The 71606-nt window shown below is 47.6% G+C and overlaps 1 protein-coding gene across 1 annotated transcript; it reads left to right on the plus strand.

The window, feature by feature from the left end:
* The first annotated feature begins 6664 nt into the window (after positions 1 to 6664).
* ADRA1D (adrenoceptor alpha 1D) lies at positions 6665 to 49739 on the plus strand. Its single transcript, XM_027660533.1, has 2 exons — positions 6665 to 7999; positions 48197 to 49739. The coding sequence occupies exons 1-2, from the start codon at positions 7033 to 7035 to the stop codon at positions 48763 to 48765; spliced, it is 1536 nt and encodes a 511-aa protein (XP_027516334.1). The 5' UTR covers positions 6665 to 7032; the 3' UTR covers positions 48766 to 49739.
* The last annotated feature ends 21867 nt before the right edge of the window (positions 49740 to 71606 follow it).

Raw genomic sequence — 71606 nt, forward strand, 5'->3', positions numbered from 1 at the left:
GGCTTTAGAAACCCAGGAATGCTTTTATCTATCACTGCCCATTCTCCTCCCTGGCTCTGCTTGCCAACAGAAATCCCTGCCCTGGAAGGCCAAGTTCACTGGCTGCAATGACAAAGCAGCATAGAATCACTTGGGAACAGCTAATAAGAAACTGGTGCTGCCACCCAAATAATGGAGCCATTGCATTAAGGTCATTTCTTCAGCAAAATGTGTCTTAAGTGGGCTTCTCTGACCCAGTTCACCTCCAAACTAGAGAGCTATCAGCAATGGTATTATGCTTTTATCAGCCAAGGCAACTCTGTTGTTCTGGCCTCTAAATCAGAATGCAGCCATGCAGTCACTTCAGGGCCTGTGGGAAGAGAACAAGCCTCACCTACAAGTGTCCTGCTAAAAGCGAACATCTGGCTAATGCCTTCACATGGCCATTGCTACACCTGTTGCTAAATTCATTACCCCTTTAGCCCTGCAGGTTGCATCAGGTTCAATATTTGGACCAGCAGCTGGAGACATTATTCAAATAAGTATCAAATTTGGATATATACACGAAGATATTTGCACACAAAGGTGCAACCTCTTTATTGGAAATAATATTTCCAGACTAGGAAACTTGGAACATCACTCCTGAGGACACTCCTTGCTGGTTTAACAGGGGGATTTGCAGAAGCCAAGCTGAACTACGTGATGAAGGAGACTGAGAGGAGACCTCGTTGCAGTCACAACTTCCTCATGAGGGGAAGAGGAGAGGCAGGCACTGATCCCTTCTCTGTGGGGATCAGTGGCAGGACCAGAGGGAATTGCCTGAGGCTGTGTCGGGAGATTTAGGTTGGGTATGAGAAAGAAGTTCTTCCCCCAGAGGGTGGTTGGGCACTGCCCAGGCTCCCCAGGGAATGGTCACGGCCCCAAGGCTGCCAGAGCTCCAGGAGGGTTTGGACAATGCTCTCAGGGACAGGGTGGGATTGTTGGGGTGCCTGGGCGGAGCCAGAAGTTGGACTGGATGATCCTTGTGGGTCCCTTCCAGCTCAGGATATTCTGTGATTCCATGAAGTTTAGTATCCTTTTCCAAAAAACTGCTCCTCATACTTTAATTTATGAGCAAAAGAGTCATCCATGAGAGGCAGAGCCTCACAAATCAGAGGGGCTTAGGTTCAGAGCTCCAACCACACCTGCCATTTGAGGCAGCTGATGGCCTGGATTTCAAACTGGTAGGAAAAAATACAGTAATGGCAAATAAACGCTGACATTTGGGTGAAGCAAAATTTTGCAGAGAAACAAAACTGCCAACAGAAATATTTTTCTGCGATAACAGAGCAATTCTTTGTTGCAATTTTGACCTTTTGTAGCATTTTTATTTATATACTTAGTTGTGCTGCGATTTATCTTTCATGCTGTTATTTATTGTATCCTATACATCAGGGACTGTTCTTTTTACATCATCATTAGCAATTGTTCTGCTAACTGCTAATTCTGTTAGTAATTTCTGAAGTAATTGGCCTTATGTTTTGCTCATTCCTCCCCGAAAAAAAAGAAAAAGTATTTGGAAATGCTGATCTAAAATGTTCTGCTTGCTATTGGAGTCTTTTATTATATGGCTTTTAAGAGAGCAAAAGGCAAAAAAAGAACATCCCTGAGGAATGCTTCATTTTGAACACATCAACATTCCCACTGAAACAACAAACATGTCCCACCAGCCATATAAACCACATTTATCTGCTTGTTCTATCTACCCATACCACCTGCTTCAGCCTCCCAGAAAGCAGCACAGCACTCAGAGCTGTTCCCCTTGCTCACAAAATGATCTGGCCTCTCTGCTTGGCTCCTGCCCACTGGATTAGGCTGTTTCTGAGACATGAGGTGGAGATTTGCTCCTCCTAAAATGCCCACAGCCCACCTGTGTCAACAGGCACTGATTGCTGATGGTCTGAAAGATGCTTTGCCACCTTGCTTTAAGGCCCCTTTTTTTGGGCTGAGTTTGGAGGGGCTCCATTTAGGTTCAGCTTCGTTCCTCCTCTTGCTGTGTCAGGTCTTGCATCCAGAAAGCCAAAATAATTTCTGCTCCTCAGTGTCTTCACCGCAAAGCACAGATGGGCTTTGTGAAACCACCTGCCCTGCACTAAGAATGTGGTCAGAAAGAAGGAGTTAACGAGCTTGATAGCCCTTTACCCAAGGGAAGGAACTGAGATCCCACCTGCAGTGCTGTGTCCAGGTCGGGGGACAACAGCACAAGGAAGATGTGGACTTAATAGAGGCCATGGAGATGCTGCCAGGGCTGGAACTCCTCTGCTCTGGAGCCAGGTTTGGAGAGCTGGGGGGGTTCACCTGGAGAAGAGAAGGCTCTGGGGAGAGCTGAGAGCCCCTTGCAGGGCCTAAAGGGGCTCCAGGAGAGCTGGAGAGGGACTGGGGATGGGGGGCTGGAATGACAGGATGAGGAGGGATGGCTTCACATTGCCAGAGGGCAGGGTGAGATGGGATATTGGGAAGAAATTCTTCCCTGTGAGGGTGATGAGGACCTGGCACAGGTCGCCCAGAGAGGCTGTGGCTGCCCCATCCCTGGAAGTGTCCAAGGCCAGGTAGGATGGGGCTTGGAGCAACCTGGGCTAGTGGAAGGTGTCCCTGCCCATGGCAGGGGGTTGGAATGAGATGGTCTTTAAAGAGTCTTCTAACCCAAACCATTCTGGGATTCTGTGATTCTTTTTCCATATATTTTGCTTTTTTTTCTATTCAGTTGCTCCAAAATTAAATTAAAATATGTAAGAAGAAGGTAATAAGTTGCTCTCTGCATCAGCTGGCAACAAGCAAAGAAAATTTAGACTAGATCAGAGGAGACCTTCCAACCAAGAGGACAGGGATTCCACTGCAGGAGGGGAAAGCCACCATGAAGGGTGATTTTGGAATGACAAATCCATTTGCAGGAAAGGGGCTTGGACCAGATCCCCACTGTCCTTGTCACATCTGTTTTGGGGACAGCTGACCTCACTTAGATCAACAAAAAATAATTCACCACAGCAAAGTCAAAAATAACATCGTGGAATCATTTAGGTTGAAAAAGAGAATCACCACAATCCAACAAAGGTGGACAATTTTCACATACTCACAATTAAAATAAAAAATCCACCTAATTCTAATGCTTTGCAGCAATGTCCAGTCCAGGTTCTGCCCACTACCTCTCCCAGTTAGTGACCTGATCTCCAGTTTCTCAGGAGTCCCTTGTTTGGAAACAAAGGGTACAGCAGAACAGGTTTGAGTCATCCTTTGCAATAACTTTTAGTCTGTTTTTCAGTGTGCTGGAAGACCTGGGGTCAGATGGACACAGGAGCCAGCAGAGCTGGACTTGACCTCAGGACAAGCAGTGAAGACTGAACCTGGCTTCCCAGAGGATTTTTGGATGTTCTGAGCAAGGCAAGGCAACCTCACCTTTACAAACACTTAGATATTACCATTTTGCCACTGTTCTGCATTGACTGTGAGTGAGCAGGATCCATTTTTCCCACCTCTGGACCTGGGAAATGCTGCAGGCAGATGCACCATGGCCAACCTTCCTTTGCAGAGCAAGGGAAGAATCACAGAATCATGGAATGGTTTGGGTTGGAAGGGACCTTAAAGATCATTTAGTTCCAATCCCTTGCCATGAGTAGAGACACCTTCCACCCAGAGCATGTCTCTCCTTGTTATAAACCCTGGAGTGCATGGAGTTGATCTGCCTAAGTCTTAGGATAACCTCTGCCCCGAAAGGATAAAAAAGTGTAAAAAATAGAGGGAGGAAAGAAATGTAAAATGTCAAGAGGGAAGGAGCTGTACCTCTTTCCAGCTCAAGCCCAGCAGATTGTCAAGGCACTCACAGAACTCTGTGTGCTTTTACTTCAAACCCTTCAGTTCCTCCAAAGAGACCTACCCCAACACTTTTATTTGGGTTTAAGTGCATCAGTGTATACCTGTTCTTCATTAGTTTAAATTAACCATAATGGCCCTGATTTAAACACAAACAGGGAGACAGATGAAAAGCAAGGAGGTAAAAGGATCGTAATGAGCTGATGATGTTCTTTAGCTGAGCTGAGGTGACAGCACTGGACATGATCTCTCCCTGCCCTGGCTGGGGGGAGAAAGGCTTCTGTGCAGCCTCAAGGGTTTTAAGCATGGTTGGGGCAGGTCCATCTATCCTGAGCAGCTCATGAGGTGGCAGCTCCCGGCCTTACCCCCACCCTTCAGTTCACCCATCCCATCCCTACATCCCGCTCAAACCCTGCTGTCAAACCTTTCAGCAACGTGGACAAGTTGTCTTTGGAGACAGCAGGAGAGGAGGAGAGCTCACCCAGGGAGGGCAAGATGCAGGGCAGGTGCAACCCTCACCCTGATGGCATTTCCTAGCATGTCACTTGGGAGAAACCTCCCTTTTCTTCCTAGGTGGTTAAAATCCTGCTGTGCGTGAGAAGCTTCAGCCCAGCCTTAGCTCTGGAGAGAGGCACATGTTTTCTTTATCTCTGGATGTCACTGGACAGATTAGATGAGATATATTTATCTAGACAACAATCTCTGTTGCTGCAAAGATATGGCTGCAGAATTCCATGGGTTGAGATCATCCCATGCTGAGTTTAGCACCCGAGTGAAAAATGATCTTTCATTTTGGTGGTTGACATGTTTTCATCAAAACATAAGGAGAATGAGTAATTTGGACTCAAGTGTTGGGTGTTTGGGCTTTTCTTTTTTTTTTAATTCACATTTAAAAAGCAGTAAAGAGTCTGTGGGGCGGGTTATTTTAAGCAAAACCATCCTTATGAACATTGTCCTGGTGCAGTATTTGTTCCTTGTTTTCTTGTATTTTCCAGTTTGCTTGTTCCCAGCAGGGTCAAAAACCCAGCTCAAGGAAGGAGGATGAAATTTTAAGGAAGAAGAGACTGCATGAAAGAAATAAGAAAGATCAAAAATGTGTCATTTCCTGCAATTATTGTCAAGGAAAATTAAGGAATAAATATGCTATAATATTTTTTGTCCACTCTCATGCCCAGTGTACCCACCGATCTCCCATGCTCTGACAGCATCAGTTAAATCACTCTACTGTCCACTTGGACTGCCCTTTAAAATAACTTTTTTTTTTGAGGAAGAAAAGTTGAAAAATCATGGATAAACACACTCCAAGGAAATATTTCCTGTGTACAGTAGAAAGAAGCTGAGGGAGAGCCCCTGCTCCCCACCAGGGTCAGTCCCCATTGCAATGTATGGAGGCAGGTCATGGGGAGGAAACCAGTGTAAACAGGATCTGCTTTTATCAGTGGGAAAAAAACCCAACCCCCTTAAAACTAGCCAGAAATATGTGTCTATATGTTACAGTCACAGGCTGCTGTGTCCAAGTCTTGCTGCAGGGTTAAGTCAGAGGCACAGAGCTGTCCCTGAATGCAAGACCCTGCCTGTCCCCTCTGCTTTGGGAAGTAGCTAGTGAGGGACAGCCCATGCCTGCCACCCCAGCAGGATGCCTGGACTGGGGTGTCAGGACCAGGGTAAAGCATGGCAGGGATGTTTGCTGGAAGCTCTGGATGTGGGGCAAAAAACAAAACCTGCCAGCCATGCAGAACATCCTCCTGGTGGGATGCTGGAGCGAAGGGGAACCTGCCAGCCTGGAGGGACATCCTCCTGGTGGGATGCTGGGGCAGGGGGGGCACATGACAGCCATGTTGGGCATTATCCTGGTGGGATGCTATGGCTGGGGGAACATGCCAGTGTGGCAGGACATCCCTCCTGGTGGGATGCTGGGGTTGGAGGGGGACATACCAGATAGAAATGACATCTCCCCCGGTGGGTGCTGGGGGGACATGCCAGCCATGCAGGGCATCCTTCTAGTGGGATGCTGTTTCTGGGGATCCTGTCAGCCATGCAGGGCATCCTCCTGGTGGGATGCTGGGCCTGGGGTCCTGTCAGCCCTGCTGGGATGCATCCTCCTTCTGGGATGCATCCTCTTGGTGGGATGGTGGGACTGGCGGACGGGGGAAGAGGAGGAGGAGGAGAGGCATGCCAGCCGTGCAGGACATCCTCCTGGCGAGATTCTAGGGCTAGGGGGGACACACCAGCCTGGCAGAGCATCCGCCTGCTGGGACGCTGGGGCTGAGGGGGGCATGCCAGACTGTCAGAGCATCTTCTTGGTGGGATACCTGTGCCGGGGACCACGGCACGGGCGGTCTCCAGCGGGTAAGTGCTGCTCCCCCTCAGCCCCAGGACCCCCGTGCGGGGGGACACACGGACCCGCCGGGCAAACCCTTTGCTCTGCTGCCGCCCGGCGGTGACGGGCGGGACGGCTGCACCCGGGTACCCCCCACCCACCCCAGGGGTCTGCACCCGCTGCTGCGCGACCCCTTCGCGGGTGGATTCCCTCCCGGCCGTGCGTGGCTGAAACCCCCCGTCCATCATCTCCCATCTCCCTCCGCCCGCCGGCTCCGCCGCCAGCTCGTCCTGCCCTGTGCTCGCCTCGTCCAGCAAAGCAGCGCTGCTGCCGCCCCGCCGCCTCCTCCTCCTCCTCCTCCTTCCCTTCCTCCTCCTCCTCCCCCGGCGGCACCTGACGCGCGGGGCTCCCGCCCGCCCCCGCCCCGGTCCCGTCCCGCCCCTCCCGCCGCTCCCGGTCCGAGCAGGGAGCGGAGCCGCCGGCGCTGCCGCCCGAGCCCAGCGCAGCCCCCGGAGCATGAGAGGGCGGCGGGGGGGCTCCGACCGCGCTGCCCCCCCGGGCTGAGCGGCGGGGAGAGCCCGCAGCGGAGCGGGGGGCAGCGCGGCCGCACGGCGTGAAGCTCTCTCTCATCCCGCTCTCTCATCCCGCTATCTCATTCCTCTCTCTCATCCCTCTCTCTTATCCCTTTCTCCATACCTCTCTCCATCCCTCCCTCCATCCCTCTCTCATCCTTCTCTCCATCCCTCCCTCCATCCCTCCATCCCGGCCGGGGGAGCGGGGTGCGGAGCGGGTCTAGGCGGGGGCTGCCGGCCGGGGATCATGCCGGGGGAGCTGCGCCTCGGCACCGCTTTCTCCTCGCCCTCCATGGAGCCCGGACTTTCTCTACAATGACTTTCCCCGAGCTGAGCAATGGCAGCTTGAGTGGGAACCGGACGGGACAGGGCAGCCAGAGCGGTGCCAACCGGTCCTGGGGGCTGCAGGGCGAGGAGAGCCCCGACGGCAACGGCACCACGCTGACTTTCGCCTTGGACGTGCAGGCGGTGGGCGTCGGGGTCTTCCTGGCCGTGTTCATCCTCTCGGCCATCGTGGGGAACATCCTGGTCATCCTGTCGGTGGCTTGCAACCGGCACCTGCAGACGGTCACCAACTACTTCATCGTCAACCTGGCCATCGCCGACCTGCTGCTCAGCACCACCGTGCTGCCCTTCTCGGCCACCCTGGAGGTGTTGGGCTTCTGGGTGTTCGGGCGCATCTTCTGCAACATCTGGGCAGCGGTGGACGTGCTGTGCTGCTCTGCCTCCATCATGAGCCTGTGCATCATCTCCGTGGACAGGTACATCGGCGTCAAGTACTCCCTCAAGTACCCCACGATCATGACCGAGAGGAAGGCGGGGGTCATCCTCGTGGTGGTCTGGCTCTCCTCCATGGTCATCTCCATCGGGCCCCTGCTGGGGTGGAAGGAGCCGCCGCCACAGGATGAGAGCATCTGCAGCATCACAGAGGAGCCAGGCTATGCCCTGTTCTCCTCCCTCTTCTCCTTCTACTTGCCCCTCATGGTCATCCTGGTGATGTACTTCAGGATCTACGTGGTGGCCAGGCGGACCACCCGGAGCTTGGAGGCAGGGGTCAAGAAGGAGAGGAATAAATCCATGGAGGTGGTTCTGCGCATCCACTGCCGCAGCGTCCTGGAGGAGCCTCTCTCCAGCACCCGGAGCAAGGGGCACAACTTCAGGAGCTCCCTCTCCGTGCGGCTCCTCAAGTTCTCCCGTGAGAAAAAGGCAGCCAAGACTCTCGCCATCGTCGTGGGTGTTTTCATCCTCTGCTGGTTCCCCTTCTTCTTCATCCTGCCTTTTGGTAAGTGACCCCGTCCCCCCTCTCAGCCCTGCTTCCTGTGACTGGACCCTTGGGGACCTGCTCCTTGGGACAAACTTTCAGGACACAACTCATGCACAGATGTGAGGGATAGATAACTGATAGGTGAATAAACCAGCAATGAATTAATTCAGTTAATTAACACTCAATTTTTATTAACCAAACTCATATAATCAGTCAAAGTAAATAGCAAATGAATAAAATAGCAGCATAATAATTGCTTTAATTAATTCATTCTGCATTCAGCATTTTAAATAATGAAGTTCAGGCTAAGGAGCAAGCAGCTCTGTTTCAAACAGGCTGTCATTGTGGCACAGTGGTCTCCAAAGAGTTTTGCTGTTCTCCCTTCCTCCCAGTTTGGGAAAGGCACCTGGATGTGGCTCTGTGAGTCCAGGGCTCCCACCTCTGTTGGAGATGAGTGAGGTTTGATCTCTCCAGGGAGTGTCAGAGTCTGAAGCATAAGTCTCACTGACTTCCCAGGATGTCGTTGTCGTGCAGGGACCTGGAGCAGGACCAGGTATTATCTAAGGGTGATGGGAGAAGGTCCTATGTGATTTCCCAGGACACTCCTTTAGGGTTGTCTGACAAGTTGTGCTCTAAAGTTTTGGCAAGTTGTCTGTGAAAAGGATGCAGAAGAGGCGTGCAGAAGAGACTGAGCAGGCACAGAATGTGCTGGGGACGTGTGATGTCCAAAGCAGCATTCCTTTCCAGCACCAGTGCAGGGATGCCAGTGCTCTTCCTCACCACCTCACTGAACGAGCACCCAGCTCAGGGGACCTGATGAGCCCCCTAGAATGCTGTACCTAAACCTGGAGGGGGGGAAATAGAGGTTAAAATAACTTGTGGATGTCAGCAGCAGCCTTTTGCACAGAGCTCAGCAAAGAAGAGAGGTCTGTCATTCCATCTGCCAGCGGGGACCCACGTGTCCCACAGCCCACCAGGGACTTGTGTCCCACCAACCCTGCAGCCAGGGAAGCAGTACAGCTGGTTCTGCACTTTTTCTCAGGGTTTTTCAAATCCTCTTGCTTGAGGCTCCCTCTCAAGTCAGTGGAAACAGCATCGTGACCACGGGACAGATTTTGACCTGCGGAGGTTTTGAGCTCCCTCCAGCACTGCAGCTGTGCCCCTGGGGACAGCTGGAGCCCAGGGCTATGAGACACCCTCCAGTGGGATAAATCACCAGGATTGGTGGTGTCTTGGGAGCTGAGGTATCCCTGGAGTGGTGGATCAGGGCTGTGCGTGTCTGCTCTCATTATACTTCTGTCTTGTACTTCTTTGCTCCAGTTTCTCTGTCTGGGGGAGGGTGGTATTTGGGAAGTTTATCTCAGCTCTCCACGGAGGTGAAATCGCTGCTGTGGAGAGTTTTCACCCTATATAAGTGTTGCAGTTCATGGTAAAACTCAAGCAGGGAGCAGTAAGGTTGCACTGAGCTGCTCTCTCTGCAAGACCTGAGATTAATTGCCCTGTCTGACCACGCCTGACATTCCCTTTCACTGAGCAGGTACATGGGAGGGGGTTGTAGCCTGCAAATAAATAGTTTGGGAATTGTGGGGTTTGGGTAGATGCCAGTACCCAAAGGCTGAGCTCTCTGGGCAGCCCCAGTCTGATACTCTCCTCCTCAGCCAGAACCAGCAAGAACCAGCTCCAAACCTCACTCACACCTTTACACCTTAAAATACAGAAGCATGGAATGGTTTGGGTTGGAAGGGACATTAAAGATCATGTAGTTCCAACCCCTTGCCAACCTTGCAGCTAATGAAGCTGGGAAATGGGATCCTGTTCCTCTGAGTTACTCCCAGTACTTGGAAATAGAGAACAAACATGAGACAAATACTTTTCAGTAGAAATAAAAAAATATTTTGCTTTACTGTGTCTGTTCTCCCTTGAAACCCTTGAGCCAGCTTCTCTGCTGGTTAGGTAAATCACTACCCTTGTGCAGAAGTCAAAGGAGACACAGTGATTTCCACCGGCTAAAAATCCAAACTTCATTCTTGAAGTACCTCCCATGAGCCCTCCGAGCACACAACTTGCCAAGTCCTTTATAAACACGGCTTTGATCTTTACTTCCTGCTGTATTATATGTGTAACATAAACATAGCAAAACTTCATTTATTTTATGACTACAAAATATTCTGCTTCTCATTTCCCCACCCTTCATTAATTGCAGTTTTCCTATTCAAATCTCAGAATCATTCAGGGGCTATCTGGGAGGAGAACAGAAACTTCTAATCTCGGATTTTACAGCTCAGGACATGAGTCTGAAACTCACAGAAATCAGCAAAGTCCACTGTAAATTCACAATCTGAAACATACTGGGGCCAATTCTCCTTGAAAAGAAGGTTGTAAATGTTTAAGTAGAATGGGTTTTATTTGTTTGTTAGACAAAAATAGGTGAAATAATTTGGGACCAACTGGAAATTATAGGCATTTTAAATGAAAATTAAATTCTCGTGAGAAACTAAATAACTTTAAAATGAAGTGAAATGTATTGTTTCAATTTGAGTAAATGGGAGTTTATTAAAAAATGAGCGCTCAGAGACATTTCAATGTGAGCTGTTGCATTAAAATGAAGTGAATAAGGGATCTATTTTCTTCTGAAAATATCCAAATGTTTTGACTGTTTTTTCCCTCTTTGACATGAATTTGCAAGAAATCGTCCTTGGCTCGCACTGTTCGCTGTCATCTGATTATACTTTTTAGGGATAAGAAAATTTGTCAAGTGAAAAAAGACTCTCAGCTCTACTTAGCATTCCCTGAGCACTCAGAAACTTCCACACTGGCTCCATCGTCGGTGTCTGTGAGTCTGCACAGATCTTTGCAGCTCTCTGCAGAATAGTTTCCACATTAGTTACACAGGAGCAGTATTTATCACGTCAGGGTTGAAAAGCTGAAATAACCAGTAATTTTGAATAACACAATCTATGTGTGTGTGTGTTAAATGCTGTCAGCTGTTTCTCTGTTTAAATCATCTCAAATTCCCCAATAACTCCATGGTCTCTTTATCAGCTGAATAATTCAGCTCACTCTTGGGTGTGTGATACATGGGATGCCATCACCAGGAGTTTAAACAAAATTAACAGTTTTGTGGCTAATAAGACTCTTCAAGCAGCAGGTTCCTCAACCCGAGATGAATCCCAATTCCCCATGTGAGGGTGGTGCCCTTGCTGGGTGTGCAGTGGAGCTCTAAAAACTGCTCTGTCTCGGGATCCTGGGTGGTGGTGGTGGGGTTTGAGGCAGGATTCCTCTTCCCTTAGCAAACACCTGTCTAGAGAACATAACTGGAGACTTTTCAGAGGTGTGGGCAAGGAGTTTAAGGCTGGTTTATAGGACAGGATTCATCTCCCTTTGATTGTGTCAGACCAGGAAGGTGATCCAAGGGCTGGAGCCCTTCTGCTTTGGAGACAGGCTGAGAGAGCTGGGGGTTCAGCCTGGAGAAGAGAAGGCTCCAGGGAGACCTTAGAGCATCTTCCAGGTCCTAAAGGGGACTTAAAAAAAGGAGGCAGAGTGACTTTTTATATGGGTAGATAGTGACAGGACAAGGGGTAATGTTTTTGAACTGACAGCAAGGTTAGATGTTAGGAAGAAATTCTTTACTCAGAGGGTGGTGAGTAACTGGCAGAGGCTGCCCAGAGATGTTGTGGATGCCCCATCCCTGGAAGTGTTCAGGGCCAGGTTGGATGGAACTTGGAGCATTGGAGCAGGCTGCCCAGGGCAGTGTTGGAATCCCCATCCCTGGAGGGATTTAAAAGCTGTGTGGATGTGGCACTTGAGACATGGTTTAGTGGTGGCCTTGGCAGTGCTGGAGGATGGTTGGATTTGATCATCCCAGAGGGCTTTTTCAAATTTAACAATTCCATGATTCTATAGAGTCTTCACTGGCTCTTCTGCTAATGGAAAACTCTGCTAAAAGTTAGGTGCTGAGTTTGCCCTTGTAGTAGGGGCATCTGTACAATGTGGTCAAGGAACCAGAACCTGCTATACAACACCTATAGATAGATAGTCACCTGCTTTCTGAAGCCTGATCCTGGGGGAATTAATTAAGAGGAGGAGAAGGGGTGGAGCCCTGATCCCCATCCACTCCTCAGCTGGGGACCATGCAAAGGCAGTGTGGATCCCCAAGTGGGGCCATCTCAGGAGTGCAGTTAGAGACCTTCTCCATCACCACCCCAGAGAAAACAAGCATCTCTTGGGATCAAGGATGCACTAACTGGTACCCAGGATGGTGATTTACACACCTCAGTGGCCCTTGTCTTTTAAGAAACATTGTCTAGTCTGGGTGATGGGCTCCCATGTTTGTTATTCTTTGGATTTGGTTGGAAATCAAGAGCAGTGTGAGGAAGCACAGCAGCACCTGAGTTAGTGCCACACAAGGGAGCCACAACCCAAGGCTCCCTTCCCTCCATTCTTCCACAAGCAGCAGGTTACCCAGACAGGGAATGATTTAAGAGATCCCTCAGGATGAGCAAAGCCCTCCATGTTCATAGTCTGACGTTTGCCTTGGATTGGTGATTTGCTGTGCTTGCGGGGGAAGCCGGTGCTCATTTCCAGGAATGAGCCAGAAAAACAGCGTCCTGGCTTTTTCACCTGCACCCTGAAGGAAAGGCAGATGCTACACCAACGAGGCCCAGAAAGGTCTCCTTTGAGCCAAAACATAGATGTATTTGTAGATGCTGTTTTTCATAGGGCAGGAGTCCTTTCACAAAGCATTTTGGAGAAGACAGGCTCACAGAGGCATAGCAGTGCTCAACTTTCAGGAGCTGTCACTCGCAAAATAAATGATGGGGATGACACTGTAGGTAGAAGAACATTTCAGATGAGACCAGGTCTGTTCTGGTAGACGTGGAGAATCTAATTTTACTCTGATATAAGAGGATTTAGCATGGTTTCCTGATGAAAAAAAAAGGGCTTATGTCATTTCTCTGTGCCTGAGAGCATGGAAGTTTTTACCACCTGATGAACTCTTTCATGGCAGAATCATAGAATGGTTTGGGTTGGAAGGGACCTTAAACACTTCTTAAACATGGTCCAATCTCCTGCCATAGGCAGGGATACCTTCCACTAGCCCAAGTTGCTCCAAGCCGTGTCCAACCTGGCCTTGGACACTTCCAGGGATCCAGGGGCAGCCACAGCTTCTCTGCCCAACCTGGGCCAGGGCCTCCCCATCCTCACAGGGAACAATTTCTTCCTAAGATCTAATTTAACCCTTCCCTCTGGGAGTTTAAAAACATTTCTCCTTGTGCCATCACTCCATGTCCTTGTCCCCAGTCCCTCCCCAGCTCTCCTGGAGCCCCTTCAGGCCCTGCCAGGGGCTCTCAGCTCTCCCTGGAGCCTTCTCTTCTCCAGGGAACCCCCCCAGCTCTCCCAGCCTGGCTCCAGAGCAGAGGGGCTCCAGCCCTGGCGGCATCTGCAGGGCCTCCTCTGGACTCTCTCCAGCAGCTCCACATCCTTGTGCTGTTGTTCCCAGGTCTGGAGGCAGCTCTGCAGGGGGAGGTTTACCTCAGTTGGGCAGAGGGAGAGATTCCTCTCTCTTGACCTGCTGGTCACCCTGTTTTTGGTGCAACCCATCATCAGCTTCAATCACATTTGAGAAAGTGCTAAAAGTCCTCAATATACCAAGTTCCTATAAAAACTTCAATCACATTTGAGAAAGTGCTAAAAGTCCTCAATATACCAAGTTCCCATAAAAATTGAGAGACGAGTAAAGGAGTTGAAACTTTTATACTCTCCATCACAGAAGGAAGGTTGCAGACCAAGCTCAGCCTCTGGTTAGACATCAGAAAATACTCACTAAAAATCTACCACAAGACACAATCCCAGAAAAAAAACAAAACAATTTCTTTAGTGTGGTTTTACACAGGGGGACCTGATAGGAAAGGTAATTTGAAAGTAGGAGGCTGAAAGATAGAACATTTAATTACTTTGATTGTCAGGGCAGTTCCTTGTGTCTCCAGAAATTTTCTGAGCTGTGGTGGAAGTGGCAAAATTGACATGGAAAAAGGAATGCCAATTGCTTTCAAATAACTGTTTATGGCCCAGAGCATCAGATCAACCTGGAACAAGAGCACTGGGATGAACTGTTCCATCTGCCACGTGTCCCCCATTGAACATGGTTCACTTGAACCATACATTGATTAAAAACACCAGCAAAGACATGGATGGAGTTTCAAAAGCTCTGGTTGGATTTATTGGACATCATCCAAACAAGAGGCACCACAGGATGTTTCCATGAAATGGGCTCATGTGAAATTAGCATAAATTCATTTAATTATAGGGAATGGATAGATGGGTGGGTGGATGGATGGATGGGTCTTCCATCCTATCTCCCTTTCTCAGGGAAAGACCACTTGGCCCCAAACCATTCCTGAGCCATTTCAAGGCTATTCTTAAACCCCTGAAGTGAAGGGAAATCCGTTGCTTTTCCCAGACAAATTTTACTGTTGCTTCAGCAGCCCTCAAATATGATTTCTGCTTCTGCTTTTCCCACTCAGAGTGTCTGCAATAACAGCAGGGCTGTGCTGAAGCCTTCCAGAGTGTCATTCCTAGGGCATGACAGCAGGGATCCTGCGGTGGGCCCAGCACAGGGACACATGGGAGTGTGCATCCCACTGGGATAGCACTGGTGGAACAGGGCACCTGGCTGGGAGTCACCTGCAGTGATTGTGTCTGTCTAGAGAAACACTGAGGCAAAAGCAACCTGGGAACTGGGCTTCTCTCCAGGGAAAATACACTGACGTCCTGCAGAAGGGCACAGGAGAGAATTACAAGCAGGTACATGGATAACAAGCCTGTGAGTAAGTTATGCAGCTAAAGCATCAGGCAGTGTTGATTCCCTCCATGTGACGCCAGTGCAGAAGCCACCAGAGTGCAGAACAGCAGGGAGACAGCCTGTGTTTGTTTGGAAATAGCCAGCCAAAAACAACTATTTGGAGCCCAGCTGAGTGTTTGGGGTTCCTTTCCTGCCCATTACCTGTGTGGAAGGCCAGAGATGGATGGAGGGGCTCAGTACAGTTATTGCTGCTATAAGAGACGCCTCATTCTGGACCTCAAATAATTATTTGGGCTCCCAGATTTGGACATCTGCTTTGCCTCTGCCTGGCCAAAGGAATGCAGTGATTGGAATTAGGACCCAAATCTCCCACGACCTGCGTGTGGGATTACTCTGCTTCCAGTCTATCCACTGCACCACCAAACAAAACTATTTAAAGCCAAATGTCTTTTAATATGGCACAGTCTTGACGCATCTGGAGGCAGTTGCTAAAGGGATGTACCAGAAACAGGAAAAAAATAGATCTTGAAAAACTTAAAACTACTGGGATTCAGTGGGCAAAATGTTATAAAATCTCTCAACGGGGGTTTTGGAACCAATGCAAAAATACACCACATAACCTTAAAATCATCTGTGTCAAGCTGGGTCTGATGGTTTTATTATATTTGACGAAACTTCATCCTGAATATTCTGAGAAGAAGTTTTTAATTAGTCTGATCTATCCTCGTTAATTTGTATTTGGGTAAATATTTGCTTGTTAGTCCTTATAATCTGGTTAACATGATGTAACAAAAAATGAGCAAAAGAGTGGGCTGTTCTTTTGTATGGTCATGCAAGGTGGTTGGCTGATCTCTTATTGCCAGCTTGCTTTTAATTGGTTTTACCACAAAAAAAACCTCCAGCACGAATTAGGTATGTCATGTTAGCAAGTAACAGTGTGAAGGCTTCATGATCCCTGTAGGGTTTTAATTACAAGTGCTCACTTTTGTGATTACATGGAGCATTTTTGCCCAAGGCACTTCAGAAAACGAGTATATTTCCTTGGGAGAGCAACCTAAATTATCTCCTGATTGATCAGCCAGGAGTTTGCTGTGATTACTGTGCTCTGTTGTAGGCAGGGCTGATAGTACCTTTTGACATTATGGGATCCTTCTGGAGTAAAGTCCCAGTTTTTGGTGCCAAACATTGACTATTAGGTAAAGTTTTCAATTCTGTGCCCTTGTAACAAGCTGAGTTTGTTCTGACAAGTGTGAGACAACATGAGATGGCCAGAGCTGAGAAAGATGACAGGAAAAACACAGCCTTTGGTTCCTGTCATGAGTGTTATGGGGACAGGCTGGAGTGTAAAAAGCTCTGTCAGAGCAAAAACATTTCGCTCTAGTGGGGTTAGGGATTCTTTATGTCAGGACAGGGCAGGAATTAGACAAAGCTGGTTCAATACGGCCAAATTCTGTAAAGAAAGAACGTTTCTGAGGAGTTCTCAAGGCTGGGAAGTTTAGCAAGACTGGAGTTTGCTGAGGAAAGGCTTTCAAGAGCAATGACCTGATGGTGTCTGATGGGCATTTCTGCTGCCCTGCAGTCCCCTGTGGTGCTCATTTCATAGAACCACCAAAGAATCATGGAATGGTTTGAGTTGGAAGGGACCTCAAAGACCACCTTGTTCCATCCCCTGCCATGGACAGGGACACCTTCCATTATCCTGGGTTGGTCCAAGCCCCATCCAATCTGGCCTTGGACACTCGAAGGGATGGGGCAGCCACAGATCCTCTGGGCAACCTGTGCCGGGGCCTCCCCACCCTCACAGGGAAGAATTTCCTCCTAATATCTAATTTAACTCCCCTCTTTCAGATGGTGCCTCACAGGTCATACCAACCTCCAGAGAAGTAGTAACAGGAAAGCAACTGAACTGCACCTCTCAGAAGAATGTAATTGTCATTGGCAACAGAAAGTATTTCAGGGTTTGGTTGGTTGGTGTTTGGGCAAAAGAAGGCTGTAAAGAGTTTCTATCATGAAATGTGTGTGGTGAAAAATCCAGTTTTCCAGTTAATAGGTGTTTAGACTTTTTTACCAACCCAAGTTGTTCCATCTCCTCATCCTCTTTACACACAAAATTTCCAAGTCCTCTGAAGGTGTCTAAACAGGAGATTTATTTCCATCATTCATTACGGGATAACTTGACCCTTGTTGTGTTGAGTTGGTTCTGTGATTCTACTGAATCAGCTTTGTTCTCTGACTAGGATGATGTTTAGAAAACAATTCTTCATGGAAAGGGTTGTCAAGCACTGAAACAAGTTTCCCATGGAGTCACCATCACTGGAGGGGTTTAAAAGCCATGTGGATGTGGCACTTGGGGACATGATTCAATGATTGCCTTGGCAGTGATGGGGAAACAGTTGGACTTGATGATCTTGGAGGTCTTTTCCAACCCTCATGATTCCTTGATTCTGTGATTCCATGATTGTGCTTCTGCCTGCCCTGCTTTCTCAGATCTGGTGCTGTATGAAACTGTCCCATGGAAACAGAAGGGTGTACTTCTCCCTGCACCATTATTTACGGGTGAGATTAGCCCAAGGAAGGATTTACTGGAGTGGCTGGAACAGGATATGGTTTTTTAGCTACTCCTAATGAATAGCCTTTCTCTGAGAGGGCTCGTAGCTGATGCACTTGGAGCCAAGCCCGAGAACCACCAGGTCTGGTGGCAGAAAACCAACTGCCAGCTCGATCAAGAGAGGGCATTTCCTGCTCCTGGGAAGTTTCCAACCTGAGGGAATTCACAACTCAGTCATTAATGCCCCTGAAATGCAACTTTTATTTTTACTCCCTCCAGTAGCTGGGAAAAAAAAAAAAAAATTAAAAAAAGCTATTTACAAGGGATTCCTGCTGGGAGAAATCCCTGCCCCAGACAAGTCCAAGCTGCCTTTCCTGTTGCTCGCAGTGGGTTGTCACATTGATGACATTCAGCTAAGGAAGGCCAGCAGGATATAGGGAATACAGGACTGGCTCCAGCCAGCTCTCCCCAACACAGATCTGCCTAAGAAATGTGCCTGGAGCTGTAGGAACATGAGGTTGTTGGTGCCATGTGGGTTCAGGACCTGGAATCAGGCCTTCCCTTCTTGTGTCCAGGAGTTTGTTTATTTATCACGTTTAATGGGATCTGTGCTTCCCCCAGTGAGTCAAAGGCTGGAACAAATCACAGGGGTTATCCTGTCTGATCTCCTGAATTAAAGAACTCTTGGCTGCATTCCCCTGCAAGGCTGTTGCAAGTGGATGCAGAAGCCCAAGAGCCAGACTGCAAAAGAGGTCCATGATGGGGAAAAAAACCCAAAAAAATAAGGAAGGCAAAGAGGTCTGCAATTAAAGGATCAGTTATGGAAACACTGAGCAGGAAACAGCCCCCACTACAAAAGAATCCTGCCCCAGACTCTGCTGGAAAGGCTGTGCCATAGTTGACTCCAGGAGACATGGACGAGACCTTTGTGAAAGCATTTCGGTAGGGAAAAGATAAAAAATAAGCTTGTTTAGAGGGAAGTTCATATCCTAAGCGTAAGACTGATGATTTGTAGCATAGAGACAGTGAGGAATGGGAATACCTTCATGACATGATGCTCTTTTCTTGTGGCAATGAGGCAAGAGGAGGTTAGGGCAACTTGATCAGGAAAGGGATAGGAACCTCCATCTCATCCCTGTCAGTTTTCCAGCTGCAAAGTTCCTCAGAGCAGCTTCACAAATCACTGAGGAACAGCCCGTGGGTAATCATAGGGTCATGGAGGGCAGTTACCCCAAAATCCAGGGACTCAGACCCACTTTTGATCCCCCAGGTCACCAGATGAAGCTGGCAGTGGTGTTATTTCTCGCCCTCTCACCTGAGTCTCAGGTCAGAGGGCACCAGACACCCCTGTATTCCCACCCCAGATGTGTTCTCAGAAATGCAGTTTGGAAGGGAATGGGGCACACACACACAACACAGCAGTGGAGGCACCACCAGCTGCTCATGTCCTGGTTTGAGTGCAGAGAGCAGGGGATTTGGGTTCAGAGGAGACTCCAGCTCTTGAATCTCAGCCTTTGAAGCCAAGTTCTCGCAGAGACACTTGTCAAAGGTCACCAGAAAGGTTTTTCAGCCACAGGCTGTTTCAGTTCCCAGGGTCCCTTCCATAGGAATTATCTGGAAAGCTGTGAGGATGCAGTGTGATGTTCCAGCTGGCATCCAGCCATGGGCTTGTGGGGATTTGGGGAAACAAAACAGAGTGACTTCACATCACAGGGTTTGCTTTCTGTGTATTCCTTACTCAGAGAAGAGCATAGAATTGTAGACTCATGGAATCATGGAATGGTTTGGGTGGGAAGGGACCTTAAATACCATCTCATTCTACCCCCTGCCATGGGCAGGGACACTTTCCACTATCTCAGGTTACTCCAAGCCTCATCCAACCTGGCTTTGAACACTTCCAGGGATGGGGCAGCCAAAGCTTCTCTGGACAACCTGTGCCAGTGTTTCACAACCTTCCCAGTAAGGAGGTAGAAGAAGGAGCAAAGCACAGAATTTTGCAAGTATTGCATCTCTCCCTTCCTTCTGCCTTGCAAGAACCTAATTGTTTGGGATTAAATCATGAGGTGCTTCCCTTCCAGTGACACCACACAGTTACAGCACTTCAGGGCTCTCTGCAGACAGACCTACCTGAGATCCTTAATGATGCACAAGCCCATCAGTCATGTGCTTCAGCCTCTTTTGTGTCAGGGGATGTACAAACAGGAGTGTTATTTCTAGCCCGGAGGAGCCCGAAGTAGTGGATCCAGATGGATGTGGGAGGCAGGAGAGCACCCAGTGGGACCTGTGTTCAGGCAGACTGCAGTTTTGCCAGCATTTGGGCAAAGGAGTGGGGAATAGTGGTGCAGGTATTGGCAGGTAGCTTCTGGGAATGCCCTTGAGGAGAAGGGACCATTTTTCATTGCATCTAATCACCTCCTTGGCCACCACCCTCCCTCCCTGGGTCCCCTTTCCTGAATATCCCCTTACCAGTGCTTCCTTTCTCATCCATGTCTCTGATAAACAAGGAATGTAATTATTTCTGGTGTGCAGGTAAACAAAGAAATTAGGACCAGACTTTCAGGTGAAGATTTCTGTGTGTAGTTGTCTGTGGGTAGGTGGATGTGTCAGCTCCCATTACTGACCATGCCTGCAGAACTTGATTGCTATCCAGGTTTGGATTGCAATTTACTTCCCTAAAACATGCCCGAGATCCCCTAAGGTAGGTGAAGCAACCACATGAGGTTTTTGGTTGCAAGACACAACCTCAGGGAGCTCTGTGCTCTCCTATGGGGACATCCAGAGACCAGGAGGGACATCCCAGGGCATTTATCTCCAGTGGTACAAGACATGTAGGCAGCCAGAGTGTCTTCTTTAAGATGGCTTGAATTAAGAAATTAAAAAGAAAACCAGACACCTCTTGGGTAAGATACATCTGGTAACACACCCACACAAACATTTCTTTCTCCATCCCATAAACTGGAGTGTAGGATGTGCCCTGAGGCTTGATACCTTGTCATGTCAATACCTTTCCCTCAGATACACCTTCCCACAGGCTCATTCCGAAGCTGTGTCCTGAAAGTAAAAATAAATGGGTCACTACAGCCTTCTCAGATGGCCTGTGAGGAATCAGTCTTGCTTCCCTGACATCACTGCCAAGCATTAAAGGGCACACCTAATGCTTCAGGGCAGGAATAATAAGAAATATATATAAAAGTCTTTGAAGGAAGGGCTTAATCTTTGCTGATGGGCAGAGATGGAGAAGAAAAGTCATCTGAGGGACTTCAATGGTCTGTTTCTTTTGTAGTCCCCATCACTTGGCCTGTTTATCTGGACAACTTGGACTCCACTGACTTTCAAAGCAGATGGAAAACATGGAATGTCAGTGGTGGGTTTGACCTCTCCATTTAGGACATGTGGTGACAGGAAGGTGTTGGATTAGGGGTTGGCGCACACAAAGCTTCTCCCACAACAGCTTTAGGTCTTTGCCCACCTGCCAATGCTGAGACATCGGAACCAGCTCAGAAACACACAGCATTCAAGGCCAGGTTAGGCAGGGCTTGGAGCAACCTGGTCTAGTGGAAGGTGTCCCTGCCCATGGCAGAGGGTTGGAACTCGATGTTCTCTAATATCCTTTTCAACCCAAACTCTTCTATGTGACACATATGATGCTCAGCCTCTTCCTGGGATTCATTAGCATCCCTTAAGGACCCCAGCAGGCAGTGTGGCTACTGCTCTCCTACAGGAAGGATCCATGAACTTCCCCCAAAGGTCAGGGGAATGAGGACGTGGGCGGTTTCATTTTCCTGCTGCGAGGACAGGGCAAGGGAAAGTATTTACATTGAAAACAGAACTTTCCCAGTGTCTGTGGCTGTTTGAGTCAAAGGCAGTGAGGGAAGGGAGCTGAGTTGAGAGTGTTTACATTGAATGGGACCATCAGCCTGTCAGGATGTATTCCACACATTCTAGAAAAGGTCTGTTCCTTCTCCCTGTGTACACTCACTGCAAACCCAGCAGCCTGCAGTCAAAGAAACCACAGGTGATTAAATTAACATTAGCCTAACATATGGAACAAAAATAATTTGCTTCAAACCCAAACATTTACTGCTCAAAGCAGAGCTGGGTAGCTCACAGCAGAATTCAGATTTGTAGAGCAACATTGCAGAAGTGTGATTGCGTCTGCCATCCCACCACATGCACTGGCAATCCCTCAAGTGCCTTCTTCCTTCCTAACTCTTCATCTTCTTCTTCCTCTTCCTGTTTCTTCTCCTGTCTGTATCCCTCTGTGGCTCTGGTGTGCAAATACCACAGGCAGCTGTCACCCCCTTGAGACAGGATTGACTTCCACTACAGATCCCAATGGATCAACCATGATCCCATTCAAAATCACTTGAGCTTCATGTATGTCCCAGTCCCTGAAACTCTGCTGCTGTGCCTTTGGAGAGGCCATTTTGGATCATTGTTGCATCCAGTCCTTGGAAACTTTATTGTTTGCAGTGGGAACATATCAGTGTCTCATTGCAAATTAGTTTTGTGTCCGTGCCATCTTCCTTAAGTAGTTATGTTTTCTCCTTGGCTTTCATCCTTCTGGCAAACAGCTGGTCAGGGGTCTTCTTCCCCTGTAGCCTCTTCTTGTTGCATGGAACAACCTAATGAATGTAGGAGCTGGAATTCCCGTTACAACATAGCAATTCCTCACTCTAAAGACTTTATTGCTTTGGTTTTGTAAGCTTAACTGTGCAAAGTGTTGACCTCTGGGCACCATTAGGTTGTGGAGCTAGCACAAGTGGTCCACAGCAGATGCACAGAAGAATATCAAACACTGGAATGTGTATGTTTGCATTGAAAAGATGGATAATGATGTTGTTGAGTCACCCAAGGGAGATCCAGAAGGCTGATAATGGTCCTTTATCAGCAGGTTTAGGATCAATTGAAGAAGAGTTGGACCAACAAAAGGAAATTAAACTCTCTCTTTCAAATTGACCCATAGTGTCCTATTGCCTCTTGAGTTTTGATTATATTTGGTTTGTAAACTAAAATATAAGCAAATTTTAATGCAAAGCACTTTGGGATGTGTTCCTCCCTACCCCAAAAGAAAAGTTTTGCTTAGAAAAGTTTCAATATTGAAACTTTGCCTTTGTTTTCCAAATCCTTTCTTTCCTTCGCATCTGCTTTGGCCAAAATAATTTGGTGAGTTCGTCCTACATGAAAATTTGTGGTTTTCTCTTCTAATCTGTGAATGAAAGAGACAACCAATACATTTTTGCCCTGCTATCATCAGATGAGGTTTTTTTCTGGCAGGCTGCATGAGAATGGTGTCAGGAGAGAGATCCTGGCATTACTGGAAAGCTCTTGGGAATCTCTGTGTAAAAAATGATTAAGAAGGCTGTATAATGAAACAGACTTTTGTTATTGCTATGAGCAACTACAATATTTCTTGGTTGTACCAACTTTTTGGATTTGCAGAACAAGTCCCAGTTTGAAATCCACCACTGTTGCTCTGTATATCCCAAAAGCCATCTTGAGGAAGCAAGTGGCCTCTTTCAAAGGAAAACCATGGACTATTAGCAGTGGCAGAGAGCAAGGAAGGATGTTACCAGCTCTTAGAAACTAATCACCCTTGAGCTGTCTCAAAATCCGGGGAGGAGAGGTCACTTTGACATTGTTGGTCTGCAAGCTGTCAGTGCACTTGGCCATGGGAGGATCACTAAGGGTCAGGCACCAGGTTGGGCTCAGGGAAAAATTCTTCCCAGTGTTCCCTCAAAATCCCTCCCTGGGGCTCTGGGGTGGATGGTATCACCCACCCCTCCTCGTGTTGACCACAACTGGGACACTTGTGCCACAGGACATGAGGAACAAGGGCAGGTTCATGACCATGGAGGTTTCCAGGTCGAGGACCAAGGGAGTCCTGACAGTCTGCAGGGCCAGCCCGTAAACTGGACTGTCCCTCTCTCAGTGGGAGCATCCAGGGATTTCTCAGTGCCAGGATATCAAAGAGGAGATTGTAACCAGCTGTCTCATGGTTGTAATTGATAGCAGACCTCTTTATTCCACAGGGAGGTCTGTGAGGGAACACAGCCAAGGGAGGTTGAAAGGAATGAACAAAGGATCATGGATTTTCCAGAGTGTGAGGAGGGCAGAGACCACCTTCACCCCAGGGTCTCCTCCAGGAAGCAATCTCCCAGCTGGTCCAACCCCTTCTCTTTCCATGAGGACAGAGTCCATCAGTGGGCTCTGGACTGATTTGTCACCCATCACCCAGGGGAATATCTTATGTCACTCAACCTCATCTTTTTTAACTAGCCCAGTGCGAGGACAGGGCAGGATGTCAGTACAGGCTGAGGGATGAAGGGAGAGCAGCCCTTGGGGCCCTGGTAGAGGAACATCTGGACACAACCCAGCAGTGTGTGTTCGCAGCCTGGAAAGCCAGCAGCACCCTGGGCTCATCCCACACTGCGGGCAACGAGCGGAGGGAGGTGATTCTGTCCCTCCACCCTGCTCAGGTGAGAGCCCCACCTGCAGTGCTGCCTCCAGCTCTGGGGCACCTGCACAAAAGAAACATGTTAGAGGAGCTGTTAGAGCATGTCCAGGGGAGGCCATGAAGATGCTCCAAAAACTGGAGCACCTCTGCTGTGGAAACAGGCTGGGAGAGTTGGGGCTGTTCAGCCTGGAGAAGAGAAGGCTTTGGGAGACCTTATTGCAGCCTTCCGGTACTGAATGGGGACTTTTAAGAAAGATGGAGAGAAGCTTTTTTTTACCAGGCCTGTAGTGACAGGGCGGGGGGCAACAGTTTTAAACTAAGAGAGAGTAGGTCGAGATTGGACTTAAGGATACATTTTTTTTACAATGAGGGCGGTGAGGCCCTGGCTCGGGTTGCCCAGAGAAGCTGTGGCTGTCCCATCCCTGGAAGTGTCCAAGGCCAGGTTGGACGGGGCTTGGAGCAACCTGGGATAGTGGGAAGTGTCCCTGCCCATGCAGGAGGGTGGGATTGGATGGTCTTTAAGGTCCCTTCCACCCTAGACCAGTCCATGATTCTGTGATGCTGTGTCACTCCAGTGACTGGGAATCATCTGGAAACTGTGGCTTAGGAAAGCAGCCATGATCCCTTACTGTCTCGTCCAGAGGGTCAGTGTAGGATATTCTGCAACTCAGCAGAATTCCTCCTTGCTTCGATTTTGCAAAGAAGCAAAAGTTGCCTTATTAGAGAACTCAAATGGGAATTTTTCCCTCAGGGTAATCTGAAAATTAGCATCCATTTGTCAAGGCATGTTTTGATCTTCTCCCGTAACTGGAAGGACTTTCTTCTGACAGAAAGTGAAATTGTCTGAGTATAGAAGCATTTTGTCCTCCATTCTCAACAGATATCAAAAGAATAAGAGACTATTTCCCATAGCTTGCATTACTTCTGTACTTTCGAATCAGCAGCTGAACTTGCTGCCCCATCCAGCATGGCTGGAGATGGAAGTGTTGGAAGTGATGGACGTCAGGAGTGCAGGGCTGAAGTGCCTGATGGCATCCACAGTTATGCAAAGCACAAACATGGTTGCACAGACCTGCATTTGCATTTTCCAACCTGAAAAATGACTATTCCTGATACAAAATTGGCAGTTTCACTGCCTGCAGGTGATGGATGGCATCCTTTGCATCGAATTGCTGGGAAATAGTGCATTACACGTGAAGAGATGAGAAAAAAAGAAAAGAAAACCATTAGGCAGAGGTTAAAGTGGGAATGGAGAAGAGATCCATCTGTGCAACCTCTCCCCTTCTCCTTCATTGATGCAGGCTCTCCAGTGTCAGTCCAGAGTAAGGAACAAATGCAAATTGGTCATGTTTGACCTTCCTGCTGTAATATTTGGGGCATGGACTCAGCCTCCTGCACACCTGCAAAGCACTTGCCGTTCTCCTGGGTGTGATGGTCCAAATTAAGGGAAACATTTAAGCAGAAGCTGAATTTACGAGATTCCAAAGTATCTGGCCTGGATGTTGGCCAGCAGGGGAGGATTTCGTTGGGAAACGCCAGTTGGAAAACCAAGCGGAAATGTCCCAGGTTTAGCAGCTCCACTTCAATCACTACTCATGGCTCCAGGGCAGTCCATCCATGCCAAGTTTCCATGGCTTTCTTGCCATGGAACCATCAGAGTGAAACCTTGGCAGCTCTGTGCTAACCCGGGGTTGACTCCTGGAGCCAGCGCCAGTAACCTGGAAGCCCCGGAGCATCCTGGCTCCAGAAAGGATTTTCTCATACTTCAGGGCTTCCCACTACAAGTATGTTAATTTGGGGAACGTTAAGACACTCCAGATTCCCAGATTCGTAAATTCCAAGGATTGCAGGGCTCCCATTGCCTCAACTCCTGTGTTGCTCTGTCCAGGGAGAGCTGGGCAAGGACTTTTCATCTTCTGCACCCTGTGACTGGGGAAGCTTGAGAAAGGGGAGAGGGGAGACTGCAGATCTATCTAGGGGTGGTTGATGACTGGCATGGTTGTCTCCATGGATTAAGAAGTGATTCCACATCATCTGGTAATTTTCAGGTTTCCAGAGATACATCCCTTTTAGACAACAGTGTGCACTGGATGTTCTTAAAATTAATTTTTTTAAATTCATGGTTCCTTGGAAATTTTCATTAATTTTTTATTGCGTTCTTTTCTCTTCTTTTTTTTTTGAAAGAAAACAAATATCAAACACCAAAATTTCCCACAAACCAGGCATCTGGGTTTCCAGATAACTCTGTTCCTGAGTATGGGTTGGTATGTTCTGCCAAACCCAGGTCTTAACAATTCCATCTTGTCACATTAAAATCACGGGGATTTGAGCCACTGGCTTTGTGTAATTGTAGATGATTGAGGATGGGAATTGTTTTAAGGGATGATCTTGTCCCTTCCTTGACTTCAGGTCAGAGAAAATAGATCTGACATGTAAAATGAGCACATAGTGGAGTATTTCCATTACATGGGAATGTCTGGTTGTCCTGGTGTTATGAAACTGGTTCCAGTGTGCAAATCTGCTTTTGCTGCTTAGTGTAATTCAGGCAGAATCTGCATCACTGCCAGTCTGTTCTGTACAGATGTCATTGAGGACAAAACTCTTCCACCCCAACAGCAGTGCAAGTATAAACTGTGTGATATAAATTCACCCTCAGTCCAATTCCTGATTGATAGATTCAGCCTTTGCTACCTCCTCTATCCCAACAGCCCCATTGTCCCAGTCTGGTACCTGACTTTCTTCATCCTAGAACTCCCCTACACACAACATGCACATCATCACCCTTCCCTGAAGCTGAGCTGATTGTTTTAGGATGTGAATTGTCTGAGAATATGGTTTTCTAGGAGATGCTTCCAAGCAGCTCAACTTTCAAAGGAGTACAGATTATCATATGTGTAGGTTAAATGCATGAACCTAGGGTATATGTTATTCAGAAGTAATTATTTATCTCTAAAACTGAGTAAATATAAAGCCTGATTTGATTCTAATTTTTTGGTGCAGCTGAGTGTTGTCACTTGTTAAAAACGTAGTGTCATTCTTGGGATGCTGGAATTTTACCACCCTCAACCATGGCATGTTTTGCTGTGCCTTGCTTGATTTAGTGACTTAGAAAAAGCTCCAAATTTCTCACCAGGCACTTGGAACCCCGTGGGAAAGATGGGCACCAACACCATGCACTACTGTTTGCACAGAAAACCTGCTCGGTCCATGTCTTCAGTAGTGGTTGGAGCAGATACCTCCAGAGATACCCAAACTCACTTATTCTGTGTCTCCTAAAGTCAGATCCAAGTGGAAAACCCTGTAAATCAGTAAAGCTATAATCGATCCAGTTTGTTACACTTCATTATTCCACTCTCAGCCTTTTCTTCCAGCATGTTATGCCCGTATCATTAGATAGTTGACTCCCACCTACATCCCAAAATTGCAGAGAAGTGTCTATCCCAGTACATTAAATGCCTGGGAAGTCCCCAGCTGGTGAAACCAGCTGTCAGATGACAGCCTTCAAAACAGGGTGGCTTGTGTGCAAGCCATCAGTTGGGAGTGGACCTTGGGAGGTTCCTCTCTCACACCACACCTTGTGCTGGTTGCACAGGCCAAAGTCATTCCTTTTTGCTTTCATGGAAGTGTTTGTTCCAGTGGGGGGGAATGTTCAAAGGCAAACTTTGAGCTGACAATAAATATGCAACTGAGGAAAACTACCTTGGCAGTAATGCTCCAGAAGCTGGGAGCACATGCCCAGGCATTTTCATGGGTAGTGGGTGCCTAAACTCTCATTCCCTGCATGGGATGTCTTGCTGTTTTCATTGAAGGTGTACTGGGAGTCCCAGTTAGATCCAATTTCCACTCCAGGAAGTGGCAGGTCCTGTGTCATAGTTTCCAACCCCACGTGAAAGTTTTGGATGTCCTGTCTCGTGCCAAGCAGCACAAGGCACTTCTGCATGGGCACTGGAATTGAGCCTTTCACTCACAAGCAGATAACTAAGCGTAGGTGTCAATTTGTGACATGAATGCTGCCCTTGAAGACCCCAGTAGTCTGAGTCCCAGCTTTTCTGGCTCATTGAAATCATCTGTCTCATGCTTCTTCTCTGTCATTCAGTGGATTTCGTCCTTTTAAAGTGTTTTGTTTCAGTCCAGCCATGAAGATGACCAAAATCTAGTGTTGTGCAGATATTTTGTCTGCTCTTTGTGTATCATTGCCTGTATTTATTCCAACAACTCCACCTTCAAGTGAACCTTGACTTCACGTGTGTTCCAAGGTCTCTTGCTTCTCCTGTTCTTTGCCATAAGAGGTAACTGGGATCCATGGATCCTCTCCTTGTTTTAAATGGATGTGCCATTATCAAGGAAGGACTCTGAGCTGACGTTCCCATTTCTTTACCAAAGCAGGGCTCAGAAATTTCAGTCTTTTCATTTCTCCATGTTTTTTCCCTGTGGATGGAAAAGGACACATCTGCTGAACAGTTTGCAGCTATGCTTTCCAGAAGAGAGTCTGCTTGGATCCGGGATCAGTCCAGGCTCAACTCCAAGCCCGGCAAGGAGTTCCTCCTTTTCTGCTTGGACATGGATTTAATGGTATTAGGCAGGATGTTAATGGTTTATAGCTACTTTTAAGAGGTATTAAAGAGGTTATCAGACCAGGTTATCAACTGAGCTAACCTGATCTTTCAAGCTTGGATAACAGCAGGAAAAAAAATACACCTGGAAAAACTCATCCCTAGAAATCAGTCATTGGGCAGCCACATGACTGTGTGCAGTTTGGAACTAAATAAGCCCTACTTCCATGGAAAATTTGTCTGTGGAGTGGAGTGATTTGGGCCTTCCAAGTGTAACTGGAGGATGAAAAAACACTCAGGGGTAGTAGGGAAAGCATTACTCCAGATATCCAAGGATAAAGGGAGAAGTTTTCAGCTTCATGTGCTCCCTGTGATTTGGTCCCTATGTGCAGGAACAGCAGGCCAAACACCTTTCTCTTCACCCCAACACACACAGAGGCACATCCAGATTTTAAGAACTTGGTTCAATTAGAAAAGCAAGGGGTTTTTTTAACACCAAAAGAGTTGTCTGGCTGCAAACAGTAATTGCTGCCCCATTTCCTGCTACCTCGGGTCATGCCCTCTGAAATTCAAACCAGAGCATCCCAGTGATTCTGTGAGGCCTGATGCATAAGTGGGAGGCAGTATCCATTTGCATGTACATATGGGAGAGCTGGGATCAGGGGACTAATCTGCTTTCCTCTGGAGACAAGTGCCAGGAGGTCACTCTGCGTGTCATCAGACTTATCCCAACAGAGAGCTCGGCATCCAAGGTACATTGGGAATAAATTACACTAATTAAGACAGCAGGGATGACTTGGAGGCAGTGGAGATACATGGCCAGGCCAGTCTCTGCAAAGCCTCTCAGAGCTGCCACTGCCTCCTCAGCTTAACACTCTGTGTGTGATTTTTCACGGCTTCATGTATCCCCTTTCCAGCCATCCAGGATGAATCCAGCACCACAGCTCCAGCTGGAGAGCTGGCACTGAGGACTATGTGTCTGTTGGCCTGCAGCGTTTTTTAAGATATTTGTTGAAAAAGAGCCATCTCTTTTCTCTCACAGTCTTCTACTGACGTGCACAAGGACATCAGTCTCAGGTTCCAGGCACTGCTTTTCCACACTCACACTCAGGCTTTCAGCCTCTCTCTTTTATATCCCATAAAGTGTCCTGGCAAATTCACCAGATTTTTTCTTTTTTAATATTTTCTTAATATTCATTTTATTTTGGAAAGTGGACCAGCTCTTGCTCCCCAGTCTGACTGAGGAGAGCAGTCGGGTTTTGAAAGGATCATCCCCCAAGGGTTTCCCTCAGCATCTTGCAGGGAGAGGTCCAGGGGACATTCACCCCAACCAAGTCACAGAGGAGAGCAGCCCATCCCCTCTGGACCAGCAGGAGGGAAGGGAACCCCTCAAAGACAGAAACAAGGTGGTGATCACTGAAATCACACCTGCAGGTGGATAAAATAACATCCCAGATGCTTCTGTGCTACAATCATGGGATTTGAGTACTTCTTTATGAGAAAGCCCATATCACCCACAGGGTATCTGACACCTGGAGTCAAAGGATTTGGCTGAAGGTGAAAAAGTCCACAGTAACAATGTCCCTTTGCATGGATCTACATGTCTAGGCATGGAAGGGTCATGATCTCTCACCCTGAGAGACATTTGAGGGCAGTTTCCTTGCTTTCTCTCTGGCTTATCTTCATGGGGCTGAGATAACCTCCTTGAGGGAAAACAGGAAAGCTTAGCAAAAAGGAAATAAGATGGAAACACCTTAGGGAGAGGAACCTTCTGGAGGGAATGGAGAAACAAGGGAGTCACCTACCCACCAGCAGGAGAAGGAGCAATGCCAGGTGATGGGAGCACTGGGATGAAAAACCTCCCAGCTCCTTGTGCTGATAATTGTGGGACTCCAGTGCCACTGAGCAACCGGCAGAGTTTGCCAAGTGCTTGCAGGCAGGGCTGCCCTGGGATTGATTTTCCTCGTTTGGACATGACCAGGGACAAGTGTGTGTCCTTTGGCACCTGTTCCTGCGAGAGTGAGGCATCACCACAGGGATGAAAGGACAAGAGAGAGGCACTGGCAGCAAATGCCATTTGCTTGGCCCGACAGGGAACAGGGAATATTTTGATGGGGATCTTCAGACAGTCTTCTTAGAGAAAGTATTAAGTGTTAGAAGGAGAAGGGAGATATTTATTTATAATAAGCCATTTTAATTTTTTGAGGGTTTTTACTTCTCTTGATGTGGGTTATACATATTCTGCTGGACTGACAGGGAAAGCTCATAGATCAGGAAAAAGGCATGTTATTAGAATAGATCTTTTTCATGGGGTCTTGCATTAATACATCTGCTGTTCCAGCTGCCTCAGAGGTCCTTAGAACCACTCCCAGGTGAGCTGTGTGCCCCACAAATACAAGGCAGTATTAGCAGTCAGACACCAAACAGCACAAGGACACCCCAGGCTGCACCCACCAGCTGTACCCAGAGCTGCAAAGCAGCTTTAGCATGTCATAGAATCATCATAGAATGGTTTGGGTGGGAAGGGACCTTAAAGATCATCTAGTTCCAACCCCCTGACGTGGGCAGGGACACCTTCCACTAGCCCAGGTTGCTTCAAGCCCCATCCAACCTGGCCTTGGACACTTCAGGGGATCCAGGGGCAGCCACAGCTTCTCTGGGCAACTTGTGCCTGTGACTCACCACCCTCACAGGGAAGAATTCCTTCCTGCTGTCTAATCTACCCTCAACGTCACGGACTGATTTCCTCAGCAGCACAAAAAAAAATGCATCGTTAATGCTGCTGGGACCTGAATGACTCTTCACAGCTGGCTCAGGGCTCTGCTCATGGCATCCACAAGGTCCTTGAAGACCTTGGCATCTGTGTCAGCTTACTTTGAGAGGCAGGGCCCAGGAAACCCTCTGTGGTGCTTATTTCTTCCCAGCTTTGTTTGCTCTGGGTAATTACTGACGCACCGAAGGATATTAGCTCTGCGTGTGAGGGTGCAGAGAGACTGAGCGCTCTCAAATATCAACACTGTAGTTCACTGTAATTAATTAAATGTTGACATGATCCCCAACAAGCAAAACCTTCATTATTCTCAAATTAAACCCCTTGACACAGATGTTTGAATCATTGTCAGTCCCTCTAATTGCGATCAAATGCGTAGAAATGTAGACACACTTGTGTCGAACGCGGGGAAAGAACTTACAGCGGGGAATAAAGGTCACTGCCATTCCTAATTAAAGCAGTTTCCGGAGCAGGCAAAATGATTTTTAAATAATTCTGGCCCTTATCGTGTTTTAAGACCCAGGATAATTTTTACATCTCTTCTGTATTCAAGACCTACTGCATTTTGGAGAGGAGTTTGCAAGCCTAGAAGGGACTTCTCCGAGGATCCATTGTGATTTACAGACACCTGCAACCCCAAGCGCCTCCTTAAGGATTTCTTGAACTCCCCCATTACTCAAAACCAATTTTTTTTCTTAGAGAGACACTCAGCATTAACTCAGGACTGCAAATAATGGAGAGCCCATGCTTCTAGTTATGCTTTTCCCAGTTGTTTTATATCCTTGCTATCACAGATGAGTGCTTTCTTTCCAGAGTAAATTTATGCCACTATAACTTCAAGTCTTTAAATTTTCCCCCATTCTTGACTAGATTAAAAATGTGTTTGCTGTCAGAGCGAGCTTCCCCTGTATTTCACTACAATGCATGAACAAGTTGCTTCAGTCTCTCCTGGATAATGCAAATAGATCAAGATCCTTTAATCTCATGTCTAAGTTGACTTTTCCAGACCTTCATGTTGTTTTGCAGAGTTTCTTAGAGCATTTTCTGTCTCCTTGACTTCTTTTCTGCACTGTGGGCACCCAAAAGGGACATGATTTTCCACATGAGCAACCTCCATTTTTCAGTCTTCTTGGTCTGGTTCATCTGTTCCCGTTCATGGCTTTTTTATGATCTGAGCATGAGTTATTATTGTTAATTTTCTGTGACACGTTGCTCCTAGGTGGTTTATATATGTCTTTTTGCCAACAACATTGAGAGTCATTCAGTGAGGAAGGTGACTGTAAGAGCAAGTCATCAACTTGTTCCTGGAAGGAAAAATATTCCTCCAAGGAACCATTTCACCAAAATATTCCCACGTGCTACTGTTCAGGGTGAGCACAAAAATACTGATCCAGAACTGACATTATTGCTAATATATACAATACTGGGACTGATACTGGTGCCCCTCGTGTTCAGAAGATATTGTCATGCTTAATGCCCATGACTTTAATGAGAGTTCAGTGTGTAACTACCTTTAAAATCTGTGCCATGACCTTTATGTCAGGGATCATGACATGGCTTAGCTTCACCCAGTAGTAGAAGATACTTGTCTTTAATTACAAACAAGTTGATGGTATTGAAGAAGCATTGGTGTTTTATGAGACAGATGGTTTAAGTTGCCAAGGAAGTTGCTCTTTTTGGTGTTTTGAATATCTGGAGGCAATTTGTAGGGGATCTGCATTGAAGCCAAGCTCAGTTCTGCCTCACAGCAAGTGTGGAGCCTCCTTACCCAGCCATAAATTCATTGCACAAAGATAAGATTGAACAACTCTGCTTGAAGATCTGCTGACCAAGACATCCTGGGAACCCCCTACGAGCCCCTCATTGGACCCCCAGACTCTCTCCTTTAGACAGCACTGCTGGTGGAAGGGCACAGGCAAAACAAGTTATATATGGAATGTTTTTTTGTCCCCTCGACACGAGAAGCCATCAAAGTGCTCTAAGAGGGAAGTGGCAAATCCAAAGCTACTTGGTGATGGTGGAAGAAGAGAAGACAATAATTTCCTGGGATGATTCTTTTCTTGATAGGGGCTGTCCACAAACGCAGCAGTTTCCCAAGGAGGAGGGGAAAGTCCTCTTAAGGTCACTTCCCTGCGGTGAGAACTAAATATACAAAATTAGCATATCCAAAAGCTAATTAAGAGTAAAGCCCATATCAAGGCAGGGAGTGCACTCCATATCCCATGTATATTAGTTCTGAGCAGTGAGTGAAGAGCACAGGAGGCAAAGAAACTTGTTTATCTCATGAAAAGGCGAAAGGCAGGCAGGTATCTCCTGGGAGGTACTCAGGTTGCCATCAAAATTGAATGCAAATCTTCATCTTTTCCCTTCAGGTTCGGAGATAAAAAAAGAACTAGAGGTAGGGCTGAGATGGAGCAGGAAGCATGTCAGTGGAGAATGAGCCTCATCACCATAATGAGGCACTTTGAGACACTCATCTCTCCTCAGCAGAGACCCTGTTGCCCTGTGCATTTAAACCAGGCAACACAGCATGGGTTTTGCATTCTCTCTCCTGAAATGTCTCCTTAGAACTCCACGTGGCTGTAAAGCTTAAACAAACTCACCATGATATGATGGTTGGTCTGCTGCTACGTTTCTTGGTCCTTCCAGCATTGTCTTTGTGCTTGTCCCAGGCCTGGATAAGACAACCAGGCAGTCAGGTTTTGCCTCTTGTCTTGTTTTACTTTCTGTTCAGCCATGACTTCCAGGTGGATTGCTCAGGTAACAGAAAATGTTGGTAATCTGGGTTTTCTGGGCTTGTCATCCCTTCCCACTGTCAGGTCCTGACACCATTACATGTGATTAGGTTTGGTCACCCCATCCTCATTCACAGATTCATTTAGATTGGAAAAGACCTTCAAGATTATCAGCTCCAACCTGTGACCAAAAGGGATCAGGGTCAGACTTTTAGCCATATGCTTAAAATTACCATACCCAAACCCTCCCAGAGAGGGATCTCCATGCAGGTGCATCCCTCAGCTGTGCTACCCACTGCACCATGTGCAGGCCAAAGCCATCCCAGGGTCCCTGCTAACAGCCTGGGTGCCCCTCAGGTGAAATCTGGTCCCTTGTCCGGACCCTGTTCCCTATACCCAAAGAATCATGGTTTAAGTACAACACTGCTGAATAACCAGATAAGAGGAAGCTGATCTAGTGAGTGGCATCCCTGCCCATGGCAGGGGGGTTGGAACTAGATGGTCTTTAAGGTCCCTTCCAACCCAAACCATTCCATGATTCTGTGATTCTATGTGGTGCTACTCACATCAGACAGATGACATGACCCTCCCTGTGGACATGGTGGAAAGGACTGAGTAATAGGGATCCTGCACAGGCAACCAGTGCAGCATTAAACAGAGGACCTCATCCCTTCAAGTTAAGGGCTTCAGGAACTGTTGGGAGTGATGAGGATGTTGTTATCTCACCATTCCTGTTATATTTTTGGAGCCTGTTCCACTGACCCATTGTTTTCTGAGAGGGGGGGAAAGTGTCTCTTTTTGAAGTGCAGTGTTTTTAGAGCTTCATATCAGCTGAAAAGTGGCTGGGACGAGACAGACCAACTCTCTGCTATCTCCCCTGAATATTTTCAGGTTGGGGGAGAAGACGAAAATACAATTTTTTTTTTTTAAATTTTCCCTCCTTGACGCAGAAAAAAAATATAAAGAAAGAGAAGGCAAGCGATGAGAAACTGTGGATTTTTCCATGCAAGCTGAAGCCAAAAGGGCTGTGCCTTGGAGCTGAGTGCGGAAACAGGGCAGGCGTTGGAGGATTTTTCCCCTCCGAGCCTGAAAAGAAATCAGAAGTTGGCTGGCTGGTCTCGAATAGCCCCTCCTGAGCCTGTGAAACCAGTCACAGTTTTTCACCAGAGCTGAAAATATCAACCTCCCCCCCATCCTTTCTCCCCCACCCTTTCCTCCGTGACGCCACAGCGCCCGTGTCCGGCGGTGCGGCTCTCTGGAGGATGCTGGTCAGGATCCCTTGGAGCCAGCAGGCCTGGGAGGGGGGCACGGGCTGCAGTGCCAGGCTCCGTGGCCAGTGACGTGCTGTCTGCCCAGTTCTGAGATAAACAGAATGTCCTTGGGGCTGGCACGGTGGAAATGTGCTGAGGAAGCTCCCACACTTCCCCCTGATAGTGTGCTTTCCAAACGCTGACATCCCGGTGCTGGAAGGTTCTCCAGGCTGGGAGCCACCAGAATTCCCAGCAATCAGCCACCAACCAGTAAACCTTCCACTGTGGCATCTTTCCAGCTCAGTGGTGTCACCTGTGTTCGGGTCCTGGCAACACTCACCTGTCCAAGGTGAGTTCTGCTCACCCTGAGCTGTAAATTGAGGTCTGGGATCACATTCTGGGCAAGGATTTTTTTCCTGAGTTGAGTTGAGCCCAATGAAAAATTACCTTTTTCCTCTGTCCAGCTCAGATCTGGCCTTGCTGTACATGAAATGCCATGTGTTCCCAGCAGGATTCAGCCCTTCCAAGGCCTACCCTGCAGCCAGATCTGATCTACATATTTACGAGCTTGTAAACAGGACAGGGCGGGTGAGTTCACATTCTTAGAAAACCAAGTGCAGAGAAAAGAACTTCTGAGTTGGAAAAACAAAGAGTAGTCTTGGGTCTGACCCAGCAAACACAGTGGTTTTTCCAAGACTTGGATGGATTGCTTGAGAATCATTCCCCACCATTCCTTTTCTACAGGATTCCTCAAGCTTACTCTTTCGTTTGGAAAAAAATGCACATTCTCAGTATTTCTGACCAGAGCGGAAGAGGCAGCTTGATAGAAAAGTGACATTTTATCTTGGAGGTGAGTGGAAGCCAGGCTTCTGTTTGCAGCACTCACTGAGGAACAGCAGTTCCTTGCAAAGGGAGGTTTAGGGAAGCTGTTGAAGGAGTTGTACAGCAGAAGGCAGTTGGAGGGCTCACCACAAAGTGCCACTGCCAACAAATGCAAGAAGTAGCCTAGAACAGCAGTTCCCAAACTGTGGTTGCCAGGTCTTGATAGTCCATGAAGACCCGGTAAATGGTTCATGGACAGCCAGAGAGTATGGGAGCCAGGCAGCAAAAAATGATGAGAATTAACAGTTTTTCATAGAATCACAGAATGGTTTATGTTGGAAGGGACCTTAAAAACCATCTTGTCCAATCCCCTGCCATGAGCAGGGACACCTTCCACTAGAACGGGTTGCTCCCTGTCCAACCTGTCCCTTGAACACTTACAGGGATGGGACACCCAAAGCTTCTCTGGGCGACTGGTTCCAGAGCCTCACCACCCTCTGAGTGAAGAACTTCTTCCCAATAACTGATCTAAGTCTCTCCTTTTTTTGGATCAAAAACATTTCGCCTTTGTCCTATCACTATCTACCTGTGTAAAATCAATGCCTATGGCTGGATTTTTGCCCAGGAGACATCCTACTTATGGTTTACACTGGCTGAGATGGTGTTAGTCAGCTCACCCATAAATGCTTCCCTTCCCTGAGGGCTGATCATCCTGGCTCTGCTACCCAGAGATGTGCTTGAGGTGCCTCGTGCAGAGTTGGGACCCCCAGCCTCGGATGCAGCATGGGATGCTCCCATTTGGAGAATGGAGAGCCACGGGAATGCTCCTCTCTGAGCGGCACGACAAGCTTAGCATTGCCCTGGAGGGAACCTAGCAACCCCACAAGGCCATTGTGCCCATTCACATCCTGAACCAGATGGAAATTTTCTTTTTAAAGGCTGCCCCAAGCGTGTTTCCTCTGTTGAGCCATCCAGGCAGGAGTCTCGCTGTGGTCTCTCACATCAGCACATGGATTCCAGCCTCCTTTCTGCTCAGACAGCAACACAAGGGCTCTTGACATGTGAATTGGTTACCCTGACTTTTTCCTTCTCTCAAGAGACTATTTTTTTCTTCATTTGCATCTGGTAAATAAGGACCTTCCTGATGTCTCCCTTTGGATTTGTCAGACTGGTCAATCCTTGCTTTTTTTTCTTTTTTTTTTTTCTTTTTTCCTAATTTTATTTATGTCCTTTTGCTGAGTCTCATGATTCAAAGATTTGTTTTCAAGTCCCCTTGGGGGCTGCAGTCAGGCTATTATTTGTGAATCATTAAGGAACAGGCAGTTGGATACACATTTATCTTTCCCAAGTATAGGAAACAATACAAAAAAAATTACCTTTAAGGGAGCCCATACTAAAAGTCAGATGCAAAAATCCTACATCTTTGTCTTCTCTTTAATTTTGTGACAAATTTCAAAGACCATCTTCCTGCTGACCCTGCTGTATTCAGCACCGCCTGTGTCCTGAATCTGCTGCCCAGCCCTTCTTGGAGATGAACCAAGCAGATAAAAAGGCTATTCCAGGGCAGGGGAGTGTTGAGGTGAGTGAATGGACAGCTTGGTTTGAGGGCATGGAGAGGACAATGTCTAACACCAAGCTTGGGGCCATCAGACCCTCTGTGCAGTCTAGTGGAAGGTGTCCCTGCCCATGGCAGGGATTTGGAATTAGGTGGTCTCCAAGGTCCCTTCCAACCCAAACCATTCCGTGATTCTCTTGTGAAAGCGTTACCTTAGCCATTTAAAAGATTTATTACAGAGTGAGCTTGGTTTGCAGTATCCAAGCCTAGGTTTTGTTTCAAAATCTCTTTCCCTTTCCTCTGCCTAGTCCTGCCTGAGTAGAGTCCACAGAACTGTTGAAAATCAAGAAGCAGGAAAAACTCATAGAATCACAGAACACCAGGTTGGAAGGGACCTCAGGGATCGTCTGGTCCAACCTTTCCTGGCAAAAGCACAGTCCAGACAAGATGTTCCAGCACCCTGTCCAGCCGAATCCTAACAGTGCCAAACACTGGGGAATCCACCACCTCCCTGGGGAGATCATTCCAGTTGCTGATTGTTGTCGTGGTGAAAAATTGTATGCAGTAGGAATAATCCCAGGGGTGAGTTGTACCCATTGCCCCTCATCTCTCCATGTGAAAAGGGAGTCACAGCTTCTTTGTAGCTGCACGGTGCTACAGCCTCCCCTCAGCCTTCTTTTCTCAAGTCTCAGTAAACTCAGTCCTCAGCCTTTTCTCAAATGGCAGCTTCCCAGTGCTTGGATCATCTCTGTGGCCCCTTTCTGGACCCGCTCCAGCCTTTCCACATCTTTTTTTTGCATAGTGGGGACCAAAACTGAACACAGTGTTCCAAGTGTGGCCTCAGCAGAGTGTGACTACGACTTCTTTATCTCTGCTGGTGATGCCCATGTTGGTGCAGGTCTTCCTGCAGGGTGGACCTTGCTTCTGAAGCATCCACTTCCACACTCCTATGGGTAACATCAGGAAACTTCATCAGGATACACTTGATCCCAGCATGCAGGTGAAGGCATTAAACAGTGTTGGGCCCAGTATGGATCCCACTGGTGGCAGGTTGCCGGTTTGGGAAGGAGCAAATTGTTACCACTCCCTGTCAGCCATTTCCTCACCCACTGCACAGACTACTTGTCCAGACCATGGCACATTTAGTTTCTCCAGCAGACTGTGGGAAACCTTGTGGAAAGCCTTGGAGAAATCCAGGCAGACAATATGCACCTCTCACCCAGTGCTTCTTTTGGCCGTATCCACTGTGTGCTGCTGGTACAGTTCCCCCTTGCAGACCATGGTATCAACCCCTTTGCAGCATCAGGCCACAATTTCTTAGTTATTCCTTTATTTTAAGCATGACTTTCTCCTTTAGAGATCTCTCACGAAAGATGGAAGGTGGTATATTCCACTCAGGGCAAGGAAGTTTTCTGCATGGGGCATCCAGGTCCTTGGATGCAGAATGCAGTGAATGAAATGACCTTCTGGGGATTTGCTGCTACTGCTTTCAGCTGTGAGTCCCCAAATGAGGGGTCAGTGCCCTCCCAGGAAAGATGGCACATAATGGAATTGGGATTGTTCAGCCTGGAGAAGAGAAGGCTTTGGGGTGACCTAATTTTGGCCTTCCAGTACCTGAAGGGAGCCGACAAGGAAGATGGATAGAGACTATTTACAAGAGCCTGGAGTGACAGGAGAAGGGGAAATGGCTTCAAACTGAAAGGGAGTAGGTTTGGATTGGATATCAGGAAAAAAATCTTCCCTGTGAAGGTAGTGAGGCCCTGGCACAGGTTGCCCAGAGAAGCTGTGGCTGCCCTTGGATCCCTGGAAGTGTTCAAGACCAGGTTGGATGGGGCTTGGAGCAGCCAGGTCTAGTGGCCCATGGCAGGGGGTGGGACTGGATGATATTTGAGGTCCCTTCCAAACCAAACCATTCTATGATTCTGTGATTGAACTTTCTTTGAGCCCCCTCACCTGTCCATAACCAAGTCTCATAAGCACATTCCCAGTGCTATCCAGCAAATGACAAGTTTAGCTACACTTTGCTCAGGAATCAAACTAATTACTAGACATCAACTATGCTGTTAAAAAAATAAGAAAATAGGGGGAAAAAAGCCAGTTTATGGTCACAGCCCCCCAGAACGAGGGCTGTAGAGCAGACCAGAGCAGACTAAGTACTTTATAGGACCTTGCCCAAAGCCTGTCTTGTGCCCCGTGCAGTGCCCCTGTGGTCCTACCACAGAGTTACTCTCTTGTGGAGTTGTGAATCTCTAGGAGAGCTGGAGGTGTTGTGTGGGAGCCCACCAGAGTGGATCTGCAGTCTGAAGCAGATGCTTTGCATTTCGTGCCCTGTGATGTGGCACAGGGGCATATGGAGGTTGTTAAGGGTGCAGACCCTGCTGGGACAGCGCTGGGGGGGCTGCACATTCAAGTCTTTATGTTCTTTTGAGGGTGGTCTCTGGAGTGAAGTGTTCCCTGACCACTTTTATCTGGAGGGGTCTGACTGGACCATGGTAAGCAAATTAGCACTGTGCACAACCCAAGACTCGAAATTACCCATGAGGTTTCTGTCAGGTAATAGTCAGATGTATCTGTGAGGCTCTTCACTGTCACCCTGCACTGGTGAAAGGCCTGTCCTGCACAGGAGAGAAACTAATGCACGGGGAGCTTTGGCAGCTTCTCAGAGAGGATCAGACAACCAGATTCTCTAAGGGTGAAATCCATCAAGTATTCAGGTGTAACCTTGGATTGCTGTGATGTGGTTGATCCATGAACCAGGATCATCTGAAACCTGGTATGATCCATCTGCCCAGGACAGGCTTGCACTTAGGACGAGACAGATCACTCCCTTCTCACCACAAGATCTATCATCTGAGCCCAAGGACTTGCTTAGATACCTAAATTCAGTTGGGTGATTCACATAAGAGACCAACAGTTTTCAGGAAATTTGATGCCTCAGAAACATCCTCATGGCAACGGCTCCCACCAGTGGTCCAGATTCCCGGGATTGCCCTGAGAAAAACTCCAATGTGAGCTTTGAGGGGAGTGAAGGGCAATTTCAGTCGAAGTCCTACTGATGTACTGCAACTTAGGGGAAAGCTTTGGAGACATCACTAGGACCACACTCCTGGAGGTTGGGGGACAGGTTTGGGGGCCATGGATTAGACCAGCAAATGATCAGAACAAGGCTCTGTTACATTATCCTTCTCTTGCAGACAGGCAAAACACGCTCAGACCTCAACTTTGAGATCCTGCTTGAGAGTGCTGATGTTTTTCAGAGCCCTTGACACCCCTCAGGCTGATCTCTCCTGCCTTTGCAACCACCCCAGATTAAACCAAGCTTCCCTGACCCCCACCACCCCACAGGTTTATCACCCACCCTCTGGGGACCCCACCCACCAGATGTGCACACCCCACCATGGGCTCTGGCATGGGCAGGGGCTCTTCAACCATGGCCTGGGACAACACTAGGGACAATCTGGGACAGTCTAGAGGGTCAGCAATGACCAGGGGAGTGGTGGCTTCTCCCTTCTTTTCTTCTGGGCCAGCTCAGGGTGCGGAATTGGAGCAGGCAGGCAGTGCCTACGCGCAGGGAGACACACAGGCAGCTCATCGGGGCTTTCACTGGAAAGCTGCTGCTTATCTGTGACATTGTTTATGGGGTTGGCTGGAAGGCTCACAGGCCTGAGGAATTCCACCCGATATCCCAACGCCATCGTCCTCCAGGGAAAACGCCGGAGCCGCTGTGGACACGCTGTCCTCCTCCCCACGCCAAGCAGCTCTTGGATCCATCCTGGGAGGGCAGTGAACTCCCTCATCACTCCAAGGCAGGCCACCAGCTGCAAGGAGGTGTTAACCCTCTAAGGACCCTGATTCGCCTGCAAATACCCAGTGGAGGTGGTCGATAGAGGGTGGAGGAGCAATCTGGGAAAGACTGGTTGGAATCTGAGGCTCCCAGTCACACACAGAAATCCTCACTGGTATCCAGCCCGCTCTCCCGTAGCTTGGAGCTGCATCAAAGGGATTATCCATCACAGGGGCCTGGGAAGGAGCTGGCAAGGAGAGAGGCAGGCTGTATAATGAGCAGAAAGGGGCAGTTCATGATTACTTTGGAATAGATTTAATTAATTTGCTTTGTGAGAGAAAAAGAGGGAAGAGACAGAGGATAAGTTTGGATCAGATATAAGGAAGAAGTTTATTACAATGAGGGTGGTAAACCCTGGCACAGGTTGCCCAGGAAGGTGGTAGATGCCCCATCCCTGGAAGTGTTCAAGGCCAGGTTGAATGGGGCTTGGAGCACCCTGGCCTAGTGGAAGGTGTCCTTGCCCATGGCAGATGGGTTGGACTAGATGACCTTGAAGGTCCCTTCCAACCCAAACCCTTCCATGATTCTGTGATTTTATGACTCTTTCTTTGGCCAGGAGAGCCCACAGTGAGCTTCAGCAGCTACAGTACCTCCTGTGTCAAGGGTTTTCCTATACCAGCTGCAATTCTCTTGACTTGCTCCTCTGATACCTCCCGGGGGAGTCCTTTACCCCCTCCTGAGTCTTTGAGGCCACATTCAGGAGAAGCTTGAGCAGTGAGACACCTGTCCCCACCACAGTGCTAATCCTATATATGGATTTCTGCAGGTTCCTGACTCAAGAACAGATCGGTTGGCAACTTGGCAGATTTTTTTTTTATTTTCCAAACCCATCTCTGATACAAAGTCCACACCAAGCAACAGCAACACCCTTGTCAGTGTGAACAGCCCTGCTGGTCCTTGCAATTCCAAGTTCATGGTGGGACAGCACTGAGGCATGACTTTGTCACTGTGTTTTTCCCACCTGCTCTCACGTCTGCAGCGTTTCTGTGCCATGGACTCTTCAGGACATGCTGTAAAGCAGGGACCTTTTAAAACAAAGATGCCCTTGCCAACTGCAGCAGAAAGCAAGCCTGCTCACAGATTCTGGCTGTGTACTGGGAGCCAGGGCCAGAATTTAGATTGGACTGGCTCCATTTTCATTCGTGCATTTGTCTTTTTTCTTGTTTTGCTTTATTTTCTAAGCACTGAACTCTGGGACCAGCAACTCTCCAAACAATCCAGTGATATCACCTTTGAGTGAGTCATGGGGAGGGCAGGGTGGAGAAGTGCAGGCAAGGAAAGATTATGAGACTGTGCTAGCTCAAACAACCCAAAAAAAGTGGGATATGTGTTTGGATAAATGGAGGAGAAATTGCATTCACCAGTCACCCATTACACAATGTCACAGCACTGGGGAGCATGCCTGTCCCTCCAGACATTTATACCTGGCTACTTCTTTCCCAAAGATGAGCAGGGTGACCAGGAATAACTAGGAAAAAAAAAAAAGTATGAGCACATACTTTATTGCCTCAACTTTTGAACCACCAAAAAAAATGTTTAATCTTCAGATCACGTTTAGCTTGTGACTTCAGTCACTTTGCACGGTGCAAACAGGCTTTCCCTGAGCTCACCTGCAGCTTTCTTAATTTCTTAATGGTCCTGAAGACAATTACGTAGGATTACAACAGGATCTTCAACCCTTGCTCAGACTCAGCTCTATCACTAGGATTCAGATTCTGCCAAGATTCAAAACAACCTTTTGTAAAATGATGAAAGGGATAAAGTCCCCAAATGGATGCAGCATTATTATTAGAAGGTTTTGTTTATTAGAAGAAGATAAAGTCCTCTTCAGGATCTTCACAAGCTGACATGGAGCCTTCTCAACAAGGCAGTGGAAAATAGAGAGGATGAGGCTCTGCATCCCACCCTACCTGGGAGCATCCTGCACTGAAGTACAACCAGGATCCTCCATCCACCAGCAGAGGGAGAATCACTGAGCAGGCAGCCAGGGTGGAGAAAGGACGCCTCAGAGGTCTGCCCCTACTCCCCAGGCTGTCTCTGTGTTTTTCATATGTGGATTTGGTTGGGCTGGATGGAGACTTCCCTACTGGGATCACTACCCCCAAAAGCATCAGCCCTGTTCAGGAACAAGCCAGGTCTCCATTGTCCTCTCCCTGTGAGGGCTCTGGGGTCCCAGATGCTCCAGCATGGCAGGAGGTTGCTGGATCCCAGCACAAATACTGTGGGTAGTGTCAGTGCCCTCCACACCAACACCATCCAAAGGGTGGATGTCCCCAAGGTGAGTGTCACAGCCTCCTCCTTTGGAAAGGACACCAAGCTTTGCCAGGAAGTGTGGAGCTGGATGCCCAGGAGAGGTACTCAGAGGGCTGATTTTGAGTGAGTAGGAAGAGCTCCTCTTTGAAACAAGACCAGATTTGACTGTTTTACTGTGCCACAGGTCCTACAATAATTGTTCTTCCTGTTCTTTGGTATTCTCTTACACTGAGATATCAAGTTAAAGTGCTGGTGCATCACTCTGTGTTGCTGTTCCTGATCTTTTACTCCTGTTTTCTATTTCTGGACCTTGGACACATCTTTCTGTGTTTCCTGAGCTGTTCAAGTGCCCACCACTCAATACTGCCTTCCACACATTCTAACATTTATGCTCCTATATAGTAACTCTTACAAACCCCAGCCCAAAAACACTCCCTCTCTCGAAGTGTTGTTGCATATTCACATACATGAAAGCAAGACTTAATTTCTTCCATTCTTTACTCACTCCCTAAATAAGACCTCACAACCCCTCCTTAGGTGCAGCCTCCCAGGGCCCATCAGAAGAGCCTGATGCTCCAGCAGGTACAAAATTACCAGCCAAGGAGCTGTTCTGGGGACTCCCTGCCCGGTTCTGTTCATCCCAGTGCAAAGAAATGGGGGGAAACTGTGGCTGCACTCAGGACACGTCCCTTGCAAAGGCTTATTTGCATGGCAATGAGGATGGTAATGAGCCCCTTGTCTTCAGATGTACACGAGGTTCTAGCGGGTGAAAACCCCGGCCAAAGTTGAAATTCAGACGATTCATGGCTTCTCTTTCTTTTCAATTTGTGTTTTGTATCTGGATGCAAAAGACAAAGCACGTAGTACAGAGACTGAATTGTGCAATGAACCGCTAAACTCTGGATGTAAGTTGTTATTTTAACAAACCAACAGGCTGTTTAAGCAAGCACCAATCTCTTAAGTAGCCTGGCTCAAGCAGTAATTACTAGTTGAATTTTAAAAGAGACCCTTCTTTTATTTGCTTTGTTACCATAGCTTTTTGTTTTCTTTTCCTCTCTCTTGAAGCTAAAAAAAGTGCTGCATAAAGCTGCAGCTCCTCTGAGAACCCAGTGTGCTGCTAACAGGGTTCACAACAACACTGTGAAAGAGTTCAGGGAAATTAGCCCCTTTCTCCGGTGGGGAAACTGAGGCATGAAACCTCTACATGACAAGAGGATGAGCAGGATTACATCTTTAGTGAAGTCCTTCACCTGCCTTGCTCCCAAACACATGGAGCTATGGCAGGATCAAGCTGGGACAGTGTGATGTTGAAGGGCTGAGAGCCAGGGATTGCCTTGCAGAGAGATCAGGGCTGTTGGTAGAGGCTGGTCCCCAGGTGGAATCAAAACATCATAGAATTACAGAACTGTTTGGGTTGGAAGGGGCTTAAAGATAACCTATTTCCAACCCCCTGCCATGGGCAGGGACACCTTCCACTACACCAGGTTGCTCCAAGCCCCATCCAGCCTGTCCTTGGACACTTCCAGGGATCCAGGGGCAGCCACAGCTTCTCTGGACAGCCTGTGCCAGGGCCTCACCACCCTCACAGGGAACAATTTCTCCCCAGTATCCCATCCAACCCTACCCTCTGGCAGTATGAAGCCATTCCCCCTTGTCCAGGCCTTTATCCGAAGTCCCTTTCCAGCTCTCCTGAGCCCCTTTAGGCACTGGAAGGGGAGCTCTAAGGTCTCCCTGGAGCCTTCTCTTCTCCAGGCTGGACAACCCCACCTCTGTCAGCCTGTCTTTGTAGGGAATGGATTGGGTGTGGGTCTGGGCAGGAAAACAAACTCACCCACTGTTGCCAAGACCTGAGATTGAGGAGAGGGATTGATGCTGTGCTTGGAAAGCCATCGCTGATCCACATTGCCTGAATCATCAAAGGTTCCTGAGGGTCCAGGGTGGTGGGATGGGGGCAGGGTGAGAATGGGGGATGGCTCAAAGCCACGGTCAGATGGAAAATGAAGGAGACACTTCATACAGTGCAAAGGGGGGTTGGTCCCAGCACCCCTGGGGGGTTTAGAAGACCCTGGCTGTCACTCAGGAGGCAGCTTCTGCTGGGGTTAGAATCAGATGTGGTGATTCAAGCAGCGTAGAGCCAACTCTCAAGCACTCAGCAATAGGACAAGGGGGCACGGGCTTAAGCTCCGCCAGGGGAAATTTAAGTTGGATATCAGGAGAAAATTCTTTACAGAGAGAGTAATCAGGCATTGGAATGGGCTGCCCAGAGAGGTGGTGGATTCACCATCCCTGGAGATTTTTAAACGCAGATTGGACGTGGCACTGAGTGCCATGATCTAGTAAATGGACTGGATTTGGACCAAGGGTTGGACTCGATGATCTCAGAGGTCTTTTCCAACCCAATCGATTCTATGATTCTGTGATTCTATGATTCTAACTCATAAATCTCACCACTCTCCCTGAAAGAACAAACTCCTCTAATGCAAAACAACCAAGGTGGGGTCATTGCCTCCACAAAAGCTAAACCTGGTGTAAGGGAGATGGCGGGAAAGGTCGAGAGAGACTATTTACTAGAGCATGTAGTGACAGGACAAGGGGATTCAAACTGCCAGAGGGCAGGGTTAGATGGGATATTGGGAAGAAATGCTTCCCAATAGGGTGAGGGTGGTGAGGCCCTGGCACAGGTTGCCCAGAGAAGCTGTGGCTGCCCCTGCAGCCCTGGAGCTGTCCAAGGCCAGGTTGGACAGGGCTTGGAGCAAGCAGGATAGTGGAAGGTGTCCTTGCCCAAGACAGGGGATTGGAATGAGATGACCTTTAAGGTCCCTTCCAACCCAAACTGTTCTGTGGCTCTGTAATTATTGCTCCATTCAAACCCACTGACTACACCAGCAGCAACTGCTCATTAAGCTGCAAATGCCATTGATTTCCATGAAGTCCCTGGGTATTCCCAGCACAGAGATGTCATTCCTGCTTCCTGTCCTTGTTCAGTGCCTCCTTCAGCACATATTGACAGCCAGCATGGACTCCAGCCTGGCTTGGGTTGGCCTTCAGCAGATGTTTAAGCTGTGTGGCCACATCTGTGCTTTCCCTGCCCAACCATCATAAAATGCTGGGATCTGTCTGTCTCCTCTCATGTCCCCATGATGGAACAGCCCACATACCTAATGTTGAGTCTGACTGTAATTTCTCCACTTTTTAGGGATGGGTGTAAGGAAGTTTGACTGGAACCAGCACTCTTGAGTTTCCTGGATGATGGTTTTCCTCCAGCAAACAGCCTGGGGAGCTTTAATGTAGTGCCAGTCACAAATTTCTGGCTCCTGGCACCTGTTTTACTGTTTTGACACCAGGCTTTTTAGCTCAGGGAAAATAATAATGATATCCAGAGTTAATGTTATTTACTAAAATACAAATTAATGCTCGGTCACATGGCACGATTTGTCATCCAGAGCTAAAATTAAAAGAAATTAAGGCTGACTCAGAAAGTTATTTCAGATCTGAGGGGGGAATGCTAAGTGTTGAGGCCATGTGGGAGCAACAGTGACATCTTCTGGCTCCGTAAAAAAATCTCCAGCTTTTTCACCAAGAAAGCCACAAGGAAACTCCACAAAAACTTTTTAGTGGTTGGGTGGACAAAAGAGTTTTCAAGTGGGAGGGACAGGCTTTGTGGCAGCGGATATTATCTGAGCAACCTTAGCATGACTGAAAATTTCAAGAGAAGGTGTGTGACACTGATGATCCAAAATGCCTGAGTGGAGGAGTTGAAGGGGTGTTGCTCTTCTCTCAGCTCAGGGGACAGGGCTGTATCCACACTTTTAGTCTGCAGGGGAAGTGAAATATGTAGGAAGAGGCAGGCACCAAGAACTGATGCATGCAGACCAAACAATTTTTCCTGTCTGACGTGGAATAGGACAGGGCCTGGCTGCCTTGTGTTGACAAACCACAACACTGAAGCTGTTCCCCAGAATGACAGCCCAGCCTCCCTGCAAGCTGTGTGTGTTTGCACAATGGCTCACAGCTGATTTGGGGGTGCTGGTTCTGCTGCTGGGAGAACTTCTGCAGTGGGGGCTAGGAGCGTCCTGCCAAAAATACAGTATTATCTATCACACTCTCAGGCACAGGGTGTGACTCTTGGGGATGGTCCTGTGCAGGGCTAAGAGCTGGACTCGATGATCCTTGTGAGTCCCTTCCAGCTCAGCATATTCTGGGATTCTGGGATCATTATCACTGCAGGGTTGATGCCTTCCAATCCTGCACAGGCTAGATCATCCCTCTGGTGGTAATGGCATTTCAAGTTAAGGACCTAATAGCAGAATTGTAGAATCACATAATGGGTTGGGTTGGAAGAGACCTTAAAAGTCATCCAGTTCCAATTCCTGGCCATAGGCAGGGACACCTTCCACTAGCCCAGGTTGCTCCAAGCCCTGGCCAACCTGCCCTTGAAAGCTTCCAGGGATGGGGCAGCCACAAATTCTCTGAGAAACATGTTCCAGTGTCTCTCCACTCATCACACCTTCAGTCTTTTCTACACATCTCTACCTCTCCCAGTTGGACTGATCACCGCCCTCGCTCCCCCGCGCTCCCATAACCCTCCCCTTCCTCTAAACCACATTTCTTTTAATCTCTCCCAAGGTTCTTTCTTCCCGTCTCTGAAGCCCTCCGAAATTGTCTTCAAGATCATCTTCTGGCTGGGGTACTTCAACAGCTGCGTGAACCCCATCATCTACCCCTGCTCCAGCAAGGAGTTCAAGCGCGCGTTCATCCGGCTGCTCAAGTGCCAGTGCCACCGCAGGAGACGGCCCATCTGGAGAGTTTACGACCACCACTGGAGAGGGGCCTCTGCCAACAGCTCGGTGCAGGACTCTGAGACAGACCTGAGGCCCAGGATTAACACCCTGAACAGCTCCTTCATATTTAACTCCTCCTTCCAGGAGAGAGCCAGTAAGAGGCGAACGCTCAGCTTCAAGGGCTGGAAAATGCTCACTCCTTTCCAGAAACCAGCATCCACCCAGCTGAAGGAAAAGATGAACAGCCTTTCTAACAAAATCCGGGGTGGTTCCAGCAAAGGGGGGGTGACAGCCACCTACAAAACAGAGGTGGAGTCTGTCTCTATTGGGATCCCTCATGATTTCACGGAAACCATCGACTATCAAACCCATGACTTAACAGACTGCTGTGGGCTGAGAGAAACAGATATTTGAACCCTCTGGAACAGCTGTCGATGGTTTCTTTAGAGGTATACAGCAGAAATGTGGAGGGATACCATCTGTGGGTCTGTCAGGCAGACTGGAAGCAGCAATCAGGTATAAAATGCAGTTGCCCAAAGGTTATCCGAAAATCCCCCATGTGGCGCTCAACCCCTTCTGTGGGATTATGGGTTCCTCAAATAAGAGCCAATGGCATATCCCATTTTAACAAACCTCAGCAGGAGGGGAAGATGTGGGGTGGATGTGGCCTTAGGAGAAGAGCTGTCTCCCTCCAGGGGATGGTTGTCTTTGACTTTGGAAGAAGCTGTGCAATTAAGGGAAACCAGGATGTCTCCTTTGCCTTAAAAACACCACCGTGAAATCTGATGGAAAGATCAAACCCCAAAAGATGCCAACCCTGCCTTAGTACATGTGATCACGTTTCTGTCCAGAGGCAGCATCCAGAAAGGACACTGCCGAGCAGCAGCTGGCAGCTGATCCTTTAGATGATGGGTTGGGAGCTTGCAGATCTGCAGGGCTGGACAGGACCTCCAGCCGAGCCCCTGGCTCTGGAGGTTGAGCAGACTGGGGTATTTCCAAGCAGGATGGGGGGATCCTGGTTCTCAGCCATCATCTCTGCAGTGACCACGGCTTTGCCCCTTCCACATAACCTGGTTTTAGGCTGGAGGAGGAGTCCAGATGTCTACACAGGGTGTACAGGTCTCTCTCCTCTAATTCCAGCCTGTGAAGCATTTCTGATTTCACTTTCCAGTGAAACACTTGCAATCCACCTTGCTTTAGTGCTCATCCATCTGTGATACAGAGAGTAACCGGCTCCTTTTGGTGTCAGTCATCCCCAACCTTTTCTGTCCCCTTCTTGCTCTAGTTGTTTCTCTCAAAAAACACAGGATAAAAGTGCATCCCAGGGGATTCACTCAGGACAAGAGGAAATGGCCTCAGGGTGTGCCAGGGGAGGTTTAGGTTGGATATTGGGAAAAATTTCTTTGCTGAAAGGGTGGTCAGGCATTGGAACAGGGAAGTGGTGGAGTCACCACCCCTGGAAGTGTCCAAAGGTGTGTGGATGTGGCACCTGGTGACATGTGCCATGTAGTGAACACGGTTAGTGGTTGGACTCGATGATCCAAGAGGTCTTCTCCAACCATAATGATTCTGTGATGCAGGTCCTCAACCATCCTGCTCTGTGGCTCAGGAGAGATGGGATGGCTGAGTTTGGAAGTTTGCATTTCTACTGCCCATTGGGTCAAAGCTAAAATGGACCTGACGCACGGACGGATCTCCTCCCCAGTCAGGGTCATGCTCCTGACTCTTCTCTTCTCCCAAAGGACTTCCCAAAAACCTGATACATCAAACCTTTGGTTTTGCCTTGGGTATGTCCCCTAACATGGTCAAAAGCAACGACAGTAAGGGTTGGTTTTCCCTGCTCACAGCCCCAGAGTGTGAGCACCCCTCAGGAGGGCACCACGGTCTCCTCCGGGAAACTCAGGGAGTTGGGGCCATGACAGGCCCACCTCGGCCAGGCAACTCAGAAAGTGGTCACCCAAACTCTGCTTGGCCCTGTGTTGCAGGCACTGGTTTCAAAATTCAGGCTGGTTTTATCAAACTTCAGATAATGATCATCGGGTTAAGGCGTGAGCAGAAGACACGTAGGTGATGGAGATGAAGTCTGGATCTGAGCTGCAGCAGCTCAAGCCAGGTGACTAAAGAACAGGAACATGAAGTCAAAAGGTGGAAACATGGCAATGAATGTGTTCCTGGGTGTAAGCTCATCCACATCAGCACTGTCCCCCAAACCCATGAGGAGTCTTTCATGAATGTGCCTACAGCACATGCAGCTAATCAAGGGTGGCTGTCAAAGGAAGATGAAAGGCTCCTCGGCACATTAGAGAGAATGTCACCTTTCTTTCTGCTGTTCATTTGCTTCAAAGTAAAACAAAAGAGAGAGAAAGTTGGACTTTTTTATTTTTTAGTCTTTTGAGCACTGCATATTGAGACAATGTATCTGGAGTTGGCCCCATCTCAAAAACCCTTAGTGCCCTTTACTTGATGCAGGGCTCCAAACTGGACCAATTATTGCACACATATTAGGAGATTTTATCCAAATATTTTCCTCCCAGCAGCAAATCCCACCAAGGCACATGGGCAGCATTGCATTTACACTGAACTCAGACTCATCATGTTCTACAGCATCTGCAAAACCACCCAGAGGTTCCAGCTGGGGAGGTTCAACCCCACAAAAGCAGGGACCCAACATCCCGTGGGAATTTTTGTGGGGAAATACATGTCTTTTTTTCCCCTATATCTTTGGCTTTTCGGGGAAGTGAGACCCTGCAGTGATGATGGGGTGACATGAAAAGTCATTTTGCAGTGTAAGGACTGCAGGTGCCACTGGTTTCCAGGGAGCTTTGGGGATCCTGATGGGAGGCACTGGAGATGTAGCAGAGAAGGGACCAGAGAGGGGGCAGTCCATGAGTGCATCCATGACCAGAGAGATACATGTACACACTTTACTGTATTTATATACATGGATCATCTCCAAAATACAAGGCATTCTCCTACAAAGGGGCCAACATCCTCCTATAAATGAAGATTCAGTAAATGTTGGCAAGCATTCCCATAAATGAGTTGGTATTATTGCTTACTCTTCTCCCTGATTTTTTTATCTACTCCTTTTTTTTTTTCCTCCCCAGTTTTGAAACATTTGCATTTACAGCCTCCAGCCCCTTGAAAGCATCCAGAAGGGAAAGAAAGATTAGTCTGGAGGTTTGCTGCCTCTCCATCCCAATTCTTTACGCACCTACAAGGGAGAAAACAAGGATAAATATTTAAGCGCACATGTACACACAAGTAAATGCCCAAACTCTGGCTCAGTTACTTACTGAGTTTGATCTGGCCCCAAGAGATGCCGTAGAAGGTGCTGTAGGGAAACTTTGAGCTCTGCTGTGCTGCATTCAGGCAAAATACTTGTTTCTCACCTAAGCCAGAACCCCCTCTTTCATTTGGCCTCTTGCAGCAGAAGCAGTGCCAGGACTGGACTCTGAGACTGCTCCTGGAGGGATTTGTTGGGAGCAGACAGGGCTGTCATTGCTGGTACGGGGAGGAACAACAATGTCGTGTAAAATATGACCCAAGTCTGTAGAATTGAGCATTTCTCTTTGAATCCCTTACCTTTCCAAACTCTCCCAAGTTTGGAAACACGGGCTCAAACCTTCAGGAGGTAAATTCGGTCCGATCCCACAGATTTCTCTGGACCCACAAGGGTGTGACCAGCTGAGGGAATGGCCCTGTTTCTCCAAGTTTGCCACACAGGTCGTTCCCCAAAGCACCTGCACCTTGCTTTTCCAGCAGATCTCACCTCATTGCACTGGCTCCATGTCACTATTGCATTGTCAGACCTTGCTGCTTCAAGGAACTAGTTGTTGATGAGTTTTGGTGTCACTGGACTCCCCTGAGTCCACGAGGGAAGGAAGGTCCCTGTCAGCCTGAGCTGGACTGCAGTTGGGTTGCATTACTATTGTTTACAGCGTGTATATAAGTGTACATTTTCTTTAGCAGACATTGGAATTTTTTATGTATAGATTTTTATTTTTCATCCCCAGACGTATTTATTAGCCAGAGTATTTCTGTTTTGTGTTCTGAGTTCTGTCAGATCGGTGTAAGCTCTATGGAACAGAATGCACATATTTTTGTTTGTTTGTACCAAATACATGCACAAACCTGTCTAAAATGTTGCTGTGAATTGTTGCTGTGTCTGATTTTTAAAACAAGGGCTGTAGGGGATGAGGAAAGGAGGGAGGGAGGGAGAGAGGGAGGGAGGAAGAAACATCTGAAAATTATCCACTCATGGTTATTTCTCAAAGGCTTTTTTTGCAATTTCACAAGGATAATCTTTCCCACATGCAAGAATTTGTGATAAAAGCAAGTCAGGGTAGGACAATCTCAGGGATGAAGAGGTTGCACCTGCCACATCTAGAGAGTAGGTTTAGATTAGATATTAGGAAGAAAACCTTCCCTGTGAGATTGGCGAGACCCTGGCACAGGTTGCCCAGAGAAGATGTGCATTTCCCATCCCTGGAAGTGTTCAAGGCCAGGTTGGATGGGGCTTGGAGTAACCTGGTTTAGTGGAAGGTGTTCCAGGGAGGTCTTTTAAGTCGTTTCCAACCCAAACCATTCTGTGATTCTTATGTATATATATATATATATACACACACATATATATACACATATATAAATATATTTATATAAAAAAATAAATATATAAATATGTATATAAATATATATGAAAATATATATGTGATACATATCTGAGACAGGACAGGGAAAGGCAAAAGAGAAAGGCAAAAGGAAAAAAACAGAAGGAGATACAACATGAAAACACTGGATCAGTATTTGATAGCAGTCAGAGGTGAAAAATACATCAGGGAATTTGGGGACAGAGAATGGAAGAGGTGGAGAATGACCTTGAAAATACCTTTGCAGCTCTGCATACATCAATGATGTACTTTTAATTTGACCACTGTTTGCTTTTGATTAGTCCAGCTCTAGAAAGATAGAACAGACCTAGGATGGATACAGGATAGTTTCCATCTAAAGGATAATTAAATCAAGGGGCGCTTTCCTGGAACACAGAGATGACTGAGGAAGAACACAATGGAGCTCTATAAAACCAGGAGTGCTGGGGACAAGATGAATAGTGGATGACTGTTCTCTGTTTCTCATAAAACGACATCAAACCCAATTATCAAAATGAACAAAATGAGGTACATTTTTGAATGGTGGAGCTCATCACCACGAAATATTGCACCTGCCAGAAGTCTGTAGGGGTTAGAACAGCAACTGGGGGCCTCGGTGACAGGTAAATCCATCAAGGGCTGTTGGAAACATTTATATAATCTCTGAGCTGAGAAATCCCTGAGGCAGCAATTGCTGTCAGTTGGGAGAATATTTCAAGGGATATTTCACTGTTGGCTTTTTCTTTCCTTCTATTCTTCCCAGTTTCCATCATGGGAGAGGGGATTCAGCTGGAAGGACCCAGGCTCTGTGTGTCCCCTCCATCTGAACTGAGCCCATCCATGCCCCAGTTACATCATTCATTTTCCCGCTTGGAGGCTGAAATGAGAAAATAAACAGAAAATTCAAGATTAGTCTCCAATGCACCTTAAACCATCAAGGTCACATGATTTTGCCATCACCGTTTGCCAGTTCCTGCTGGGGAATTTCTGTTACCACTCAGAATTTGAAAATCATGTCCTCAGTAAACTGACTTTTACAATCTTTCCACAGGACAGAGATTGTAGCTGGGGCTGGGATTTGCCCAGAGTTTTCCCAGGAAACTTCAGCCATCCTGTGCAAAGGCTTCCACCTGTATTTTATTTTTTTTTTTCTCCACTTTCAGACATCTGAATGTCCCTCCATGGAGACACACATCGTGGAGAGTGACATTAAGGTCACTGATAATTAGGTTTGGTTTTTCTCAGTCCTGTCTGTGGGATTTAGCTCATGGATTTAAAACATCTCCATTCAAATAAGGTCTGTGTGTGAGTCATGTTTAAACTTCACTAGAGAAAAAAAAACCCAATAATTTTTGCCTGAATATAGGTGTTTCATTGCATTTGAGCCATCCCAGGCTATCCAAGACATCTGCACATGGAAATAGGACGGAAAACCTGTTGTGCAAAACTGACTTGGGATCACAGCAGAAGGGCCTGACCTGTGAGCTGGGAACAGAAGTAAATCTTGGGCAAAGAACAGACAGAATGTGAAGGTCTGATCCCTTCTCTTCCCTCAGGAAAAGAGGACACAGGGTATTTGCTGAGGTTGAGCTCACCATCGAGAGTCAGATCAACACTTGACTTGCAGGGTGGATCCCAGCACCCAGTCCCTGTGGCATCCTGGAGATCCTTGGAGTCCTGCCAAGGCGGTGGAAAGGACACATCAGAGATAGAAAATGACACTGAGGTCCCATGAGACCAGGAAAAGGTTTATAGCAAAATGTTCAGTTCTATTCCTAAGAAACAAAACTTACCCAACGTTTCTGCGTGCAGTGCTGGTGGATAACAGGTGCCTTGGGGTTTGAGGGCAGGGTGTGGGCATCAAAAATAGGCTTTATGCATTTTCTGGCAACTCTGTCTTTCATTTATTATGCCCAGATCTCCAATCTAATTTTTTACAACACAGCCCCAAGCAGGTCAATTCACACAGTTTGGGGATCACTGGGCTTTCTTCACTTCTCTCCTTTACCTTCCAAAAGACTGAGGCAATGAGGGGCTCTGCCCATGATGGTCCAGCTGACCATGGCTAAAAGTCTCACTGAGACCTTAGAGAGAGCATTTGGATTTTCACAAAAAAAAAAAAATCCGGGCCCAGTCCAACTCCTGTGCTGAATATTTACTTTTCTTTCCTTCGCAGCTGCTGCTTTCTGGATGGAGAAAAAAAAAAATAATTCCCTAAGGCTTGTATATGATTCATAAATCTCACTGAAATGTGACCATAATTAAGTAGCAGCACCATTGCTCTGAGACACAGCCTGTTCAAATCCCTCTGCTCTCTCCTGGCAGATCTGTGGCCGCCTTAAAGCCTCACAGAATAACTCATGGATCAGAAATTTGAGTTCAGTCATGGCAGGAGGGTGTTTTGGGGAAGAGAAGGTCCCAAATCTCCGCCCCATCCGTGGCCAGGAGGTTCCAGGTGGCATCATTAAGAGAGCAATACCACTGTCTTTCTGGTTGTCAGCAGGGACTTTCTATTTCCAGAGTTTGCAGAAGGTGTTTGAAATGCAGAAAACTGATAGGAACACAAGAGAAAACCCCCAAAGCCCCAAACCCAGTATTAACCAACTAGAATATGCAAGGCCAAAGGAAATTTGCATTGAGTTATCCCAAAAACTCTTTCTCATCTACAAGCTGCCTTGACACAGATTGGGATTTCTCAGCAGGTTCTTGGAAGAAGGGAATGCCCTTGGGTAACCCTGTTTTTCTCACAGCAGCAGGGTAGTTTTATGGGTTTAAAAGGTTTGCTCCCTCGACAGCACAGTTGTTAATCTGTGAGTAAATTCCCATTGTTTTATGCATGTTTATCACCCCAGTGCTCAGCAGATGATTCACAGTGCAAATCCAATTTAACTCTGATCGCTGTGCCACTTCCATTTCTAACCTGTTTGGGGCTTGCAAACTTCAATGATGCTTCTCAAAGCTTTAGTGTATGTGAGAGGGGGGCTGAAAGAGTATAAATATGTTTTATGTTTTTTTATATGTACATATTCGTATATATGTATTAATAGATACATCTACACAATCTGTGTAGACATAAAGACATAAATATGGATGCAATTTATCCTCCTATCACTTTTTGGTGCTCTTTTTGCAAAAGCACTCTTCTGTCTGTGGTCACCATCATACCCAGACTGTGTCTCATGTCCTCCTCTGACTGCCCAAAAGTCCACATGTTGAGTGCAGCTGCTGCATCATCACGTGGGTGATGCAGAAATCAATAATGAGTTTTCTAATATTCCATTACTGGAATCAGTTGCCCAGAAAGGACGTGGATTCTCTCTCACTGGAGTGCAGGCAAATATTTACCTTGGGTAGCATCTTAGACAGGATGGATCCTGCTGCAGGTGGTGGGGCAGTTCTGAGGCTCCTGTGAGCTGCATCATTCCATATTCTGAGCTGCTCCATGTGTTTGCTCTCACCTCTTTTTTAGGGAGCTTATGAAAAAAAGAGGGAGTGACTTTTTACACAGGCAGATGGCGATGGGGCAAAGAGGAACAGTTTTAAATTAAAAGAGGACATATTTAGATTAGATGTTAGGAAGGAATTCTTGGCTGTGGGGGTGGTGAGGCCCTGGCACAGGTTGCCCAGAGAAGCTGTGGCTGCCTCATCTCTGGAAGTGTCTAAGACCAGGCTGGATGAGACTTGCAGAAACCTGGGCTAGTGGAAGGTGTCCCTGCCCATGGCAAGGAGTTGGAACAGGCAGGTCTTTAAGCTCCCTTCCAACCCAAACCATTCTATGATTCTATTATTCTTCTCCCCAGCCTACCCTGAGGAATTAAAAACTGGGGTTTTTTTCAATTGTTGTGACTTGGCCATCTATTTCTGCTTGCACTGTAGGTTTTTATCCCACCTCCAGCTTTTCAAACTGAGCAAAGACAAATGACTGTGCCAACAAACTGCCTATGAAAAGGAATTAAACACACCCCTGCTGATTAATTTACTATAGACATGATTTAGCTTTCTTGTCCAGTCTCCAGTTTCTCCTATCAACCCCTAAATGATCATCTTTCCCCTGGCATGGTGCTATTCCTGAGGGTCACACAGGCTCCATCTGAGCCCCTCCGTCTGCAGTGACCTCTTGGGATCTGGGAAGCAAGACTCTGTCATTCCACAGGCAAAGGATTAGTAAATCCACTGGCAGGAAGATGAGGTCAGGGAAACTGAAATTAAATCGAAGTGAGCACAGGGAGTAGTTAACAAACAGAACAATTTTTCTCAAATACTTGAGGGGTTCTTGAAATGCAAAACTTGGGAGAAAGGAGAGAATTATTTTGCAATACATGCTCTGGATGAGAGAAAAGGAACAGGCTTGATGCAGAAGTTTGCTCTCCTGCCCTGCTTACACAGGAGGTTCAGCTCAATTACAAAAATATGCTGTCTACCCTTAAAAATAAACTTTTTTCTGTCTGGTTTGGCAAGTCCTGCTGAGTTTAAAGTGTTGGCCAAAGATTGCACCTGTTCTGCTGAAAGGAGAAAACACCCTGTGCTGAGGCATCTGCTGCTGCCCTAAAGGAACCTGCACGGAAAGGTAAAGTCTCTTCTCCTCTCCTGTAATTTATTTATTTCCAGCTTTATTTTTAGCACTCATTTTCTTTCAATTACATTTTTCTACCGAGGGCCCCCTTCAGCTATTTTTGCTGCTGGAAATTGGCCGGACAAGTTATTTCTTTTCTTTTTTTTTTTTCCCATCCTTTTCTTTTAGGTATTTATTTTGGAGGGATTTATTAGCAGAGAAAAGAACCTGACTGACAACCTGAGAGCTCTCTCTCTCTCTTTTCATCCTCTCTGTAAGCCAAGGAATTGGATTTTGACACTCGGGGCATGCAAAGAAGTTGTCATCAATGGGCCTTGGATCACTGGATTTTTCTAATTCCTTTTCCAGCCCACCTCTGCTTTCAGCCTCCAAGTTACCCTGTAACTTCTGCACATTTGCTCTGCATAAATCTGCATTAATTACTGCAGATTTAATTAATTCACAAATTATAATTAATTCACAAATTATAGACCATCATGGCCATCCTCACCATCCCTTTTCTGATGGAGTAGTTCTATCATAGAATCATGGAATGGTTTGGAAGGGACCTTAAAGCCCATCTCCTTCCACCCCCTGCCATGGGCAGGAACACCTTCCACCATTCCAGGTTGCTCCAATCCCTGTCCAACCTGGCCTTGGACACTTCTCAGGGATGTGTATCCCAACTTTGACCTTTTCTAGGCCTTTTACATCCTTTTTAAGGGTTTGTGGCCAAAGTTAACCTGACTATTCCAGTTGCAGCTCCACCAGGAATAGCATCACATGCATAACATCATCATGCACGAGGAATAATTATATTTATCTTTATCCTCAATTCTTTTCCCAGCAATTCCTACCGTATTTTGGCCTTTCTGACCACAGAGCTGAGGTTCCCATTTCAGCTATTCCCAAAGATCCAGCGGCCCTTCCCTGAATGCTAATTCCCTGCTCCTGAGTGCGTGGCCACCTCTGCGTAGTTTTTCCCTCATCTGCATTATTTTGCATTCATCAGCATTAAATTCACCACCTGCTAATCCAATATCAAGACATCCCTTGCACAAATATTCACATTTAGCATTAGCTTTGACTGCCCTGAATAATGAAGGATCGTCACCAAACTGTCACCAACCTATTTAAGCTTTTCCCCGGATCTTTTTGGGACCTAATAAATTTGTCCAGTGTCAGAAATGACTGCTTAATCATATTTTTTTTTTGCTTCTCAGTTTATTCCATCTGTTATTAAACCAGAAGACCTTTTACCTTATCCCATGACAGCTTAAAGAGATGGGAACTTCTTCAGGATAAACTGCTGAATGTAGAAACAAGGCTATAATCACTATAAAACCTTTATAAAAGCAACCAGTGTTGACTATATGGGAAAGACAAGTGGAAGAGGGATGGATGATACCACTGGAGAGGAATTTCAAAGGCCACTGAGTGTGTGGATACTGTGAACATTATGCCTCACGTGCAAACTGCACTGTATCCAATACTTTTTTCCATGGGAGCAATGGACAGTCAAACAGCAAAAGTCCATGTGACAGGCAACTGCAAAGTTAAAGGGTCTTGTGTTTATTTTAAACAAGAAAATGGTGCTTTTGCCAATGCATTCCTAAAAATACTGTCAGCAACACAGAAAAAAAGAGCTCATGGGCCGTGAACAGACACAGCTCAGACTTTACAAGAATTAGTTTATTCATTTTAATAATTTAAGTAAACAGAGAAAAAAAATCCATAATTGCATAAAAATATTCCATAAAATATTCCAAATCCTAGGGGTCTTCAAGAGGTAATACCTAATGGAGGGATAAGGTACCAAAGTAACTGAAGAAGGATTTGGAAATGTCTTCTAATGAAATTGGAGTCTCTCAGCAGAGTGCAGAACAAAAGGAGGAAAAGGCTTCCAGCTCTGCAGTTCACTATGAGGGAGGTTGAAAGAGGAGCTGGATGAACCTCTTGCTTTGAGAGTCACAGATCAAACAGAGCAGAGAGAATATAATCATGAATTGAAAAGAGAAAAAAAAAGAGTAAAAAGGAAAAAAAAAGGACTTTAGCATTTGCATAGGCCATAAATAATTAATCAAGGAAAGGCAAAGTTAAAACAGTGTTATGCTTCCCCATCCAGGGGACATATCTGGGCATCTCCAGAAGATGTCCCCAGGATCCTCAGGTTTGGGAAGGGTTGTCAGTTTGTGGGAAGGGTTGTCAGTTTTTTGGAAGGCCAGGCTGCCCTACAAGGGTGGAAAAGTGAGTCAAGGGGCCACAGAGGTGGTCAGGAGTTTGGAGAGTGCACGCAAAGGAGATGCCAAGGCAGCTGGGTTCACCCATTCCAGACAAAACAAGGTTTAAGGTGGGCATCTGGTTGCACTGCTCCAGTGGGATTGTGGAGAAGACAGAGCCAGGCTCCCCTCGAGGCAATGGGCTCAACATCCAACAGGAGAAATTCCCATTTTTCCATATTTCCTGACCAGGGGTCCAGAAAGATGTGCAGCCTCCACCTTGGAGACACCTGAAACTGGATGGAACAAGACCCTGGGCAACCTTGGGGTTGGCCCAATGTGGAGCAAAGGACTGAGTTAGAGACCTCCAACATTCTTTATTCCTCAAAACCAAGATCCTTTGGAAAACAGATCACATCTGTGCAAGGCTTCCAGCTCTGCCCTTTAGGAGGTGCTTTTTTTTTTTGTAGGCTACCATTTGTGTTGGGTTAAATTCCTCCGAGGCTCCAGTGAGAAATGTTGTCCCTTTTTACATGACAGGCAGAGTATAGAGCTCTACATTTTTTTCTTTTTCTGGAGAGGAACAGCCAGATTAGAGGCTCTGAAGAGCCTCAGAAGCAACAGCTCCTATCAGGCCACAGAGCAGCCCCACGTACACCCCTCAAACAGCCACAGAGCTGTCTGGGCACATTTTTTAAAGACACTTCATTCAGAAACACTGGCTGCCATCCAGAATACTAAAATGATAATAAAAAAGAATTAAAACTGCTCTTCTTCCCTGCTGGTTTTGATTTGTTTGCATCAAGGGGAAACCACAGTCCCTGTTGTTCCATTTCAGATGTGCTCTGAAGGTCGGCACACCCTGCACCCCGACAGCGCTCATAAATCAGGAGTGAGCTAAGTTTTCATCATCCAAATTTGTTCTGACTGATTAGAGTTCTTCATCACTTCTCTCCCGTCACCAGAATGGCCAGCAACCAGAAGGGCTCCAAGGTCAAGGGATGTGTTTTCAGGAGAAAGACCTTCTCACCCTGACACCCCAGTACTTACTGTTTGAGTCTCACCAAGGAGAGAGGAGAGGACTCCGGAGCTAGTTGTGACCCGTCTCTCCAGGACACTCCACATGCTTGACAGCAGCTCCCAGAGCTCGTGTGTCCAACTTCAGGAGATCCTGGGAGCCATTGGGGGGGGCACAAACAGCATTTACCCAGATAATGGAGAAAGTTAACCAAAAATCCCGGTGTCGTTCAGATTTTTCCTCACTCGCTCCAAAACAAAATGTGTGTAAATATCATCAGCTGGGGGAAAAAAAAACACTGATGGCTGGAAGTGAAATTTTTCATTAGAAGCAGAAAATAAATGGGGTGTACTCAGAGCAATCTAGACACAGAGACTGAGTCACTTTTATGCTAATATGTCCTCATCAGACCTCCCCAGTGGATACGAAAAAACGGTCTTATTTACTGTAATTGAAGTTTATGATAAAAGCACTTTCATGTTCTCCGTGTACATACACATCTATTCAGAAAAAAAAGCAACACCTTTTTCTCTCCCTTTTTTGTTCTCCATAACTTCTCCCTTTTTTTCTCTTTGGAAAGTGTGGTTTTCAAGTGAAGCAGCAATACCTGCTCAGAGGTGTAAAAGCAGAGGTTGGCTCAGGTGGGTACCACACCTCCACCGCCCTTATCCCTGGTCACTGTGGCTGCTGTGACACCAATTGCCTCTCTCTGCTGAGGTGCACAACAATTTCATTTTTCAAGCCCTTCTCCTGTTCTTTATCCTCCTCCTTGATGACTCTGAGCTAAGAAGAAAATTGTTGCAATTACTGGAAGGCTGTTGCTCTGATCTAAATGAGTTGCAGTTCAATAAAGGCCCAAAATGCAGCACTTGGCTGCAGAGAACCTGGATGTGGGATGGTGAAATCAGCTCCAAAGGAAATAAATATAAATCTGACAGTTGTTCTCATCTCTGGGAGAGCTGCCTGTGACCATTCCCAAGTTAGAGTCCACTGATCCCACAGCTGATCTCTCCCAATGTTTTTCCTCTCTTAGTCCTGGCTGGTTCAGATCTCTCTCTAACCAGGAGCATTAATAACCACACCAGCATCTTTTCTCCTCTCTCTAGCTCCTTTCAAAATCTTGATAGTGGTCAGAATATCCTCCATTCACGCAGGGATTGGGAAAACCTTCCCTGCTGCCAAACCCTTTTCCACAGCAAGCAATTTAACTCCCACCTCCTACCACAGCAAAGAGACCTGCTCCAGGCCACCATCCCTCCTCCACAAACACACTAATGACCTGGAAATCATTATGCTTTGCATGATTTATGCTCTTCTTGCACCACAGCTCAAGAAATCCATCAGCACCTGGGCTCTTGCCCTGGCACAGAGGTGGGATGATGCCTGAGGATACAGCAGTGCCAGGAACTGGAAAGCTGCCCTGTTCCACTGTTGGTCAGAGCATTCAAGGACCTACCAAAGGGCTAAAGTGACGTGGACATCACAAAATCCCACCAGATTAAACCAGAGACACCCTAGGGGGTTGAGTTTCCTGCCAGGTACATGAGAGGGAGGTCAATGTTTTGATTGCATCCACACGGAATCATAGAATATCTCAATTTGGAAGGGATCCATCAGGATCATCGAGTCCAACTCCCTGCCCAAACTCATCAGTGAAGGAAGTCCAATAATCATACTTGATGGGACAAAATTGAGAGCAGATCCACCAGAAACTGCCTACATCAGGGAAAGAAAAAAACAAAAATCCAGCAAAGTGTATCTTTGCCCCTCTCAAAATATGAAGAGAAGCTGCCAAATTTTTCATATGGTTGATGCTACCAGGGGGTTTTTGACTTTCTGGAGAAGGGCCAGTGCTTATGATCGAGCATCTAAAAATTGTGTTTGGTCAGAGCAGCAGCACTTGTAAGGCTTTGTGGCCCTGGGAAGGAAACAGCCTGCACCAGGCAGACCTGGGGGCTCCAGAGGAGCTGCCCCCATCCATGTCCCTCTGGAATTTTTATGTGATAGGCACTGGGAGGAAGGGATGTGAGACAAAAAACCACACCACTTTTTGACAGTGGGAACAGGACCTGCCACTCCACAACCCCAGAGCTGACATATTACTGCAAGTACTTCATGAGAGTTTATAAAAAAATGGAGAGACTTTTTTAACAGGTAGAGCATCAAAGTTTAGAGAAGATGTTAGGAAGAAATTGTTCCCTGTGAGGGTGGGGAGGCCCTGGCACAGGTTGCCCAGAGAAGCTGTGGCTGCCCCTGGATCCTTGGAAGTGTCCAAGGCCAGGTTGGACGGGGCTTGGAGCAACCTGGGCTAGTGGAAGGTGTCCCTACCCAGGGGAAGGGGGGTGGAACAAGGTGGTCTTTAAGGTCCCTTTCAAACCATTCTTTGACTCTATGATTCTATGGTTTACTGGTAGATTTGGTAGTGCTGAGTTAATGGCTGGACTTGATGATCTTAGAGGGCTTTTCCAGCCTAAATGATCCTATTTTGATGGTACAGCACGAAGGAAACACAGACTCACCCCTGTGCTTGTTGGCCTCCTCTGGAAGGAGAGCTGGCCTGATAACCTAATCCCAGAGTTTGTCTTCCTTTTGAATCTGCAAGACAACAAGTCCCAGCACACCTGTGGTCTGCTGCATCCTGTGACATCAAACAGCCTGTATTACTTCATGTGCTTTTCCAAAATAGCCCCCTTATTTGTGCTGTAAACAATGCAGGTGTTTTTTAGTCTCTCCCTGTGACTCAGTTGCCTCGAGCCCTGGGTCCCAGTCACGACAATCTGAGTGACTTTGCTGTCACTTTTCTGAGGACAGCACACTGATTTTTCCGTGAAGGTGCTACCAGCATTAGTCAGCTCCCCAGTATTTATAAACCACACTGGTTTGTTTGCTTTCATGACTGCAATTACAGAGTGAAAAGAGGTTTGTATTGAACTGCCTGTCCTGATGCAGAGGTGTCACTCTCCACCAGGCACAGGTTATCTGGGAACCCTTTCCAGCTCAGGATTTGCTTGGTTTTCCCTTTTCTGTGTTAGTTTGTATTTTATCAGTGCTTAGTGTTCTCTGCTGTGGCGGTGCTAATTCCCTGAGCTTTTTTTAGGTGTCTCTGAAGTTCCTCCCTTGCTTTTGACTACCTAAATTAGTCCTGTCCCATCAGCTGCCTCATTGGCCTCTGTTTCCAAGCCCTGTATCAGCCCATTAACCAGCACAGCACGCCTGGGGCTCATCCCTGCACCGTGACTTTCTACCACAGCTGATCATTTAATTTTCCATTTCCTTTCTTCCAGCACAGCTGTGGAGCCATGACAAGAGTTTCCCGCTCAACCTGAGACCCCTTATCTCCCTCAGGAGGCTCTTTAGACCTTATTAAAGACCTCCTGGGCATTCAAATGCACCGTGTCCACCAAGTCTCCCTCATCCCCCCTTTTCCTGATGCAGCCATTGAGTTGCAATCCCTCTGTGAGACCTTTCTCCTCCACAGGCTGCTGGGTCCATGTGCTCCTGTCCTAAGCTATCTCCCTGAAACTTCATTATCCTGGTTTTAAATACAATATCAAACTGATTTCCCCAGGACACGTGTAAGGAGGGATGACCTGTAATTCTCCCAACCTCACCTTAAGGTTTTTTTTTGAATATAAATGGAATCTTCCCTAAATCCCAGTCCTTGCTTCTTTTCCTTAGTAATTCAACCAAGACCTACCTAAATTTCTTAGAAATGCTTGCCCAGACAATTTGAACCCCCAGTAGAGAGCTGAGGTTGTTCAACCTGGAGAAGAGAAGGCTCTGGGGAGAACTTAGAGCCCCTTCCAGCACCTAATGGGGCTCCAAAAGAGTTGTATAGGGACTTTGGAAAAGGGCCTGGAGTGGCAGGACAAGGGGAAATGGCTTCTCACTGCCAGAGGGCAGGAATAGATGGGATATTGGGGAGAAATTCTTCCCTGTGAGGGTGGGGAGGCCCTGGCACAGGTTGCCCAGAGAAGTTGTGGCTGCCCCATCCCTGGAAGTGTCCAAGGCCAGGTTGGACAGGGCTTGGAGCAACCTGGGATAGTGGAAGATATCCCTACCCATGGCAGGGGCTGGAATGGGATGGTATTTAAGGTCCCTTCCAACCCAAACCATTCCATGACTCTATGAAAATTGCTCACTTAAATGTGGTGCAAAAACATCTGCCCAACGAAAAATTGTGTTTCTTCTTGCTGTTGTTTCCATCCAGCAACTCACATGCTTGGCACTGTCCTCAGAGCACCTGCCTGGAGACCTCTCTTCCCAAATCACAACATTCCTCTACATTATCTCGCTATTTCTCTCTCTTTCTCCTTACCCACAGAGGAACTCCTGTCTGTGTTCCCTGGAAGGACTGGTCAGTGGATTGGCACATCCATCCTGACCCAAATCCTTCAGGAAAAGGGGATCTACCCCATCCCGGGGTGAATTGAGGTGGATCCCTTTCGGTTGAGAAGGATATGTGTCAGCTGTCCTCAGAGCAGGGATGAGTGGCACTGAGCCTTGCTTGGTTCAGCAAAGCTCCTTCTCTCCCACTCTTGCGTTTCCCAGTGGAAATATTTGTCCTGGAGCAGCGGGTGTGGCTGCAGTGACGCTGCTGCATAGCAAGGACATGACACTGTGCACAGGCTGAGGGGAATGGGAAGGAGGGTGGAGAGTGCAGGGCTAGAGCAAGCTGTGGGAAGGGATCCTGCTGGAGAACAAGTTCAGAACTCATCTGGGAATTCAAGGTCATGCAGACACTTTACAAAGTCCACTGCATCAGCAGCTCCTGCTTAGGAGAGCAATAAATATGTAATTTTTTTTAATATATATTTTTTTTCTATAGTAAAATTATATTATATTTAAATTTTATATTAAACTCTATTTGTAGTCCCCCTAGTGTGTATTTATGTTTACATATATTTAGATCAAAATATATTTCTATATAAATATACAAAGAAGAATATATGAGTTTATATATCTATATGTATATATAGATATATCTGTATGTATATATAGATATATAGATATATTTACCAAGTATTTTCAGTTCAAGCAAATGAAACTGTGAGCCAGCTGCAATAACAACTGAGCCCAGGTAATTTGAAGGGTATTTTATCCCAAATCTGCCCTTTTCCACCCACCTCTGATCTTTTTTTATCTACTCTGGCTCTCTCCCTACCCCATTACCTGGAAGTAGGGGTGTCTTAGCACTTCTTTTCATGAAGTATTTCAAGTACAGTTTTTCCACCTAAAAATGTGGTCCAAAGAGGTGAGACAGAAGTGGGTTTGACCAGAAGGGCCATCCCTTGCTAAGCCACGCACAGAACACTGACTGCATCATCTCCAGACGGGATTCAGGAAGCAGAAGGAGTCAGCCTAAAATTAATCCTCACCTGAAAAAGTTTTAGGGGAAAAAGCTGTCATTGCTCTGTCCTAATTGTTCTGAAATCCTGGCCCAGTCAGTGGTAACTGTGCCAGCAGGCAGCTTGACATTCCTATTCTCCAGGGACAGGAAAGTTTTTATGTCATTTAAAAGTGATGTCAGAATGGTTTCCTTGGGCTCAGCATCATGAAAGAAGGACGTGGAGGATCCCCCAGTCCTTCCCAGCCATCCTGCCAGGACTCCATGGGAATTAAACTCTTTTTTTTTTTTGAAAGGGGAGCAGAAATCAGAGGATCAAACCTCTTGGGTTGTCCCCAAGCCTGGGAATAGAAGGAAGGTATCGGGGTCTGACTGAGACCCCACTGTGTGTGGGAGGAGCAGGATGGGTGCCACCAGCCCCAAGCACAGTGACTAATATGCATGAAGGTGGGGTGGCCACCTCAGGCTTACTCAAAACATGAGTCTGGGCCTATCCTTGTCCTAAAATGTCCAGTCTGGGCTCTGGTTCTGCTTGCAGAGAGATCCAAAGGTCCATGGACCATCTTGGGGCACATCAAGAAATCCCCTGCCAAGCCTGCGGTGTCCAGGGACACGAGCAAGGTGTCACAAGGTGATGGACTCAACCATCAGACATCCCACTGTGAGAGATGGAGGGTCATATAGGCTCAGGTAAACAAGGAGGGGACAGGTATGGCCCAGATGACAGAGGCTGGCAGAGTGGGACAGGAGCCTGGAGAAGAGGACACTGAGGGGAGACCTCACTGAGCTTCCTCACAAGGGGCAGTGGAGGGGCAGCTCCAGTCTCTGCTCTCTGTGACTGGTGACAGGACCCAGGGAACGGCTGGAGCTGGGCCAGGGCAGGGTCAGGTTGGATCTCAGGGAAAGGTTCTTCCCCCAGAGGGTGGTTGGGCACTGCCCAGGCTCCCCAGGGCAGTGGGCACAGCCCCAAGGCTGCCAGAGCTCCAGGAGGGTTTGGACAACGCTCTGAGGGACAGGGTGGGATTGTTGGGGTGTCCTGGGTAGGGTCAGGAGTTGGACTGGATGATCCTTGTGGGTCCCTTCCAGCTCAGGATATTCCATGATTCGATGATTCGTGGCTTGTGCAAGTCTCTTCTTTTCCTACCACACAGGAGCACAGGGATTGTCATCACAAAGCAGGTAAAAATCCAACCCATTCACACAGAAAGCAGCAGCATGACAAGCAAAGGCTGGTGCCTGTATTTATGGGCACAAGCACATCCAGGTGTTGTCAAGATGGTTTGAACATCCCCAGGTGAGGAAAAAAGCATCCATTTGGACTTTGAAGCATTCTTACCTGTAAGCAGATACATTTGGGGTTTCCAGTCGTGTTGTAAATGAAGGCAGGCAGTGCAGGGAAGGAGAGCTTTGTTCTAATGTCCCTGTGCCAAAGTTTCCTGGAGATTTACAGCCCTCAGCTGGTGACTCTTGGCACAGCCCTGCTGCAGACACTGGCACATCCACGTTCCCATCTCAGGATAAGTGTGTGCCCTCTCTCTTGTCTAATCTGTCATCTGCACCCACCCATGCCACCCATGTCAGCCTCAAATCCTCCCCTGGGCATCCCAAAACTCCTCCTGGTTCCTGGCATCCCACTGGCTCAGCCCTCACCTGCTGCCCAGCCAAACGTGATATATTTAGCTCTGCTATTTTTATTTTTTTTTTCTAGTCTCTCCCCTTATAAATCAACTTCTCCATCCCTTGAATCCCTGCCTGTGCTGCTGCTTTTCCACTTGGCAATGCCCAGTTGCCAAATGCCTGACAAATTGCTCTCTGGCAGCCACCCTGCCCAGGGCCACACTGCCCGTGAGAAAAGTGAAGCTGTTCCTCCTCCTCCCAACACAATTCCTCCTTTTATTGCTGCTCTCCCACTCGTGCCCCTCATCTTACAGACACCCACAGCAAACCTCCTGCCGTGAAGACACTGGGCCAGCCAGGGTTAGGAAATCTCTCCCCGTGCTTCACAAAGGATTTTTGGATTTTTTTTTTTTTTGCATTGGATCAAGCTGGTGTTGCTGGGATCAGAGACCTGGGCTTGGAGCAGTTCCACACCAGTGGCTCATCCCTTGTGGTTTGTCCCCCTCATGAGATGGCACCAGTATCTGTCTGTGAGAAGGGATGCTGGTCCACACGGACACGTGTGACCAACTATCCTTGCAGACCAGCTAGAGGCTGTAGTAGGGAAGAGCAGGGGACCAGAGAGAGAGGTCCTGGAAGGTGCTGAGCTCCCACATGTGGCTACCCCATCCCTGGAATTGTTCAAGGCCAGGTTGGACGCGGCTTGGAGCAACCTGGGCTAGTGGAAGGTGTCCCTGCCCATGACAGGGGGGTTGGAACTGGATGAGCTTTAAGGTCCCTTCCAACCCAAAACATTCCATGATTCTACATCCCTGCAACTCATGGAAATCCCCCATATCCAGCACATCACTCTTGGACCCACACAAGGGACCTGATAAATCACTGTTATTTCTCCAAAGAGACACCCAAATTCCGTGGGGGATGGGAGGCTCCTCAGCCAAACCCACTCCCTGGACACCAAGCAGCGGGCACTTGGTCTCTAAGGGAACCTCACACACGTGGGCTCTGACAGATGGGAGATCATCCAGCTTCTTCCCTCCACCTCCCACAGCTCTTTCCAGCCCCTCAGATACCCCTGGGCATCCCAGGAACGGAAACACAACTCACTGACGAACAACCTACTCCCAGGACCGTGTCTGTGTCACCCCTCTGGGCTCTTACTTCACTCACATACACGTGTGTGAGTTTGCACGTATTTCTTACAGCGTCCAGCATTTAACAGTTCTAGGGAACATTTTTAATGCCACGAGGTGGCAGCACAAAATCACCTTTCCCCACTGCGTGTTCAGGTTGCAGAAGGTCTCCCACCCCAGGGACGGCCCCAGCAGGAGAAAATATCCAACCCCATCAAGTGCAGAGCCAGGACCCTCGTTTTTCATCACTGAACCTCCTGTAATTTCGGCATCCCCTCATTGCAGGCACTTTTATTTCCCTGAGCTTGTCCATCTTTCAGGCACTCATGTGATAACCCCAAGGTGACTCTGAGCCTGGTTTGGACACCCGGGGCCTCTGGGCTTCACCCCACAGCACCGAGGAGCTGGAGGAGCTGGTCTGATGTGCTGAGAGGTGCAGATGAGGCAAAGCGAGACCACAGGCACTGAGAGAAAATACAAGAGAGCTGGAGAGGGACTTTGGAAAAGGGCCTGGAGTGACAGGACAAGGAGAAATGGCTTCCCACTGACAGAGGGAAGGGATAGATGGGATACTGGGAAGGAATTCTTGGCTGTGAGGGTGGTGATGCCCTGGTACAGGTTGCCCAGAGAAGCTGTGGCTGCCCCTGGATCCCTGGAAGTGTCCAAGCCCAGGTTGGACAGGGTGGAGCAATGTGGGCTAGTGGAAGGTGTCCCTGCCCATGGCAGGGGGTTGGAACAAGATGGTCTTCAAGGTCCCTTCCAACCCAAACCATTCTAGGATTCTATGATGACCATTAATATCCTGACCTTCAGGCAGATCAGTCCTGAAGATACACAACAGAACACTACAACTCATCCCATTGGGGCTTTTTCTTTCTTTTTTCCAGCTCTGTATCTCCACACAGGGAAAAAAAACTCACAAGAAGGGATGTTTGGGCTAAGAAAGAGGAGATGAAGGCTGCAGGGAGCCCTCAGCAGCAGCAAAATCAGAGGAATATGCACAAGTCAGGGTAATGATATGTCTGGCTCAGAGGCACATCACAATCTGCTGCCATTCCTACGTGTCTCAGAATCTCCCAGGGGGTCCAGTCTCCTTTTCTGCTTTGGGTATGTGTTTCCTACTGGCAAATAAATCAGAACCAGGGAAATTTCCTGGGCTCCAAGCTCCATCCTGTAAACTGTTGTATAATCAGCACCCCCTGGTACAGCCTGGCTTGTGCCCATTTGCACAGTTTGGAGCCCAGCATTGGTCCTGGACAGCTCCTGCAGGGCAAGGGGGAAGGGATTAACACTGCAAACATCCACAGAAAATCGTGCTGGGAGCCTTAAACACGCTGGTGAACATGAGTCTGGATGGTACCCACTGTGTGGGGCAGCACAGACAACTACAGGCCACTTAGTGCCACCAGATCAGGCTTAACTGCTTGGGTGGGATTAGCTCAGAGCTCTTTTCCAACCTTAATTCCGTGATTCTGTGACTAACCACAGTGGGTTAGTTAGAGACTAAAGGGTCTCTGCTCACCCCAGGTAGGTAACAATTTGTGCCAGGAGGGATAAGGCAGAAGCCAGGACCTGCCCCACAGTTCCACCACCCTCCTCGTGTAAGAGAAGCTTTGAGCTCTCACTTCAGCTTTTCAAACAACCTCCTTATAAAGCATTTCTTGCTGCTGAGTTCAAGGGTCACAGAATCACAGAATTTAGGTTGGAAAACTCTGAGATCACCCAGTCCAACCGTTCCCCCAGCACTGCCAACCCATGTCCCCAAGTGCCACATCCACACGGCTTTTAAATCCCTCCAGGGAAGGCAATTCTACCACTGCCCTGGGCAGCTGTGCCAGGGCTGGACAGCCCTTTCCATGAGGAAATTTTTTCCTAATAGTTTTCCTAATAAAATTTTCCTAACCATTTTTCCTGGATCTCCCAGGAGAGGGGCAGCCAGGGACAGATGTGCCCATTCCCCTGTGGCACCATCACCCACAAGGCTTCAGATACCCACCTGCTGCCTTCCCTACCCAGCCAGGGGAGCTCTCCCTAATTAATTCTGAGCAATTAGATGCCTCTTACCTCTCCAGCACCCATACACCTGCTTTGCACCCACCTTCATCCTACTGCTGAGCTCTTGGTGGACACGGCTGGAGTGAGTCTTGGAGAAGAGGGAGCAGGTGGGGGGGTCACAGAGCCCCGTGGTGACACCACCTCCCCTTGTCACATGCTCAGGGTGGCCTTTGCTGCTAATTTTAAGCACCTCTTAGTAAACAATCGCTAAATTTAGTGTCTTTGGAACATGAGCCTTGTATTAAAGGCTGGATTGCTGGTGGCTGATGGAAGCAGAGGAGTGAAGGGGCGAAGCAGGATTGCCCTGACACAGATTCCTGCTTGGCAAAACCAGATACCATCATCACACTGTCTGCACAGAGCAGGGAAGGGAGCTTTGAAACCCTGATCACCAGCACAGCTGCTTGTCTTGGATGTCCCATGATTAAGACGCCACAGGAATCACAGAATTACAGAATCATTTAGGTTGGAAAAGGCCTCCAAGAACATCGAGTCCAACCTGTGACTGACACCCACCTTGTCACCAAGCCCAGAGCACCAAGTGTCACATCCAGGCTTCCCTTAAACACCTCCAGGGACAGTGATTCCACCACCTCCCTGGGCAGCCCCTTCCAGTGCCTGACCACCCTTTCAGTGAAGAAATTCTCCCTGAATTTCTTCACTGA

Source organism: Corapipo altera, unplaced genomic scaffold (assembly GCF_003945725.1).
Source record: "Corapipo altera isolate COAL_440 unplaced genomic scaffold, ASM394572v1 295, whole genome shotgun sequence".
Lineage (NCBI taxonomy): Eukaryota > Metazoa > Chordata > Aves > Passeriformes > Pipridae > Corapipo > Corapipo altera.

Bases quoted from the DNA above. Each gene is read 5' to 3' on its own strand.
- ADRA1D (XM_027660533.1), top strand. From the start codon at position 7,033: ATGACTTTCCCCGAGCTGAGCAATGGCAGCTTGAGTGGGAACCGGACG. The intron at 8,000-48,196 runs GTAAGTGACCCC...ATCTCTCCCAAG, and splicing joins CTTCTTCATCCTGCCTTTTG to GTTCTTTCTTCCCGTCTCTG.